Source organism: Sceloporus occidentalis, unplaced genomic scaffold (genome assembly GCF_023333645.1).
Source record: "Sceloporus occidentalis isolate IW3139 unplaced genomic scaffold, rSceOcc1.0.p SCAF_2, whole genome shotgun sequence".
NCBI classification, from domain to species: domain Eukaryota; kingdom Metazoa; phylum Chordata; class Lepidosauria; order Squamata; family Phrynosomatidae; genus Sceloporus; species Sceloporus occidentalis.
Genome location: NW_028316982.1, coordinates 112,407,291 through 112,479,379, shown reverse-complemented (window position 1 = coordinate 112,479,379; position 72,089 = coordinate 112,407,291). Strand labels below are relative to the sequence as shown.

At 40.4% G+C, this 72,089-nt stretch overlaps 1 protein-coding gene across 2 annotated transcripts; it reads left to right on the top strand.

Moving 5' to 3' along the window:
• Nucleotides 1-51,912: 51,912 nt before the first annotated feature.
• On the top strand, nucleotides 51,913-71,770 carry GHITM (growth hormone inducible transmembrane protein). Of its 2 annotated transcripts, none has more exons than XM_089510635.1 (9): nucleotides 51,913-52,004; nucleotides 56,503-56,663; nucleotides 60,652-60,751; nucleotides 61,847-61,958; nucleotides 64,292-64,433; nucleotides 66,105-66,213; nucleotides 69,047-69,235; nucleotides 69,672-69,843; nucleotides 70,534-71,770. In XM_089510635.1, exons 2-9 carry the CDS (start codon nucleotides 56,532-56,534, stop codon nucleotides 70,619-70,621), a joined length of 1,044 nt encoding a protein of 347 aa, XP_089366761.1. In that variant the 5' UTR covers nucleotides 51,913-52,004; nucleotides 56,503-56,531; the 3' UTR covers nucleotides 70,622-71,770. The 2 variants fall into 2 exon arrangements, with proteins under 2 accessions (XP_089366761.1, XP_089366762.1); XM_089510636.1 differs by lacking the exon at nucleotides 51,913-52,004 and adding an exon at nucleotides 52,026-52,153 and having other exon boundaries at nucleotides 56,498-56,663.
• Nucleotides 71,771-72,089: the final 319 nt, after the last annotated feature.

Here is a 72,089-nt window from a genome sequence, read left to right as displayed (position 1 = left end):
CCAACTGGAAATGAAACAGTTTGAGAAGCAATTAATCCATATGTAACTTGGTGCAATTTTGATTACTGCTGAAATTATAGAATTGTCAAGTATTTATTTCTTTATTGTATAATGCTATATACTTATAAATACAGAGAGGTCGGTTTTTTTGTTTTTTTTACTTAGTCCTTTTCTAATCCTGATTCGTTCCTCTTAGTCCCCCACTTTACAGAATTTTGTAGATTTTATGATACTCTGATTAATTATATTATTGGAATTGAAACAATTAATGTAAAATGAAAATATTTTTAATAACTTAAAGATATTGTTTGAAGGGTGTTTCTAGGGATATGTTAGAATAAACTTCTGTTGGAGCCGCAAGAGAGGCTCAGAAATTTCCTGTGATACCTTGTGATTGCTCCAGGGGCCCTTTCACACTACACCATTGTAGCACTATGATTCCACTTTAACTGTCGTGGCTGCATCCTATGGAATCTTGTTGCTTATAGTATATAAGAATTCTACATACTGTTCCCTAAACTGCAATTTTTGTGGGGTAGATGCATCTTTCCAAGGTCATGTTGGGAGCCAAAATATCCCTCTGATCCCCAACAATTGCTCACCCTGTTTTAGAGGTAAGGAACCTTACAGTATGATAATGTAACCAATTAAGTGAGCTATAATCCATGAGATTTTATAGCAAATAACATTTCTTAGGAGCTGCCCAAATACAGCTGGGTCCATCCCCACTTGCAGAGCCACTCCAGCTGCCATTTTCTTAAATCAGAAAACTCCCAGATCCAAAAAGAGCTGGGAGGAGCAGCTCTGCAAGCGGGGATAGGTCCGGGCAGCAAATTCTGCAGTAAAAAGCTTGTTATAAAATCAGGATGCTGCCCAAATGAAGCCTTAAACCAGATAAAGGTAAACCGGTTTAATAAACCAAGCGATAAGCTCCTTAGTCTTAAAGATGCCACTAGATTCATTGTTGCAGTCATACTCTAAAGTAGTACCATTAGTGTTAAATGGAACCTTTCAGTTGTACTATGAAGGGCTTTGGCTATGTGTTTATTTTGCTGCTCTATTTCAAATCCAGAGTGTCCTGTAGTATTCAAAATGCTGCATTCAGGCATATGCACAGAAGATTAGGTTTTTCAGCTTGTATGCCAAGGCCTTCAGAGAACTGAGGAAGCAGCAATAGTCTGAGGAGATGAGATTGCCTGTCCTGTGCTGCCCTTGGATTGCCACATTCCACCACCTCAAATCTGGACTGCTAATTTTCATAATGTGCAAATTATTATAATTATGCATTTTGTTAATTTGCATTGCAATTATACAAATGCAGCACATTAATCTTTCCCCCCACTCTACCACCATGTTCTAGCCTTTGTACTATTCTTACAGAAACTACTCTTCTGACAGAATTCAGAGAGTAATGTTTAAAGTGCTGAACTTTGAAAAAGAGAAGTAAATTCAAAACTCTGTTTGGTCATGGAATTTACCACGAGACCTTGGACCATCACTAATTCTCATCAAATCTACTTTGCATAGTGGTGGGGATTAAAAGAAAGATAGGAACCATGAAAACTGGCCATTGCTGGTGTGATTAATCATCATCATTATTATTATGGACAGGATATCTGTATTCCCAAAAACACTCTGGAACAGTTTTACAGATAGCCATACCTGATAAATTCACCAGGTACATAAGGCTTGTGTCACAAGCCACGAAAATGTCCACAGGAACAATTTTATACTAACCAATCCGGGCACAACATGTACCTTCTGGAAAATACTCCACAATACCAACTTTCCATATAGTCATGTCCTCCAATTCATCAGTTCCATAAGACTTGATGGGAGTGGTGCAACAAGCCACAGAGAAGAAAGGGAGGAGGAGTGTGAGGAGAGGAGGAAGAAAGAATCTAAATCATTGATGATTGAAAGCTTGTGTTAGTAGCATCTGGTACACTGTGAAACCGATGATGATGATGATGATGATGATGATGATGATGATGATGATGACGACGATAATATCTGCTTTCCAGAAAACTGCCCAGAGGACCAACTATCCAGATAGCCATGTTGGCCATCTGCACAAAAATTGGTGTAAAAGATGTTACGAAAAGGGCATAAAATTTCCCCATAAACCAGCTCTTTGCACCCATTCTGGGCAAAACATCTGTATTATAGAAAATGGCCCAGGACATTAACTTTTCAAATAGCCACATTTACTAAATCCACCAGTGTTACAAAACTATATGGAAGTAATGCATGAAGTCACAAAAATCCCAGATACCATCTTTTATCAATTCCAGGCAAAATATCTATATTCTAGAAAATGTCTCTGAAGGTCAGTTTTCTGAATTCCCATGCTCAGAAATCACCAGTCCTGCAAGATGAGATGGTAGTGATGCAAGCTGTAAAAATTTCATAGGAACCACTTCTTGTACCTGTGCCAGGCAAAACATCTGTATTGTGGAAAATGACCCAGAATGCCAATTTTCCAGGGAGCTACACCTACACAATTCACCAGAACCACAAGCTAAGGTGAAAGAATTCATAAACTTTGTGCGTGAACCATTTCCCTGTTCCAATCCATATATGGTTTCCTGGAAAGCTGGCATACAGGACCATTATTTGGAATATAAATGCCTGGCCCTGAACAGATACTGAGAAATTATCCCTTTGTTTCTTTGCTTGTTTGCTTGCTTGCTTGTTGCATCATCCCACTTAGTATTTTGCAGCTGGTGAACTACTAAGTGCAGCTATATCTGGAATACTGCAATTCTGGGCCATTTTCCAGACTACAGATATTTTGCCTGGGATGAATAGAAGAAAGGACTGTACTTGGTGAGCAATTTATGGAACCTGTGCAATCATTCCCATCCAGTCTTGTACATTTTCTGAATTTGGTATCCTTGGCTTTCTTAAATGTTTGCATTCCTTGACATTTTCTGGAATCCAAATATTTGCCTGGAATGGATACAAAAAGGTAGCATTTGTGGTATTTTTGTGGCATGTGGCATCTCTCCCACCTAGTCCTGTGTAGCTATGAATTTAGAAAGCATGGCACCTTTATTCCCACATTAAGCAGCAGGACGGTTTGGGCCAGTATCATCAATGAAAGATAATGTCAGACATGTTAATCTTTGAACTACTAGAAGACTCTTTAATCAATCTTTCTGCAACAAACTAAACAACTCTATGGTCAATTTTGTCTAGAAACAGAGTTCACTGTTAACTATGGTTTCACGCATCTGTGGTAATCATGGGAACAGATACTTCATGGATAAAGGGTTGAACTGTACTTTAAAGACCAGTTTAATTTGGGAGTTCATGTACCTGATCACCAAAGACAAGGAAATGTGGAATTAGCCTTTAAATAAGAACTTTATCTATTTATTATTTTAAACTACTTACAAGAAATCTAAGACTCACAGCAAGCACCTACCTTTCCTCTCTTAGTGTCTGTCTGTCTGTCTGCTATCCTCTCTCCTTTCTACCTAGGAGCACCCAGTTCAGCTCTCAAGGAGTCTGTAGAAAATAATGTAGAAAAATGGCATTTTTCTGGACACCTTTCAATGTTTGCCAGGTCTTTACACTGTATGCTGGTATGCTAGTATCATAGAATCGTAGAGTTGGAAGAGACCACAAGGGCCATCCAGTCCAACCCCATTCTGCCATGCTGGAACCCTACATCTAAGCATCCCCGACAGATGGCCATCCAGCCTCTGTTTAAAGACCTCCTAGGAAGGAGACTCCACTGCACTCCGAGGGAGTTTGTTCCACTGTCGAACAGCCCTTACTGTCAGGAAGTTCCTCCTAATGTTGAGGTGGAATTTCTTTTGCTGTAGCTTGCATCCGTTGTTCTGGGTCCTGTTCTCTGGAGCAGCAGAAAACAAGCTTGTTCCTTCCTCAATATAACACCCCTTCAAGTATTTAAACAGGACTATCATATCACCTCTTAACTTTCTCTTCTCTAGGCTAAACATCCCCAGCTCCCTAAGTCGTTCCTCATAGGACATGGTTTCCAGACCCTTCACCATTTTAGTCACCCTCCTTTGGACACGCTCCAGTTTCTCAATGGCCTTTTTTAATTGTGGTGCCCAGAACTGGACACAGTATTCCAGGTGGGGCCTGACCAAAGCAGAGTACAGTGGCACTATTACTTCTCTTGATCTAGACACTATACTTTTATTGATGCAGCCTAAAATTGCATTGACCTTTTAAGCTGCCACATCACACTGTTGACTCATGTTCAACTTGTGGTCTACTTGGATCTCAGATCCCTTTCACATGTAGACTTGTTCAGTCAGGTGTCCTCCATCCTACGTCTGTGCATTTCAGTAACAAGGCACTCTGCTCTTTGCAAAGATATTAGGTTTGTTGTTGTTAACTGCTGTTGAATCAACCCTAACTTATGGAGACCCTGTGAATGAGACATCTCCAAGATCCCCTGTTCTCAGCTGCTCTGCTCAAGTCCTCCCTGATCAAGCCTAACCATATAGCTTACGATCTTCCTCTCTTTCTGCTGCTCTCTATCTTTCGGAGTATCACTGTGTTTTCTAATGAATCATGTCTTCTTATGATGTGGCAATAGTATCTTTGCTGGGAGCAAAGGTAATGTGATAATCTCCTTAGTCTTCTTCTAATTTCTTCACTTGCAGTCTTCATTCTGATCAAAGTTTGATTCAAGGTATGAAAAATCTGACTATTTCAATTTTCTCATTATCTAGGATGAATTCTTGTAGTATTCTCTAGGTTTCCCCACTCCCAAATTGCAATTTTATAGAGGTGTGATGCTGTGATAGTTAAGACAATAGCAAGCTCATTTTTCCCATGACTACAGGACTACATTTCTCCTTTTTTTTTTTGAAATCTGTCTCCACTCTCACATGTTTTGTTTTGTTTAATGAAACTTTAGAGATTAGAGCATTGTCTTTTGACGGAAAATCCCATTCTTGCAAAGATGCAGAATAAACCCAGTTGGCATCTGGACTGTGCACAGGATGTATTCATCTGGCCATGGGCAAATGCAATAAACCCCATTTTAAAAATAAATGCGCCTTTATTCCGTTGGGGATAAGGCAGTTAAAAGAGAGTGCGCTAATCTCCCTTGTCTAACAGTACCTTTAGGTATCAAGTGGAATGCCAGGAATCTGGATTTAATCTGGCTAATCTGGTTATACTGAAACATATGAAACCCAAACCATGCAATATTTTTCTGCAGCAAAGGAAGAACTCACAGTAAAGCAGCTGGTCCTTAAGCTTTTCCAGAAATCTTTTGCCCACACTGAAAACTGATTCCTTTCAGGATCCTGGCTGACATGTAACTCTGCCTCTTCCCTAATTACAATCTCAATCCATTGCATTCTGCTACTAGATCTTTGGGGGATTTCAAGATACCACATTTTAAACGTCACAGGGGAATCCTATGGAGAGAGCCATTGTACTGGGACCTTGCCATCTGAGGCTTCTGCTTCCAACAAAGGTAAAGCATTTTTTCTAATATTGGGACTGATTGGCATGCTTGACTTCTATACCACCTAAAGTTTTCCTGATTCAAAACATGAAGACTTGAGAACTTCAGTGTTCTCTACTTACTTAGAAGCCTGTGGCTTCACAAAGGGAGGAAACATGCTGGATTCCAAGGAAACATCTTCTTTGAATTACAAATGGACATTAAATTTCCTTGACTTTGAAAATCTACCAGTGACCACATGGCTAAAGGTGGTGGTGCCAGCCTGTAGATAGCCTTCCCTACCATCTGAACTAAGACCACTTTAACTGCTACAGCTTTGACATACAGAAGCCTGGGGTTTATAATTTGATGAGTTATTCTATGCTGGAGAGCTCTAATCTACTCCCCAGTATTAAATCCAAGGATAGTAATTTTGACCATACAGCAAAGTATAATAACATCCAAAACCCGCAAAACAGCTATGCTTTTAGGGGCCAATCAAAATGCACAAAATATATTAATTATGCATTTATTTATTTATTTATATTATGCATTTTGATGGCTCAGTAAAGGTATCACTATTTTGTGGATTTTGGATATTGTACTTCCCTTAATTATGGCACTAGAGGTCCCTAGTAGATAATTCAAAGCACCATACTACAAATCCCAGGATGTACTTATGCAGCCTGAAGGAAAAATCCATGTGTGCCATTGTATACACATAGAGTTGGTGATCTTTTTTGCTTGTACACTTTTTTTTTAAAGATAGTTAGCTTGGCTAGTGCTATTGTCTTTTGCCTAGTGGAGCTTTCTATATTTTATCATTTTTCATGGATGACTTAGAAACAGATGTTGTTCCTTGCATTCTAACAAGGAAAGATGGCCAGAACAGGCAGGATGGAATAAAGAATTTTGCCATGAAGCCACTTTGCAAAGCCCTTCTTCTCCACTTCAATCTCTCATTCCTTTCCAGGGGCATCTAAATTTTGCATTTGAATCACTGCCAATTTGGCACAACATATAAAAACACAACCTTTTAATAATGCATGTGCAGCCTGCTCTAAGAACTGTGAGCATCTTTTGGCAAGGTCCTGCTAGATCAAAACCTAGGCCTTCATCTTTGCGATAACCTTTCTTTTCACTGCCAGAAGGAGAAGGAATGCTTTCCAGGCTTCCAGAAAAAAAAATATCACAGTTCCTTGGGGGGTGGGTGTCTTTTTATTTCTCCATTTTAGAATAAGCTTTATAATGTGCAAGATAGTCCTTCCACTAAAGGCAATGGAGCAGATTTATTCAGAGGAAGATTACAGAAGTAGGATTGATGGTTGTTGTCATTGCTGTGGGAGAATTACAGCCTGCTTTGTCATACAGCACAATTAGATTCATGAAACTCAGGGACAAAGGAAAAGAAACATGTAAATGAATATGAGAAACATTTAAAGTGCCAATGATCAGAGTGTCTGATCCAGGTTCAAGACTCTACTGAGTGAACATGGCTCAACAAATCTCATCCTGATCTTCTGCATAGGATTATTATAAAGATAAAGTGGGATGAGACAAGCCATGTAGACCTAGAGTTCACTAAAAGAAAATGTGTGATATAAATGTAACTAACAATAGTAGCCTACCATCCCCTTTTTGTGTTGAAAAAAATTCCTTTCGGAAGTGTGATTTGAACAGCAGATGCAGTAGGGATGCAGTAGGGAGTAGAAAGATTTATTCCTTGCTCTGGCTACTGTTTCTTTGCTCTAAAGTACCCTGAGGTTATTCCCCTAACCTCATGATGGCAAACCTATGGCATGCATGCCACTGATGCAAAGCCTTTTTTTTTTTTTTTTTTTTTTTGTGACAAGTAGAGGACAAGGAAGAGAAGGAACAAGTGTCTGCCTGTTCCTCCTCCTTCCTGGCCATCCTGAGCCTTCAGTTGCCTCCAGAAAGGCAGCTGAAGGCCCAGAAGGGTGCGGGGGGAGGGGGGGAGGAGGAACAATTGTGGGTCTATTCTTCCTTTTCCCAGCCATCCCAGTTTACAAGTTTCTAGCCCTACTTGATTTATTTGATTTGGACTCCAGACATGAAGAATGAGTTTTCCTCCAGTCATCCAAATTGGTTTCTGATGCACTGGGTGAAAGGAGAGGGAAGCAAGTCTCAAAAGCCTTGCAGAGGGAAGGAGGAGAGGGAGGAAAGGGGGAAGCCAAGGCAGGGCAAAGAGAGGCTCCCCGTTTTGCAGAGGGGAACCTGGGCTCCGGTGGGCTCTTCAACTGCCTCCTCTCCCTGTCCGGCCCCTTTGATTGCCCCTCTTTCCCCCACCCAAAGGAGACTTACCCCACACACCCCCTCAAGCAAGCACCTAGGAGGAAGAGGCAGTGGCTGTTCCTGCCTCTGGTCCAGCTCCCTTGCAAAAGAGGGCGGTTTGGAAAGCAGGAGAAGAAAGGAGGGAGGGAGGAACTTTGGAAAACAAAAGTTACTGTGAAACTGACCAACTGCACCAAGTGTTTATCTAACCTGAAACCCAGAGACAGTGGTCCAACCATTGGGGTGAAGGATGATGATGATGAGGAAGCACAAGGAAGGAGGGGGCCAGTGGGGGTGAGATCGAGGTAAAGGAGGAGGAGGAGGAGGTGGAAGCAAAGTGGTCTTCCACACCAGACCGATTCAGACTGAAATCAAAGTGAGCTTGGAAACAATTTTTGTGAATTCGCTTGTTACTGAATTCACCGAATTCTAGAGTGACTTTGGATTGGCTTAGGATTGGGCTTGGAATGGCTCCGCAGTGACAGCAATCATGTGTGATGATTCACCACAATTTTACGTGAATTCACATGGATGAGTCCGGATTGACTTTGGATTGGCGCTCCAATTTTCATTGTGTGATAAGGTCCCAAGACTCCCTGCCCTCCACTGCTCTGCTTAGGTCCCATAAATTCAGGCCTGTGACCTCTGTGATTGATGTGATCTGTCCATCTGACATGACGTCTCCCTCTCTGTCTACTACCCTCTATCTTTCCTAGCAATGTTGTCTTTTCTAATGTGTCATGCCTTCTCATGATGTGGCCAAAGTACGACAGTTTCAATTTAATCACACTTGCTTCTAGAGAGATTGCAGGCTTGATCTGTTCAATGACCTACTTGTTTGTCTTTTACGCTGTCCACGCTAACCTCAGCATTCTCCAGCACCACATATCAGATGAGTTGGTATTCTTTTTATTGGCTTTCTTCACTATCCAGCTTTCACATACATATGTGATGAGAGGGAGTAAGATGGCTTGGATGATTCTAACTTATTCATTTGTATATCTTTACTCTTCAGAATCTTCTCTAGTTCCTTCATAGTTGCCCTTCTCATTCCTAGTCTTCTTCTGATTTCTTGACTGCAGTCTCCTTTCTTATCAATGTTTGATCCAAGGTACAGGACCTCTTTAACTCTTTTGATTTCCTTATTGTCTAGGTTGAATTTATATATTTTTTTCATGGCCATTATTTTTGTTTGTTTTTTATATTCAGCATTAAGCCTGCTGTCAAACATCCCCACTGGTGGTCCTGGACCTGCCTACACCTTCACTTCATGCTGGGGTTCACTGTGTCTCTTGTGTGAATCAGAACAATCTTTTACTTCACAGCTGTCAAACAGCCAAAATTGTTCTGCTACATTGTTTAGGCATCTAAACGTTATGGGATGTGCTGTTCAGCAACAAAACTTAATAGACACAAACAACACGTTCCAGGAAAAATGCATATATGTATTGTAGTGCCATGTGCTGTGCACAGAAACTAGAGTTATATAGCAGTGTGAAGCGTTGCCTTCGCCTAGAAGAGGCCCACATGCTCCTCACTCCTTAATCTGCTCACTGGCATTAATATCATGTCAATTCATACTCCGTCCCCATTAAGCTGTCAGACTGCGAGCTGTTTCAAATTGTCCTGTTTACCAGTTCTGACTAGAATGGGCATGAAATGTGCTTGGATGGAGTCCACCTCCTAATTGTTTGAAAAGTGCCTGGAGATATATAATTGCAATGTCATGTGTGCTAATGAGATCATACCCCTGCCTTGGTAATCACACTGATATGTCACTTGTAATTTTCCTAGGGAGGAAACGATAGTTGAAATTGATACTGTTAAGGGGAGGGGACTGTTTTCAGAAAAGATGGGAGATGCGGCATCAAATAATTTATTATATATAGCAGTGGCTTTCAAACTATGATCACTGGAACCCACTGGGAGTTTGAAAGGCTTCACCAAGCAAAGCCTATTTCTTTCTACCCCCTCTATGCTTTCAGACAGTATCTCTCTCAATATGTTCCACTACTCTAATGGAACCAGACTCAAATCAAAGAAGAAACATCTTCATCAAGGAACTCCCATCATCCTCACCTGTCAGGGTCAGCGGTTGTCTCCTTTTCCTTTTCTTCTTATTGATCCTCCAAGTGGGGGGAATTTGTCAAGAGATGATTATATTTGCTGCTGTGATTCTTGGGTGTTTTAAAATATTCAAACAACATTTCTGTTGCCCTAAACTATTTTAAGCCAATTCCTGGCACTAGTTGCAACATTTTATTCCTACCTTCAATTTCGTTGCTTTCCAGTTCAAGATGTATCAGAATGATATGTTCCCTTCTCTTCTCCTTTGTTTTCTTTTTTCTTTCTTTCTTTTTAGAGCTAAAGTGCATAAGTGAAATAGCATAATGCTAAAAAAAATAAGAAGAACATTTGTCCTTCAAACTGCAGAATCACCTTAGCATTTCCATGAAATAGCTACAAACATACTCCCAAATGATTGAGTGTATGTGGAGACAACTTGTGACAAAATCTGGAAAAACCCAAGGAGATATATTGTAAGAATTCACACTCCTTTAGACAATGTGTAAGAGCCCTAATTCGCTTTATTTCTATCCAATCCTCTCCCCCAAAATTGACACTTAAGGAGGTTTACAAGATAAAACAGATATAATATAGATAAAAACATACATAAAATTGTCATTTAAAACAATTTAAGCCATCAATGCTATTAACACAATTTGAAGCATACATTTAAAAGACAACATAAAAAGTAGTTTAAAACACAACAGCACCCTATTAAAAGCCCTTTCTTTCTTTCATTTTAAAAAGTCAGTTCCAGAATAAAATTCTTTGCTGGCGAATGAAAAGGTAGCCAGGAGGGGACTGGTTTAGCTTCCCTAAGAAGTGGAGTTAAGAGCACGGAAGGAGCCAGCGAGAAGTTCTACTACTATACCCATACTAGATGTGCCTGTGTGAGTCATGGGATCAAGAAAAGGATTGCTCCCATGTGCAGATTCAATAGACCATGAGAGAACCTAGTCCTAAACCAAATAGGGATTAAAGGTCAAAACCAACATTTTGAATTGTATAATTTTGAAATCTTGTTCCCTGATCTGTTGGACAGCTCCATAGCTTGACCAGTAAAACAGGGAGGGATGGGAAACATTTGGGCCTCCAGATACTTGAAACCACAACTCTCATAAGCCTTTACCATTGCCCATGATGTGTGGGGCCAATGAGAATTTTAAGGTAAAACCTCCAAAAGACCAGTTATTTCCCAGCCCTTCAGGAAGATGTGATTCTGAACTGCACAAGATTGGTGGTGAAGTGCAACACGCTCCTGCATATCATTTCAGGAGGAGAAAGTGGACAAGAAAAGAAAAGCCAATTCATGCACAGCAAGGACATAATTATGAATGATCACTATGTTAACATTACTGTTAATCGTGGGCTGACAAATTGGTAAGGCTGGGCAAGGGATTCTTCATTTAAAGCCTAAGAGGAGAGCACCGCTTTATTACAGGAGGAGAAATCAGCACAAGACTGTACGTTTCATAACCACACACACTCTCTCAGTGCACCTGCAAAATCCATCTGTCTCTGTGGACATTGTAAAAATTATTTAGACATCACTGGAAGCAAGCAAGAAGCAATGAGATAAAAGCTGTGCTTTATGAATGCTCTTGGTAGCTCTCCCTTCAGCAGCATAAATACCTCTGGCATCTTCAGGGAGATATGTGTCACCATAAAATGGCAGAGGCCATTCCTTTGTACATATCTATTATTATTCTGTCTTTCCACACCAACCCTCATGTTTCTGCTGACTAGGACTAAAGCTATAGAAGCCCAAGAAGGCTGAATTACATGGCACTCCCTTCAGAACTGGAGCGTGAGTGATACAGTGATGTGTATATTTACAGGAGTCAACATAAACTGAGTTTCCTACAGTATTTATATATATTTCCTTCCTCATCCCTCATGTCTCTCTTATGAACAGTGAGATGTGAGCTCTTACAGTCTGACTGTCAAGGGGAGTATATGTCATGCATACATTAACAAAGGAAAGGCTCATAGGATTAGTGACAAACATGTAGCTTCCCTACTTACAACAATACAGTCAGCCCTCCTTATCCACGGATATTTTTATCCACGGATTCAAGCATCCGCAGCTTGAAAATACTTTTAAAATATACAAATTCCCATAGGCAAACCTTGATTTTTCCCTTTTATATAAGGGACACCAATTTACTGTACCATTATATTTAATGGGATCTGAGCATCCACAGATTTTGATATCCATGGGAGGTCCTGGAACCAAACCCCAGCAGATACCAAGAGACCACTATACCTCCTACTAGGTGGATTGCTCCACCAGGTAGCAGCTCTTGAAGTTCTCTGTGTGTGATATATGCAAAGCCTAATAAACATTTTTGAGCTACAACTCCTCCAAATCTCCCATCCAGTTGGCGGGGGATTCTAGGATTTGTTGTTCAAAATGTAACTGATGCATTGCCAACACCTTGTCAAACAACAAGCAATAATGGAAAGCCTGTTTGATTATTCCCAAAGTCAGAAGAAACTGGGTGTCTTAAACTCACTTCTGCTCATATTGGGGCTCACCATAGCCCTGCCAGGTGGTCCTTTTGGCAATGAGTCTTGCTAAGGGGAAAATGATAACTGACACAAGGAGAGACTCATTGGAGGCAAAAGTGCCCAAATTTGACTTTCAACTGGAAATTACACTCCATGCTATGATCCTTATCTCCACGATTGCATTAGGGGACAGAGAAAATTGTAAAGTCCATGCTTCTCATATCTGTTGGATGCTAGCAAGCTGCCTACTGCCCCTCCCTGTTGCCTGGTACTATCTCTCCTTTGCAGAAGAGCCTGTTTCTCATGAAAATCTGGTGGTTGGATCACTGTACCTATTTGTGTTTTGGCACACAGAAGAGGGGATAAAAGTCTGGAATGGTTTTAGTTTTAGTTTTGGAGCATTCCTTAAGATAGCATTGCAACGCATGCAGATTCTGAAGTGAGATGTGGGGTATCACAGCTGTGATCACTAGTATGTGATACCTGAAAGAAGCATTGTGTATTTCTGCTGCAAAAGCATTAACAATGCAGAAGACTATTGAAAGCTATTTGACCCAGGCAGTACAAAACTGAGGGGAGTGAGCTTATTATTATGCTGCCTGGTTTTTGGAATTGTGTTACTTCAAGCCTTGTGATTACAACTCAATTGCGTTTGCAGCCTGAATATGTAAATGCCAAAAAGATATTCTTCTGAGGAATACAACCACTGTAGTACAATTTGTGAGGACATTTAATTAGAATTATGCTTAGCGGGTAGAAAATCCTAAAGGAATCAGATTATTACAGTATTCCCTCCTATGTGCCAGGGGATAGTGGGGAGAGAAGATTCTTTGGATGTTTAAAAAAGTAAAAGCACGTGCAAATTCAGAAAGCCACTGACAATCAGAAATCTATGTGAGGAGAACAAGAGAGAGAGAAAGAGAGAGATTCTCCACTCTAACTCCAAGAACCTAAAAGCTATATTCCTGAAAAGTGGCATAGATAGGAAGGAGACATGAAGGTGTACACATCAGGGTTATTTTGTTTTAAGGATGAACCAATTCATGTTAATTCATTAACAATTACAACACTGAGATTATCACTGAATGGCAGAAACCAGGCTTCTGGGAACTAAGAAACTTCCTCTAGAGTAGCAGTTCCAACAAAAGCAGGGAGACTTGGGGTTTATTCCAATTACTTAGAGCTGGTTTTTCTTGTATCTAGAACCAGGCTACTTATACATGGCCTCTCATTTTCTAGTCTCTCCCTTTCTGATGTTTCCACCATGGGTCGAGGTTGTACTTAGCAGAACTGGGACATGGGTACTGCTAGAAAATCCAGCTGTTTTATGAACCTGGCTTGTTCTTGACTTCAAGTGTGAGTCAATGTCAGAGCTTAATTTAATGCTTTGATCTATATTTCTCAGAAACTCTTAGCCCTCATTGTCGGTTGTCTTGTTTGCTGGAGGTGTCTGGAAGATATAGTCAAAAGTAACATTTCCAGGTTCTGGTGTATCTGTCTGGATTTAGTGGACTTGAAAATAGCAAATAGAAGCAAAGTAAAGAAATAGAGAGAAAAATGCTTTGTGCTTTGTAAAGGTGGGGAGGAGCAAGCATTATCTTTTGTTTGGCCCAGTCCCACCTGGCTGGGAGAGCAAGGACTAAAGTTGCTACTACTGTTGTAGGAGATGCTTGAAGACCACTTTGTAAATCTCAGTATTCCTCACCACTGGCTGTGCTGGCCAAGATTGAGGAGACTTAAATTTAGTCCAACAACATCTGGATGGTAATATGATTGCCTTCCCTCACCTAGACCCTCATCTTCTGTTTGGCCCATCGCTACTGGATCAAAGGAAGGCAGGGTGTCGATTCCATCTACAAATGTTTCAAACACAGAGTGTGCCTTGAGGCCATTTAGCTTTGAGTCCTACAAGACCTAGACCCTAATATTTTCTGGTCCTCATCCATCTGCTCTGAGAGGAGGATGGTTCTAGTTACAAAGGAGGCAGCAGTGGATTCTGCTACTTGAAAATGGGCTTATTTGGGGGTTGTGATCAAGGTAACACTTATCTTTTGATCAAATGCATTTTGCTGATATTTTGGTAATAAACTCTGTGAATCGATTGTTTAATTGTTTAATCTTAATGCGTATTTATTCCTCTGAGGTGTTTGTTCCTTGACAGTGGGTTGAACCGGATGGCCCTTGTGGTCTCTTGAAACTCTATGATTCTATGATTATTTAAACTTTGAATTGTAATTACTATTGAATGATCTAGAAATATTGCTGTTTTGTATTATCTGATTCATTTCTTTACCGCTGTGTCCCAGTCAGCTCATGGCTATGGCAGCGTGGGCTAATGTTCTCATCTCCAGACAGTTTCGTTCCAGTCCCTCAAAGCAAAAAATTAGATTCCATGACTTCAACACAGTCACTTTGATTCTATGTGCTTGTTTACCATCTTTATCTGATGAAGAAACCTGTGAGTTTCAAAAGTGAAAAAAAACCCTTCTGGTTTGGCAATAGCAGTGTGCATGCTGAACAGCATTTTCATGACCCACACCACAACCAGCATAATGAGTACATTATATGGGACTGTATCTGCATGGGATTTGGAAACTAGTTTATGGCAACCAGGAGAAAATGTGTTGTTGGTATCTGGTAAGGGTGCTAACGAGAGTTAGAAGATGGAAATGCTGACCAAGCACAGGAGTGGAGAGAGAGAAAGCCCAGGAAGAGAGTGGAGAGAGAAGAAAAACATAGGAAGGAAAGGCATAAAGGGGTTTCTAACCTAGGCAAAGCTGATATAGGCTGAATAAGTATCGGGATGAAGAGAGGTGGGCCCCAAACCCCCATCAACCCATCAAACTCTGATATATATTGCTGTTTCAAGGTCTGCTCCATACTGGTCTTTTAATCAGAATTGGCCCTAGAGTATGCTTTTTTGCCAGCCAAAAATGTATTTCAAGCTAAAGGGGGGAGTGTCAGAGTTTGCTGGGTTGATATAGGTCTTGGGACCCATCTCTCTTCATCCTGATACTTATTCACACTAATTAATTAATTAATTAATTAATTATTAATGATAGCCATTAGGGCTGAAGGGCAGGATATAAATACCTAAATAAATAAATAAATAAATAAATATTCAGCATATATCAGCTTTGCCTAGGTTAGAAACACCTTTGTCCCTTTCCTCCCAATGCGCTCTCTCTCTCTCTCTCTCTCTCTCTCTATATATATATATATATATATATATATACACACACACACACACACACACACACACTCAATTGCCCTGTCCTCAACACGTCTAAATACCCTAAAGACAAGATCCTGTCTGATCTTGGAAGCTAAGTAGGGTCAGCCCTTGTTACTATGTGGATGGGAAACTGCCAAGGAATACTAAGTGCTGGAGGACTTTCAGAGAAAGGAACTGGCAAAACCACCTCTGAGTATTCCTTGCCTAAGAAAACCCTATGAAATTCACTGGGTCTCCATAACATGACATGCAACTTGGAGGCACAGACACAGAAAAACTATCCACAAAACAATTGAATATCACTTCTGCTCACCCACCATGTTGGATGCCACAGCATGATACTGGAGAGGGGGAGTTTCTTCTGAGCCCTGGATTATATCTTCCTCTGGTCTGCATAGACTTAACTGGATTAGTTTTCTACCTCATCATCCTGCAGTGTGACATCCTGGATTGAGGAACTAGCATTTATATCAGGGGTTTTCGTAGAAGTCCATAAAATCCATTGAGACTGTAGAAAATACCTGATAACCATCTTATGATATTTAACAAGTTGATATTTTAAAAAGCTGCTAAGTTCAAGAGTTGCTTGGTTTTTGATTACACATTAACTGTGTTGCGTGAGGGCTATATCTAATTCATTAGTTCTAATTCATTAGTTGCTTAAATGTACTCCTGAATTTGACTTCATTGACATCATCAGTTGCTCAACTGGTTTTGAGAATACAGTTTGTGTTTTAAACAAAACATAAGGAAGAAATGTGTGTATGTTATGCCTGTGAGCTGCAGAGACAAAAATGTATCTGTCAAGCTTTCCCACTGAACCTGGAGAGGTGTAAAATGATAACCATGAAAATGACTATGTAAGGGCTCCTCTGCACCTTCTGGTCTCTGTCCCATTCCCCTAAGGCACGGGAAGAGATGAGCATTTTAACAAGAGAGTATTATGGCCATTAAACTCTTGCAACAGAGCTCCCAAGTAAACAGTGATGAATAGATCCCTTTAGGGAAACAACATGCATCATTTAACATATGATGTCCTTACAGGTTAAATGAGATCTCTCAACCAAACTTTTCACTTAGTGCAGAGCATAAAAAGAACACAATTTAAGCCTGGTGTTCACTTGGATTTGTAAGAAAAAAATGGTGTCTGAAACAACAAAGCTATTCTATTTCTATTTTGTGCAAATGGGTTTTTCAGTATAAATGAGAATTAGCCTTGCCACCTATTACCCCCAGTAAAAAAAAGTAGTAGAGATTACTACTTTATTGAAATGTCTCTCATTCTATGGAGAATCATAGAACTGGCCTCACCCTTTAAACACAGAACTGGCCTCACCCTTTAAATCAGAGGTTTGACTGTTGAGGCCTTGACAAGCATGGACGGTGGTAGCGAGGTCCTCGGATCATAGGTTTGATTAGAGTTTTCTTCTCTTAGATGGTTGACCTTACAGGGTTAGATGAGCACCATCGGCCCAAATTTGGGATTAGAGTTTTCCTTCTCCTAGGATGGTTGCCATAAGGCTAGAGAGCCCATGATTAGGGTACGCAAGCCTCTCCCCACGACAAGGGGGCATCAATAGAGAGGAAGAGGATAACTGTTTTATAATAAAGAAGTGTTTCTAATACAGTCCATCCTCGCGTTACGCGGGGGATCCGTTCCGGATCCCTCCGAGTAAGGTGAATTCCGCCTATGCTCAAGCCCCATTGGAAACAATGGGTTCGTGCGCGGCGGCGCGGCGGTGCAGGCGCGCGCAGGGCGTAACGGGCGCGCACCCATTCAATTGAATGGGACGCGCCGCCCCTTCCGCCCCGCGCACGCCCCGCGGCTTGAGTGCGTATGCTCAAGGCCGCGTAAGGCACGCCCGCGTATGGAGCGGGCACGCTGTATTTAGATGGAATGTCTTTTCTCATAATTTGAATTCATTGGTTTGTGTTCTCATCTCTGGAGTGGCAGAAAATAAGTATGCTCCATCTTCTATCTGATGTTCCTGCATATATTTAATGATGGCCAACTCCCTAAATTGTTTGTCATAAATCTTGGTTTCCAAATCATTGATCTGTGCAGACCAGCCATTAAGGCTGACCTGGGGGCAGATTCAGGGTGTGGCATCCATACGATGCACGCCCAACTCCACCCCCATGGCAGCATGATGCCGCGCACCACTCCACATGGTGCGAGTTGTCACAGCACTCCTCTAGTGCTGTGTCCACATGATGCAATGCCAAAGGAGTGCCTTAAAGCCATGGCGCTGCAGCTATCACACCCTTTCCATGGCACTTTTTGCAGCTCCTTTTTGTGCCCTGGAAAGGCCAAATCAGGGCCACGGCATGCGGTTGCTGCAACCCCAATCTGGCGCAGCTGGAGGCGGCTGTAGGCCACCCTTTAGGGGCAGTCTGCACAGCCTCTTAGGACATGAGGTTTAGCACACGGGGACTATGTGTTTCTATCCCGAAAACGGTTAAAGTGTCATCGTGGGGTTTTCTTGGCAAGATTTGTTCAGAGGAGGTTTGCCATTGCTTTCGCCTGAGGCTGAGAGCATGTGACTTACCTAAGGCCATCCAGTGAGTTTTATGATCGAGCTGGGAATTGAACCCTGGTCACCAGACTTGTAGTCCAACACTCAAACCAACACACCATGTTGACTCTCCGAGATGTAGTACCTTATCATTATCTCTTTTAAAATTCATTTTGTTAGTTTTGGTCCAGCTCTCCAGTCAGTCAAGATCATTTTTAATTCTGTCCCTGTCCTCTTAGGTATTAGCTAACCTCATCTCCCATTCGCTGTCATCTGCAAATTTGATAAGCATGCCTTCTCTCCCATCATCAAAGACATTTATAAAGATGATAAACAGCACCGGGGTCCTGAGGCAACCCACTAGTCACATCTTCCCTGGGTAAGGAACAATTATTGGTGAGTAACCTCTGGATTCAATCTATCAGCCTAAATGCCAGAGTAGCATATTACTTAGCAGTAGATATCAAAGGCCCATATTGGGACCCATCTGCACTCAGGAGGAAAGCCCAAATGGACTCCCCATTTTGTTCTGCCCTACCTACATTGTGGAGCCACCCCACACCTGTTTTATCTACAGCAGATGTTTTTTCCATGGCTGTTGCTGTGGTCTGCCATCAGCTCCCACCACCACGTTTCTTATAGCTTCCAGAGCCAGGAGAGCTTGCTGCCTGGCAGAAGCCACCATTTGCCTTCTCTGCCTGGAACAAAGTAAAGATTCTTCCTGCTTGTGAGGTGCCCAATACCTCATTCTGACCTCACAGTGTGTTGCCAAGTAGTGCCAAGGAGGAGAAAACACAGTACTCTTGCCTAGAATGATGCTTTTCCCTCCATGGCACTACTCCTGGTGGCACGCTCTGAGGTTCCAATGAAGTGCCAGATACCTCATCAGCAGGAAAAATCTTTACTTTAAAGTTCTTCCAGGTAGGGAAAGTAAATGGCAGGTCTTGCCAGGCAGCAATCTCTCCTGGCTCTGGGAGCTAAGCGTGGTGGCAGGAACAGACTAATAATGGTGGTTCCTGTCAGGCAAAGTGTTCTGCCTGCCCCCACCCCAATCCAGGGTGATAGGACACATGCAGGAAAGCCAGAGTTTCCTGGAAACGCCACAGCAAATTGAGTTTTAGGGGTCATTCAAATGTTGGATTTTTTAGTGGAACAATGTGAATGACCTCACATTTGGGTTTGATATTCACACTATGGACTTGCATCTCTGCACAACTCTGTGAGTTAGGTTGTTCACATGTTCCAGGACTCAAACATGGAGTCGACAATACAAATATATTCAAAACACATTCATGGCATGAAAAGTTTAATCCTGTGTCTATATCAATGATGCAAATCTTTTTTAAAAACCCAGAAAAAAATGGTGTTGATTATTCCAGGTAAAGTTGAATTTTTTGGCAGCCCCGTCCTCAAAATTTAATCAAGTGCATTCAGTATACATGTGAACAATGGAGATTCAACCCAGCTGGATTATTTTCACCATCTGAATAACCAGTTAAAATCTGCATTAAGGCATTTTTACTATGGTTTTGCTGCTAGTTGGGCCCTATGTCATGTGTCCTGATTATGCCAGATTTGGGGGAAATGTCATCTGTTATATGTCTTGATTAGCATAGAATTAATGTAATCAAACCCTTAATGTTTCAGTTTTGAAGAGTAGAAACCAAGGTTTGGGGAAAGTGCAGTCTGCAGACTGCATACAGTCCTACAAGGCCATCCCTCAAAATCTAAATTTTAAAAAACCTCAAAAATGCCTCTGCAACCATTAAAGGCATGGAGACTAATTTTGCCATGATCCCTTCCCCAACCTGTTTTTAGGCCCATATCCATCCCATATCAAAGGAATGTTATGAATTAAACTCATTCACTAATTGTAACTCCCTGAATGTTATTTATGTGATTTTATGCCCTTGTCGGAAGATATATGTGGGACAAACTTCAAGACCTCTAAGAATTAGAATATCTGAACATAAAAGTACCATTCGAAATAAAAGTTTAGATACTTCACTTGTCACACATTGGTCACAATTACATCACTCTCCAGAATCCTTAAAATTCTTTGTTATTGAACAAGTCAAGTTTGGTACTTTTTATAGTGGCAACAAACACACTAAACTCCTACAAAGAGAATCATTTTGGATTCATAAGTTGTCATCAAACATACCCAAGGGTTTAAATGATCGGTTGGATTTAAGTTCTTTTTTATGAAATTATATACATTGGTTAATATTGTACAAATCAGAGACAGATATGGATATGGGAAGGAGGCCAGGCAGATTATATAGAGCTATATTATGCTCATAATGCATTTAGAATGAGTCGGAGTTGTTAGTTACCTTTCAATTATTATAAGTGTTAATATGCATTCAGCTATGGTTTGGGCTTACTTTATGGGACATGTAGGATAGTATGTCTCTAGAGGATATACCTTTAAGAGAATTCAATGCATCACTTTATCACCTGCAGCCTATTGCTGAGGCAAAGTATATTATGAGTTACTATTCCTGTGAACTTGTGCCAGCATCCTTTTTTATCAGTCAAGCCAAGCTGTTTAATATTGTGGGTAAGACATAATGATTCAATTTCGTTTGTTAATTATATTATATTTGGTATTATGTTGCTGATAGTGATTAATATATCTTTGATTGTCAACTTTGTGTATTTAGAAGTATGGAACACACAATGTACTATATTATTCCGGTTATGAAATTATTATGCTGATGAAGACCTTGGTGAGTCGAAACGGCCACACAGGACTCCGGAGGTAGCCGTCCCATCTGAATTCCACTTATAAGGACCCTGCTACCAGCCAATATTATTAGTTCCAACTTCATGTTGATTTGTTCCAAGCATCATCCATCATCATTGCTTTTTTGATTTTGGACTCTAATATTATGTTACAGCAGTAGAACCTCCTTCACTGCTAAAATCAGCAACATTGTGGACTTGGACTGTTACCACTTCACTCTTTAGAGATATATTGGCTATTATTGATGTGTCTTGTAATTATGTATCTGGATATATATATCTTGTGAATAGACATAGTCCAGTTATTATACATATCTCTTGTTGTTCCCTTTTTGTTCAGTTTATGGAGACTAATTTTGCCATGATCCCTTCCCCAACCTGTTTTTAGGCCCAGGGGACATTCTCCCCAGAAAACCGTATTAGAAAAATGGCACAGCCACAGCCACAGAGAGTGTGTGGGCATTTTGAATTTAAAAAAACTTTTCTTTTTTTCAAAAATCATTCCCAAAAGGCAGCATGGATATGGGGAAGTTTTTCTTTGAGATCTAATGAGGGGCATGAACCAGGGTTAGTTGTACACCATTAAAGCGTACAGTATAAACCTATACTCATCTGCTCATTCAGTTCAGAGTGGCTTACTCCTGCATACATGTGTATAGGATAGCAGCTTTAATGTCCATAGTTGTCCATAATTGTTCTCTGATTCTATAAAATAAATAATAAGAGATCTTTTACTGTCACTCAATAGAAATCTTTTGCTCTTGGCTCCCTAATAATAAATGAGGCTATTTCATAGAGAATTGTTCTATCAATGGCTTGTTGCCACTGCTTTCTAGCTGTTACTGCCAACTAGTTGCCACTGAAATAAAGGTCAACAATTCCTGAGGATACTGTTTGAATTATCTCAGCTGCCACTGATTTACTGCCATGATATCTTAATAAAGTGCAGTCATTGCATTATATTCTGCATGTACTGTCTGAATTTTAGAACTTGGATGAGAAATTAGCAGGCAAGTTTAGGAGGCATTCAAAGAGGCAAATAGGTAACTGTAGACTCTGGACTTCATGGTCTCATGAAGGGTCTTTACTTTGATCACCCTGCAACAGGCCATTCCATGCTTCCAACTGCATCTTTATGCTCTAATATATTATATCAAAAAGCTAAAACTAACCACAAACTGCAAATAAAATAAAAGGAATATTACGTGATTATATCTAGTTCAGAATTGTGAACTCACTTAAATCACAACACCACTATGGAGATTATCACATGGGGAAACAAAGTGGATTGCTTCCACCCTTAACCGGTGGTAATCGCATGATCAATGGGAATTATCACACATCCACATACTTATCCCATTTTTCTCTCATCCTTAAAGGGTAATGGACCCATCATTTTGTATTAACAGGAGTTTCCATTAATACCAAATGATAGTTTCATTACTTTTTATGGACAGGAGAAGAACAGAATAAGCACGGGGGTGTGATAATCTTCTCCCCAATCCTGCGAATATCATGCTTTGCTCCCATTTGATAATCTCCCATGACTACAGAAACAAAATGTCTTCTGCATTTGCTTCTGTTCCATGGTTCCATTTTAGTTTTATCTTTTTACATTATTAGCCACCCTGAATCCCATTTTGAAGCAAAGGTAGGATTAAAATCCCATTTAAATAATAATAATAATAATGAGCCTGTTTACTTTTAGAAACAAGTACTGATCCATTGCAGAAGGATATAAACACAACAGAATGAGCCTATCTAACCAAATATTTGACTGACTGACTGGCCCCTGAATGCAAAATATTTTTTTTCAAAATAAGAATAGAAATGTGCCAAGTAGCAAGCACAGCAGCTTGATGCAGGAACTGTTTGGTGCTGATCTCACCACCTGCTGCTCTCTGTGTGGCCATGGGGGGGGGGGGGACATGGGGTGCGAGCCATAGACTTTGGTCCCAAGGTTCATTCCTATATGCATCACTGGTAACATTTGGGGGGGGGGGGATTTTGAGAATTAGGCCCAAAATGAAGCTTCTTTATTTACTGTAGAGTTTATCAAGATAAGTTGAGAAGAAACTAAAGGGTTGCCACAAGATTTACATAAAATAGAAGTGGAAAAAACAATAGAAACTATCCCAAAGGCTGGGCTCATTAAGTAGAAAGAAAGCACTATGTGCTCTCCTGTGAACAGAATCCAGCTCCTCATTAGATGGGAACATGACCCACCTTGAGCAGTTTGTCACCTTAGCAACTTTTCTTTAACATTTCCTTTCACCTTGAATGGATATTTTTCTTCGATCCAAATCCCTCCTGGTCTTTGTTTACAAGTAACTTAAAAATTTAAAACCCATATGGGTCTTCCTGTGCAACCAATACTTAACACAAGGCAGGTTTCTTCAATTATTTACTCTCAGCTTTTCCACCAGCCATGTCATATTTTTGAATTTGATAAATTATCTGATTTTCCTCTCCTCTCCCCCTGCTTTCCAACACAAAATCAGGTATGAAAATACAGGGAACATTGTTATGAGAGTTGAGCAGATAGCATCCTCTGTTAAACAATGCAGTGCCTTTAGCAGGTCAATGGCCAAGGAGATTGGTGAATAAATAATTGATTAAAGCATAATCCCAAATCAAGTAATACACTGAATCGAAACAAACTAGAAACCCAATGGGACAGTAAAATGTGGGTCAGAAACCAAAAGACTGTAGAAGTTTTTCTACTTACCTACAGGAGGGGGATTAGATTTATGTTTTTTAAACAGTGTCACCCTTGCCATGCATTCAAGACATTTCCTAATAGGAGATAATGGAGATGATGATGATTCCCTTATACCCTGCTTTCCCCCCAAAAATAGACACCCCCCCCAAAAAAAAAAAATAAAGTTACAAAATTAGTAGAAATGTGTGGTGCCACACTGGACATTGTCAGCAATCTCATCAAAATATTCCTGCAACAGAACTCTAAATTTCCCTTGCATTTTAAAATTCAATGGGAACAACAGTGGCAACTGTAATTTCATTTTTTTATCAACTTTGCTCCCTGCAAATTGTTTCTTTAACAACCTCACCTGCTTCATTTCTAATGCCCAGAACCTGTATTTGATGAGAGAATGGGATGAGCATTCAAAACATAGTTTATCTAACAATCTGTGTTCATCATCTGAACATTAATTTCAAAAACAGTAATTCAGGGTGGAACTTCTCATTCTCCCTTCCTGGTTTGCTTTTCAAAGAAAAATAAACAGTAGTTGTGCATAAATGCATGGATTTGCCTAAGGTAATTCTTCTTTAGAACCGGGGTATGGGAATTGTATTTGTTTTTTGTTTGTTTGTTCATGTGTTTGCTTGTTTTCTGGAACATAGATAGCTCCCATTTCTGTAGGTCGAGGAGGCAGATGTAAAGTAATAAAATAAAATAACAAACAAAAGCAGTAAAAAGAATGAACCAGATCAGCCAAATGCCTCTGGAATAAGTAGATTTTACACAGTTTGCAAAAAGAATGAGAGAAAATAACTCCAAACCACCTCAAGGAGCTTGTTCTAAAGACTTGGGGTCATGGTGATACCACTTGGACGACCCTGTGAAGGAGGTGGTTCTCAAAAGCCCGAAAGGCCTTGATGAGCTCCAGGGTGTTGATGTGTGTTTCCATTTCGGGAGGGAACCAGCAGCCTTGTACACAGAGGTCTTTGCAACATGCCCCCAGCCCATCATGGACACATCCATGGTAACCATCCTGGAGGGCTCTTGAGGTTGAAAGGGCATTCCCCTGTGGATGTCTTTGGGAACCAAACGCCACCAAAGGGAGGCATGAACATGTTGAGGGAGTGTCAGCCTCTTGGATTGTCTGTCATTGAGGTGGTTGAACACAGAAAGAAACCATTCTTGTAGAGGTTGGAATCTTAGGTGCACCAAGTAGGTTGCAACTATGGTGGAGGCCATGAGGCTTAGAAGCCATTGAATGTCTCTCACTGTAGGACAGTCCATATGGAGACCAGAGTGAAGGTGGGCCCAAAGAGTGGGTAGATAGGCACGAGCCATAACAGAGTCCAGAGATGTGCCTGGATACTCTATTGCCCTGACTGGTTCCAAGACAGACATGGAGGGGTTGACTGTAAAGCCCAATTTGGTGAGGAGAGAGAGGGTGGTGTGGACATCTTGGAACAACTATGTGCAGGAGGATGATACCAGCAACCAATTGTCCAAACTGAGGTAAAATCATGATTCCTTGAATACAAAGGTGAGAGATCACTACTGCCATGCACTTTGTAAAAATATGGAGGGCAGTGGAGAGGCCAAAGGGTAGGACAGTATATTGATAGAGATCTCCATCAACAGCGAAGCAAAGAAACTTGCGGTGCTGAGGCAGGATGGTGATGTGAAAGTAAGCATCTTTCAGGTTGATCAGTGCAAACCAATCTCCTTGATGGAGAAAGGGGAAGATGGACTGAAGGATCGCCATCTTGAACTTGCATGGCATGATATAGCAGTTGACATCCCTTAGATCCCATATAGGGCGGAGTCTGCCATCTCTTTCCGGCACCATGAAATATCTGGAGAAATAACCGTCCAGCTTGTATCTGTGATACACTGAATGGCACCACTGCATTTGGCACCGGGGGTCGATCTGGTAGAGAAAGAAGCCCAACAGGAAGCTTCCTGAGCAAAACAGAATGAAGGCAAATAACAAGAAAGACATTCATTAGACTAATTAAAGCAAGAAATTGGCATTATTCCAAAGGTATATCATTGATAGTTTTTTGTGGGTTTTTGGGCTATGTGGCCATGTTCTAGAAGAGTTTATTCCTAGAGTTTCACCAGCATCTGTGGCTGGTATCTTCAGAGAATGTTGGCATGGCAGAGAGTGGTGTGTGGGTGGGTGGGTGTGTGTGGGTGTGTGTGTGTGTATAGAGAGAGAGAGTGGCCCTGTGTAGGGAGAAGTGAGTTCCATGTTAATCTGTGTATTGTTTTGTTGTTGATGGCAAGGCCTCAGGGTGGAAGGATATGCAAAGAATATTAGTGTTTGTTTAATTAGTGATCATTGTCTGCTGGGAAAATCCCTGATCCTGGGTGTTGTTTTTTTTTAATTTGCATTTTTCTGGGTCTTGATTTTTGTGTTTTTCAGTACTGGTAACCAAACTTTGCTAACTTTAAAGGTTTCTTCTTTCCTGTTGAAGTTGTCTTGATGTTTGTGGATTTCAATGGCTTCCTTGTGCATTCTGACCTGATAGCTGTTGGCATGGCAGTGTTTTCATATATCATTGACATCACCAATTTGTTATGCTTCTGACTTTAGAGAGACCACAAGAGACCTATGATTTCCAGCTTGATGCTCTGTCATTCAGTCTCCAGTGACTGTCATTATTGCTAAATTAATAAGTATTAATATTATTTCATTCCACCTCCTTTGCTGCAGCTGTTGCCACACATCTTTTTAAAGAGTGCTTTTTAAAAAAGAAAGTGTGAAATGTTCAAATACTGCTTGTACATCTAAAGCAAGCAAATGCTTAGTAAAGTATTTCTAAAGTCTCCCAAAAGACATCTCAACAAATACACTTTTAATGAGCTACTGTCTCTCCTTACTCTTTCAAACTTTAGCCAATCTGCAAAAGAGCATAAAGACCTCTGGATCTTGTTGCTTCAGGCAAGCAGTTTGCTTCCAGAGCACCTTAGCTGTTCACGTAATGAACAGCTGCTAACATCTTATTGCCCTTGGCAAGCCATTCCAGCTTTCATCCTTGAGAGAGATAGCAATGATTTTTCTATGGCAATGGCTTCCTTAAGTGGAAATTTCATTCAGTAATGCTCATGGCCAAAGTGAGATGCATCTTGAAAGCTCCTTGCTCTCTTCTCTAAATCATCCTGGCTGGTCGATGACATTTGACTAATTCTTTCTCTGGGTTTCTTACTAGCATAGCCTTCTGAGCTCCAGGATTATTTTTTCCCTAATCTGTTCATTTGTTCAAGATTGGACTGTGAGATTATATGGCTGAGTAACCTTTGGTTCTCCAGATGTTGATAAACTACAGCTTCCATCATCCCTTACCACCAGCATTGTACTGATGAGAACTGCAATCTAACAATAGCTGAAACACCAACATAATCCCACGAAGACCAAGCACCTAAGTAATCTAAATGGAAGACAGACAAACATATATTTGTTTTTGCCGGCATCTGCATGGGTACACCTCTGTTCCGATGCCATCCCAATGAAGTGCTGCACATGCTAATGTGTGCAGGTTCACAGGAACAGCCTTCCAATGGGATGGCAGTTGCTGGCAATTCATTCCTGTGAAGGTGCCCAGGGATGGTGGGGGGAACAGTAAATCAAAGAAGTACACAGTGGCACAGCTTGAAGCTGCACCCTGTGGTCATGACATTCATACTCCAGCCGTCTTGGGGGTGGGTGGTGCAGTTGGTGGATTTTCAATGCAGCTTCGAAAAAGACAGCTTCAAGCTGTTTTTTCCTGCCCATCTGTTTTGCCCCAAATGTAGGCAATCCTAACCTAATGAATGCATTTTTTTTCTCCCTATCCAGAAGTGTTATTTCAACTTTGGCCACCCTAGGCATGAGCAGGTCTCCCAACCACCATCATATTGCTAAGAGCTGGGATGTCTCAGGGGAAGCTGACAGAGACCAGTATATCTAAAATAGTGGTCCATTTTGTTCAAGCTTCACAATGAACTTAGATTAACACAAAAAAGTCAAGATTATTCGCTTGCAAGAATGGTTGGTGGCTCCCATGTCAGTGGTGCTGTGAATCCACCCTAGGTTTTATTCCAAACTTTAAAACAACTACTTGAGGTGCTTAGCTTGTTTTGGGTATAGGATTTAGCATCTTTGATAGCACCATAGCTTTGTTGCTGCATTTCAGGCCCCTCCTCCCTGAGTGCTCGTCCTCATTTTAGTGATATCTTATTTCTTATTATTTGGGAAGATCAGTCACCCAAAAGGCACCTTGTAGGAGTCATATGCTAAGACCCCTGCTCCTGTTACCGAACTGTAGTTGTCTGTTGAGTAGTAATGTAGCAGGTGTTTAAAATGCAAAGCAGATTAGAAAACAATTTAGGACAGGAGGAAAAAAACATCATTTCAAACTGCACTGTAAAATGGGCAGGAGATTATTGGGAGATGAGATGCAATTCTGTATACTGACCTGGATCAAGACAGTGAGGTTGACACTTCTGCTCTGAATACAAAAAAAAGTACAACGGGATGTTTAATGATAGTCCATGGACAGAATCTGAGCTTTCCATCTTAACTGTAGGCTGGCACGTTTATCAAAGTGTGGTGCCCATTAATAATATTAGCCACAGAGCCCAGAGGAAGGCACTACTAAGAGGAAAGAGTGCCACCTCTTGAAGAAGATGTGTAGCTGCACTTCTGCAATTTGTTTCATTGCAGAAAACAAATGAAGGATTCTATGAATATTAGAAACTGATTTCCCTTACCATCTTTCAACAATAGATCTTAAAACACTTACACTAATCTCTAGCACTGAATGCCTACACTTTAAAAAGCATACCTTTATCTATTGCTAATTATTATATTTCCTTTTGGTATCCAAGCTGCTTTATCAAAATACTCTCAGGTATGCTTTCTGTTAACTGTTGTCAAATCAACTTCAAATTATGGTGACCCCATGATTGCAAGACCTCCAAATTACCCTATCACACCCCTCCCTCTTCCACACCCCTCCCTCCTCCTTTAGGTATAGTGGCCCTGGCTGAAGACAGGGGACAGTGGCAGGGGGGATCAGACAGATGACAAACAACTGCCCCACCAGAAGTTTACCCCTGCCTTTTCTGCTTGACATGCAATTCACAGCAAAAAGCACACACACAGTATGCTTAAGATCATAAAATTAAATTTTAAATTATTTTGTAATAAGTTAATTTAAAACTTGTAGTGAGACAGGAAACCATTCTCTCTATTCAAGTTCAAATATCTTGGTAAATTCTAAATAATCAAGCATCTTAAGACTTCTTATTCGTTTGCAGCCAACTAGAATATTTCACACAGGTAACAACAGATTTATTAACTGAGTTTTCTACATATTCTTGGACGTGGTCTACAGCACAGGCTGCAAGGAGGGTTTCTGCTCATCAGAGGGATTAAGTGAGGATGAGAGTATGCTTCAAATACTGGACTATTCTTTGGACAGTTAAATCACTGTGCTTAAATAAAATATGTTGCACCTTTTTCTTTGTCGTAAAAGACCAGGTTTTACTTCTGTTGCGTTTTCCATTTTCCTTCACATATACCTGGGGCCCATTCAAACTACACATTGATAGCACTCTGATTCCAGAGTTCAGTGCCATGTCAATGTCCTATGAAATCCTGGAATTTGCCATTTAGAGCAGGAGATTCATAATCCTTAGTGAGAGGGCTCTGGTGCTTTACCAAACTACAAAATCCAGAATTCCAGAATGTTGTAGTTGCATGGCAGTTAAAATGGAATCAGAGTGCTGTTGTGTGTTATGTAAAAAAACCTCTGGCTAAAAAATTCCATGACACCTAAATGCATTGGGAGCAACTGTGAAAGAAAACATTAAGTTGCATGTTCCCAACATGTCCTCTGGGATTTTAGAAAAATGTAGATCATTATGTCCAGGTCACATCACCTTCTGACTTCAGTTCATATCAAGTAATACAATCAAATAATTCTTATGTGTGGATGTACGTTATTAAGTCATATTTATATTCATTAAGCTATCAACCCTTCTTTACTACTCCCCCCCTCTTTATAGCTGAACCCACTGTCACTACCACTGTAGAAATGCTTTGAAAGAAAACTTCTTCTGCTTCCTCTTTAAATGAATGTTACCTACAACTTAGGTTAATCATTAAGAATTGTTTAACTGAACTGCAGTTTGCACATCTTTTGCTAGTAGGAAGAAGAATTGTGAGAGTGCTTTCCAAGTCTTTTCAGAGCTTGGAAGTAGTCTATGTTGACTGTAGATTGTGTTTTTCCTTCTTTTAATCCACCAGCAGGGTTGATGGGAATGGGAGGAACCAGTGCACATTACCAGGGACTCATTCACACCACACAGTCATAACACTATTATTCCACTAAAACTGCTATGACTGCACCCTAGGGAATCCTGGGATTTAAATGTGTGTGTGCGTGCGCGCACGCACACACGCGCCTTCAAGTCACTTGTTGCTCCCAAGAATTTCAAAGGGTTTTCTTAGGCAAGGAATACTCAAGAGGTGGCTTGCCATTGCCTTTCTCTGAAAAATAGCCTACACCACCTGGTATTTATCTAACTGGAGAAAACCCTGCTTAGCTTCTTAGATCAGACGGGATCTGATATCTTTAGGATATTTAGACATTTAAAATTTAGAGTGGGGTATTTAGAATATGTAGCCAGAGAACTCTAGTAGCTCCAGTCTAGTAACTACAATCCCTAGGATTTCACTGCCGTGACAATGAAAACAGAATATTAGCACCTTAACTGTGTAATGTGAAAGGCCCATGGCTCCGTTCTATGGAATCCTAGTGATTGTAGGTTATTGAACAACTAGAGAACTCTGCTGAGAATTCTAAATATTTCTCCTTAAATGGCATATCCCAGATTCTATAGGATAGAACCACGAGAGTTAAAGTGGAATAATACTGCTATAATTGTGCAGTGTGAATGGGTCCCAGGGCCCAGCATTCCAGAACCAATTCTGTTGCCCATATTTTTTTACTTTCTCGATAATATCTTTATTTGTTGATTGTTTTTGACATCCATTACAAACCCAGAGGATTTAATAGAAAATAGTAGTGATATACAAAATTCTTCATTACAAAATACTACATATTTTTAACTCGTTCACCCTTGCTGCAAGACTGGGACCCAAGTGAGGAAAAGGAAGAAGCAGGTCAGCATAGGGACATAGTAGTACTAGCAAATGGGAGGACAGGAATGAGGTGGATGGGCAAAGTCACAGGGAGACCACAAGTCCACCAATGGCAATGGCAATGGCTGGAAATGCAGGGCCAGAAATGATCAACCTTCTCTGGCCTCAGCTGTTTGGAGAAGCAGCAGCTATTGCTGCTCTTCCACCTCCAGAGTCCAGGACAGCAGATCTCCCTTTTCTTTGTCTACTCTGTGGCCTCCAAGAACAGTTTTCAAACACCTCCAGGCTGACCTGGACTGGACACTGACAGGCACATGATGTGAGAGGGGGGCAACCTCTGGATGGTGATCAAAGTTAGGCAGGTGACTGGAGGAAGGTGTGGTGGTTGTGGGTGGCAGTGAATGTGTGTTCTCACACACAAAGACTCAAAGGATTTGAGGGGAAAGGCAAATTCCAGACACTTTCCACCTCCAAATTACCAGGGCCCAAATCCATTCTGGACAACCCTCTTAGCCTGCTTTACCCAATCCTTTCCCAATCCACTTCCATATTTCCTTACTCTGTATCTAAATGGGTCTGTGGGTTGATCCCAATATAACTTCAGTATCTAGCTCTTGGCTTTGTCTTTTGTTTGTTTTGTTTTGTTTTTTAAGGTTATGTTGTTTCGATTTGATTTCAATCTGTGTTGTTTAGTGTGTTGCTTCTTTTTATACCCTTTCTGCTGCTTTTCTCTATATTGCGTGTGTGGCTCTGTGTTATACACACGCAGACTGCACACACTGATAACTTACCCAACTATAGTGTAGAAAGCAGGACGCATTTGCAAAGCTGCATTAAAACAAATTTTAAAGGAACAAAAAGTCCATAGACTTATTTGTATGCACTTCACCAGGGTTAATTGACAGGGCTACTACGTGTTCAAATTCCATGCATAAATGTAAAAACAACAACAGTAACAAAACGGTGGTTCTTTTTGGATTCCCATGCAAGTGAATAGAAGGCAGAGAGTTTTCAGTTATGACTTTCAATTTGCATTCCAGCAGAAATTAGGTCAGATAAGGTCCAACCCACCCTGAACTGAATCAGCTGAATCTGTATCAAGTGCCAAATTGAACTAAGAAGCTCTGTACAGCTATAGTCAAGATCAGTGCTTGAGAAGGAAGCAAATACTCATTAATGCTTATAGGCATTATTAAATCTCTTCTACTACATGTAATGAAATGCCTGTATTGTGTGTTGTGTCAACAAGAATCAGAATGGGACCTAAAATATAGTGGTGATACAGCCCTTGCCAAATATTATGTAGCTTTGGCAATGGAAAGTGTGGCTCATTTGGATGAAGGGAAGCAGTGTACTTCAACCATCAGCAATATGCAAGAATAAGTATACTGCAGAATTTTGTTACAACTTGAGTCTCCCTTATCCCTTAGTGTTGTTTTGGATGTCAGATATTTATTTGTTTGTTTGTTTGTTTATTGGATTTTGGAATATTTAAATATATATAATTAGATATCTTGGAGATGGAACCCAAGTCTAAACACAAAATTCATTTATGTTTCATGTGCACCTTATACACATAGCTTGAAAGTAATTTTATAGACATTAAACCATCAAAAAGCAAAGGTGTCACAATCACATTTATAGACATTAAACCATCAAAAAGCAAAGGTGTCACAATCACAGCCAATGATGTGGACAATTTTGGATTCTGGAGTATTTCAAATTTTGGAATTTCAGATAGGGGAGACTCAACTTGTATTAAATAACAAACTATCTGGCCTGGCAGATCACAAATAGCAAAACTTGCTTCAATACCAACCAGATTATCCTGGGATAATTCCAGTGTAAACAGAATTTGATTTTTTTTTCTGATCATGGGATATAAAAGCAACATTTATATCAGTATCATAATGCATACCTTTTATCCAACTACAGCAGGGATAGGTGGTATATAACCATAGGCCATATGCACCTCCTGGGGGCTGCAGGACAACCCAAAACATGAAAATCCTGCCCACATTCTTTAGGGGAGTTGGAGAACATTCCTGCCATGTTTTGGGCATGGCCTTTGAATCACCTTTAGGCCTTTGAATAACCTGCAGGTAAACTGAAAGAGACTTTTGTGTTCTGTTTTGTTTTGTTTGAAAGAAGGTATCTCCTGGATCAAAAAACCTGGGGATGGGCAATTTGTTTCTACATACCCCAGAAAGTGGAGTGGGACAGTCTGGGTATTTCTTGAAAAGAAGGGGAGGGCTGGAAGGCTGAGGGTGGTGTCATTATTAAAATACCAGTAAAGCTGCATGCCTACTACTGAACTACAGACTGACCCATTGCTGAAAATCTCAATGGAATTGGGAGCTTTAAAAACCAAGTACCATAAACAACATTACACATACTTAGTGCATGAGTGAGGTGAGACTATGGAGAGAAGCAAAAGATGTCATCAGGACACTTCTGAAAGACAAACTAATTTCATGAGTGCCTGGACTCAATGCAAACATTAACCTTATGTGATTATTCTAAGTTTTGAAGAAGGTGCTAATATCTCAAATAAAGATGCTTTACCATCAGTGGCTTCATTGGTAGAATGAATTTGAATGTGCAGCTGCTCTTTAAAAGAAAAGAAGAAAAGAAATTTATTCAATGAATTTCTGTAGCTTTGTAGCTCACTCTCTAAAGATCTATTTGCAATTTAGTATCTGCCATACTACGTATTAAACTTTGTTGAAATGATAATTGAAGGTCCCAAATCTAACCAGCTGCAAATGGAGGGCAGACTGCTGCATTAATTGCTTAACTGATTTGGTTTGACAATGTGAAAGAGGGGAATGGATCCAATAGTGAAATAACAGGTCATTTCAGTCACAGGGAAAACCCACTTTTCTTCTTAAAGCACACCTCAGAAAAACAGGAAAATACTGGATAAATTCCATGAGTTTTGCCTGAGTGTCTCATATGATAGGTGACAAGCAGTATCTACAACAGTTGCAGATATACTATAAAAATATGCCGACACTGATGTTATTTGTCTGCTAGAGGTTGGTTCCAATGTGTCTTGCTCCATACATTGTCATTGTCAACTGGACAGTTGTGTAGATCGTGTATGATGCTCATTCATCAGTGACAATATGAGGATGACATCTGCAAAGAAATCACTCTCATAAATATTACAGCCTAGCACCAGGACATAAATGCTCACCTGCCTCAGTCATGTACCATATAGGAAGGTAGTAGCTGATTCACCTTTATCTTCCATTAATCCATGCTGTTATGAGAGTGGAGTTGTCTTTCATCCAAATTCCCTCTTCAGGGGTAGGGGATCTGTAAACCATCAGACATCATTGTACTATATCTCCTATAAATTTTAGACAGCATGACCAATGGTAAAAGATGATGGCAATGTAGTCCAACAGTATTTAGATGTCCACCAGTTATCCATCCTATTTTAGTTCATGGGTCCACATCACAGAAAATCAAACAATGGAAATCCAGTTTGGAAGAAAGGGAAGAGAACACAATATATTTTGCAGCCAGTGATGCACACCTTCAGTTAGATGTTGCAAAATGGAAATGCCATTCAACTTTCCTCCCACTAATGTAAAATGAAATTGCTTCCTCTGCAATAGTGCGACATATGAAGGACATTATTATTAATGTGATATCCAAATTAAATAATGGGCAAACATGAGTAATCACTGGTGACAAGCCCGTGTATGACACTGGAAAATAACTACATTGAAAGATCCCTCATAAACACTGTGAACAGTAAGTTGTGCTACTGATGAGAGCCCATCCTACTGATATGTTTCAAATTTAGTTGGAAAGTGAGTGTTCTGGAATTCTAATAAATATGGGTGTGACAAGCTCAAATGTTGCCTGTCTTACTGCTGCACATGTCAGGTGAATGCCATATGCTCCTGAAGTGTGTCTTGCTGCCGTGCACATCCTTCAAACCAAAGTATATTAGAACACTGTTATACTACTTCCATTATTAACACTAATGCTATGGCACAACGAAATTCAGTACAGAAACACTCTTGTTCCATTAGGAAATTGTCTCCAAATACCGGTAAGTCTTTGCTCATCCAGATTTTAGAAAGCATGTGGATACTCTTAAGCAGGAGAGCCAGCATGTTATAGTTTAAGTGTTGGACTAGGACTCTGGAGAGCAGTGTTTGAATCCTTGCTCGGTCTCAGAAACCCACTAGGTAACCTTAGGCAAGTCACACTCTTTCAGTCTCAGAGTGAGGCAAAGACAAACCCCCTTTTAACAAATCTTGCCTTAGGGTTGCCATAAGACAGAAATGAGTTGAAGGCACACAATAACACAACAACAAAACTCTTAAGCAGTTATGTCCATGGACATTTTCTCTGGATGCAGTTCATTAAGTTCACTGGAGAGTTCTTATTCACTTCAGAAAATATTGAAATATCATATCTCCATTCATGTATGGAAAAATGTGAACATGAGGAACTATTTTATCAAACAATTAGCTCATCTCCTTTACCTGCCTGCAGTGGCTCTCCAGGGTTTGGGGCAGGAGTTTTTCTAGTACTTCCTAGAGGTGTTAGGGACTGAACCTCAGATTTTCTGCATCATTCTAAACTATGTAGCCAGGGTCTGAGCAGCAAAACAATCTTTTACAATACCTGACAGATTTATGAGCAAAAGAACACAATGGTTTTTGGTGCGCTTGGGAGTCAGTGGAATCCTCAAAAATGAAACAGCACTACTCAGCTGGCTAAGGGCTGGACTGTCTAGTCATAAACAGACTAAAGCCATCCAAAAGTGGGCCATCCCTGAAGCACAAGAAATAGAGATCAGCATATTTAATACATAGAGGAACCTGTGTGAACATGATTTAGGCTCCTTTAGTTCAGCAAACTTCAATGCAATGGCATCACTAGGCTTGGCACAACCCAGTGCGGTAACCCATGTTGTCACCCCCCTTCATTGACCTCCTCCCATACCATACCATGAAGAATCCTTAGTAATGTTTTTGTACTAATGTTCCACATACATTGTAAATCCTGGATGTGAGGGCGATCTGGCTGCGACATCTGTCACCCCATTGATCGCCAGGGTTGATTTGGCTGATCTGGCCGGCTAGGCGGGTGTCCCCTCCCTCCCTCACCGCTCCATTGTAATTCCTACATATCACTTAACGTAATGGTAATAGTTGGGACATAAACAATTAGCAAAATTAAATTATACCTTTAAAGTACAGTATCACACATACAACCTTAGTGCATTTAGTTTCATATGGTTGAAGTGAAAATTTGGTAAAATATGTTTGAAAGAAAATTTTAAAATAATATTTTTTTTAAAAAAAAATTAAGTTTCAATTTCTTTTAAAAAATTATAATTTAATTTTAAAAAACCCTGGGACCTCTCCTTGATACTTCCACTCAGCCTCACCCCACTCACACCATCTCTTCATCTTTCTAATGGGACATAGGAAAATGCTACAGCCCATTTCTGCACAAAAGCAGATGTCTGAGGAGCAGTAGTGTTGCCCTCCCTTAGGGTATTATCTGGTGCAGTTCGCACTCCCCACATACCCTAGTCATGCCACTGCTTCAGTGCTAGCATTGGAAATCAATCACCTACCGAGGACCATTTTGAATAAGAGGAACAACTCTACACATGTTTCCACTAACTCTCATTTAGTAAAATCTCTTGGAACACAGAGGGAAAAAATAATAATTTTGAGAAACATAATACTGAACTAAACAGGCCCAGGTTTTCTCTGGCTTCCGAGGAAATAATGCATTCCTGAACTGATTTCACAAGCTTATGTACAAAGGTATAAATATCCCTTCCTATTGTACCTGTAAATCAGAAAGAGGTCATGCAGTAGCCTTCTGGGCTTGCCTGTTAAATAGACAGGACACAACAGGACACAGTCTAGCAGTGACAGATGGCCCACTGTTAATCAGAGATGGTTAGATAGGCTCTGCTAAATCTAAGATGCTGGGCTCTCCTAACTGGAGGAATAAAAAAGATTCCTATACAGTCATGTATTTTTCCCTCTGTCACTGCCAACAACCTTAACAAAAGGAAATAGATCAACCCAGATTAGAATTGCCAGCTTTCAGGGCACAAACCTGTGACTTGGGCTGCTGCTACATTGCAGAATTAATGCAGTTTGATACTATTTTAACTGACATGGCTCCATCCTATGGGATCCTGGGATTTGTAGTTTGTTGCAGCACCAGAGCTCTCTGACAAAGAATTTCCCACAAAACTACAAATCCCAGAATTCCATAGCACTGAGCCAGTTAAAGGGATGTCAAAGTGCATTAATTCTGCAGTGTAGGTGCAGCCTTAGCGATAAATCCTTGCGATGTCAAAGGAAGCAGGCTGTGGTAATCTTACAAGGGTGATGATATAAGGAGCATCCCCTAGCATGATATTTCAGGCATCAATAACAACTGTACAGATAGCACCATTCAAATAAAGAATACCAAGTCTAATAAAAGGAAAATATGTACACACTTTTCAAGGCAGTGCTCTCACCCTGAAAATCCCTGCCCTTTTCTCTAAGACATAGCGGCTGTACAGATTGGCGGCATGCAGCTGCCCCTTTACTGGCTGGATTGGGGCTGCGGCAACGTCATGCCGCAGCCCTGATCCAGCCTCTGGAGAGTGCAAAAAGGAGCTGCAAAAAGCAGCTTCTTTTTTGCCCTCCAAGGGGCACCATAGCCATGGCAGTGCAGCTTTATGACACCTCTTTGATTTAGCACTAGAGGGGCAGCATGATGGTGCGCACTGTGTGGACTGGCACACACCAAAATGGTGCCCTGGGGGTGGGGTTAGGGCATCCAGCATGTGAATACTGCGCCCTAACTCTGCCCACAGGCTGGCACAAAGTGTTGGTCTGTATAAGGCCTTAGATCCATTGTTCTGGGAACATTATCTCAAAGTCCCTATATCATAATCACAGCCCTAGTGGCACAGTGGTAAAATACTGGTACTGCAGCCACAAAGGTGTGAGTTTGATCCCAGACAAGGCTCCATGGTTGGCTCAGGCTGTCATCTTTTCGTAGGTTGGTAAAATGAGTACCCAGCTTGTCGAGGGCAATTAACTTACAGACTGTGAACCGCTTAGAGAGTGATTAGTTCACTGATACATGGTATAGAAATGTACATATTACATCCTATTGTTGCATCTTGGTTGAGTCCTCTTCCTGACAGAAAGGATAGTGAAGACAGTGGTGTGGTTAACTTATTTATATACTCTGGTATTCATAGGTTTATAATGTCCCACCTGAACATTATGGCTTAGCTGGGGGTGGGGAGCCATTTAGAAGGTAATGCATGTTACTTCACTTAGGGCTGAAATAGATGGCCCTAAAGGAACGGCTCGAAGCCACCCCTTTTAAAGCCAGATTGGGGCTCATCCCTTCTCAGCTGCCCTGGCTCTCTCGGCCAAGGGAAACAAGGTACCAGAGAAGGAGGGATGAGCATGCACATGCCTGCCCTTCACTTTCTCTGGTGCCTTGGCTAGCCCACCCTAGTAAGTCAAGACATTGGGGAAAGAGAGGTGAGCAGGTGCATACTTGCCCCTCCACACCTTCCCCGGTGCCTTGACTAGTTCATTGCTGATCTTCGGGAGCAGTTGGGGGTGGCAGGGCAGACCACCACTGCTGCCCCCAGCACCCACACCAGATGACACCAACACTAGGAAAGACACTGCCCTCTCTGCAGAAAATAATTTGTATTACTTTACTTCTCTCAAAATATGTCAAGCCCTATTGTGTTCCCCTGCTACATGTGTCAATTAAAGCAGCCCCACAGTGTTGTCCACTGCCCTCCATTGTTTTGAGAGCATCATCAAAAATAGTGGTGTGATCAGGGTGGGCTTTGGGACATTGGTCTGCAGAATAATCAGAAGGGCTCACAAGTAATTCACAAGAGGAAATGCAGAACAAAGTAAGGATAATCTTACAACTTAAGAAAAAACTTATAAATCACACAAATCATATCTCCTTACCTTGCACTTTGCTTCACTTTCTACTTTTTCTCTTGCTCTTTGCACTGTCCCACTGCACCTCTCACCTTCTCTTTCTGATTTTTTCTCCCCTAACCTCACTTTGTGCCCTCACAGTGCCCCTGCCCTTATTTTGCCACGTCCTCTCTCTCTCCTCTCCTTACATCTTTACCAGGTCCACTACCACTACCATCACCATGGTCCACTCACTCCAAAGTCTAAAATTAGCTAACTACTGTACTACCAATTACAGCAGTTTCTGCTTTAGGGTGGTTTCCTTATTCATTGTGATAAATCTGGTGGCAGGGATCGCAATCTTGATTAATTCTTGAATGTTCTTCCTCTTGGATCGAATATCAGATGTAGGAACCTTGGAAGAAACTATGGAACAGGTGCCACCTTCTCTCTACCATAGGAGTAGTTTAGTGCTACAAAAGAGCTGCCATGTATGTGATCCTAACTGCTTTGGTGTTATTCTGCTCACTGAATAGGATACAAGTAGCTCCTTCCCAAATCTAAACATTGTTTTTTTAAAAGTAGCAGCACTGAAAGATGCCCGCCATCTCCCACTGAAAAACAAACTGCGAAACATTACTAAAAGCTTTTATGCCTATTTCATGAAGTCTACACAGATGTCTCCTGTGGGAGATTCTGCACTCATTTTTATGGGATTGCTGTTCCTATTATTTTCTGTTTCAATGTTATTTGAACTTTTGGTTATATTTATTCTTACTGCTGAGGGAAAATAATTTGTGACTGATATTGTTTGGGTTTTTCCTCCCTTTTGAAACAGTATCATTTTTATCACCTCACAGTTTGTAATGACAGACTGCCCTATCTAGAGGAAAAAACAAGCCTGTTCTTGTTACTAGAGATTGAAACCGTAGTTTATATATTTGCAGTTATTTCATGTCTCTTCGTGTTTTTCCTCATCTGTCCCATTATGAAACAATAAATACAGTGAGATAAATTAAGAAGGCAATTTTGACCTAATGTGGGATTTTTAAATTATTTTTTGAGGTTCCCATTGATAAAAGGTTCAATGAGTATAGAGTAAAAATAGAAATGTTACAAGAAAACCCATGAAATATCAGGTGTAATAGGAGAAAAGAATGTGTGCTTATGCACCTCTTTCTGGGTTCTATAGGGACAACTAATCAAATATTGCAAACACGATTACAATTTAAGTCTCCAGTATGCAGAGTGATTCAAAAAGTGGTGCAAAACCAGATAAGAACAGCTTTACTTTTCTACCATTCTTTTTGAATCACCATGTATTTTGAACAATACTATGGCAAATTATATATTAAATGTAACCCATAAGCACTGTCTCAAAAGTACCATGCAATGAGGTGTTTGTGCAGGACTTCACTAGGACTCTTCTGCCTTTGCTGCGCAGGAGTATTGCAACATTTGGATGCAAGTGCAACTCCTCTTTAGCTCCAGCTCTCTCTCTGTGTCAGGTTCTGCCCAGTCCCTTTGGTTCAGTAAACCAGTCTTCCATGGGATAACAGCAAAAGTTTTATTCAAAAACCAAAACAAAGTTAACAGCTTGACTTCTGCAGACAGATCTACCATTACCCCCCCCCCCACACACACACACAATTACAAACATAAGACTTTTTCACACGGGGACCTATGTGCCTCCATCCTGAAAATGGCTAAAGTGCTGGCATCGCAGAGAAGCAAGAATGGTTATCATACACACGCACAGCAAGAATGTAAATCCACATTAAAGGGGGCCTAATTCGCATTGTATCATCAAATGGGGTTGGACAAATCCCCATTGCTACCCTAAAAATACCTTTTCTGCGCATGCACCAGCTGACATTTCCACAGGTGGGAAGAGTGGCTGTCTTGGGGCTGAGCAAGAAAACCCCACGTCCACGGCAGTGGGGAGCCTGGTCAGAGCTCTCCTTGGCCCTTTGCTGCCTCCTCCTCCTCCTCCTCCTCCTCCCTCCGGCTGATGGAATGTGACTGAAGCTGGGCCGGTAAGGGGAGCCAGGCAACGTGGGCAGCAGTGGGTCAGTGCCTTGATCAGCTGAGGCTGCTTTGGAGCATTGGTGGTGCTGGGTGAGGGCCTCCTGCAGGGTCCCCCAGTGCAGCGTCTTCCTCAGTGGGGGCCCCTTGGTGGAACCATGGCCGCTCGGCCAGAGGAGCTGGAACTATTGAGGCTGCTGCGGTGGTGGTGGTGGCTGTGTTATTAGTGGCCAGCCCTGGGGAGCAATGCTGCCAATGGCAGGGGAGGGTGCCGATGCTGATGGCTGGGTAGGAAAGCTGATGATGGTGCTGCCACCACCACTGATGCTATTGCCCTTGGAGGAGCCCAGGTGAGTGAGCTGGACCCTCCTGATCATCAATGCCCTCTTGGAGGCCCTCTTCCCCACAAAAGTCTACAGTCTTCCCCACAAAAAATAAAAAAGTAACCTCTTCCCCACAAAAGTCACAACAGTTTCAGCCACAGGGAAGAGGAGGAAGAGGAGGATTATGGGAATCAAAAGGAAACCAGGGGCGATCCCCAAATACATTCCACACCAAAGCAAATGCGAATTGACTGTAAATTTGCATTGCAGCCGGCTTTTTAATAATAATAATAATAATAATAATAATAATAATTTGTTTTATTTATATACCGCTATTCCAAAGATCATAGCGGTGAACAGCAAGCAAGCTGATTAGCAAGTAAGCTAATTTGCCCCCAACAATCTGGGTACTCATTTTAGCAACCTCGGAAGGATGCAAGCCTGAGTCAAGCTTGGGCCCTTTTGCTGGTCTTGAACTCGCAACCTTGTGGTTTCGAGTGAATGGCTGCAGTACAGGCATTTAACCACTGTGCCACGAGGGCTCCATTTTAAATTCGGTAGTTCAGCGAATTTACCCATTTCTGGGATTACTCGGCATTGCATTTGGATAGGGCCTGGATTCCATTCAATGTCATATGATAACCTCATGTGTAAGAACGTGAAACCCCATGATTGACTCTGGATTGCATTTGATGTGCATTTAATGATCTCATGCGAAAGAATGTGAAACCCCATGACTGACTCTGCATTCACCCTGGGATAACGTTCCAATTTTCCCCGTGTGGAAATGTCCATACAGAAAGCAATATGCTATCCCAGGATTTTGCAGGCTTTCTTCCCTTTTGGCCATTCATCAAAGCATTCACACATTTACTACTGCTTGCTCACACCCCTCTTTTCTCAGATCTCTGCCATTCCTTCCCATGAGACTGACCTGATCATATCCAATAATAATGACATAACATAACAGAAGAAAGGAACGCCAGCCATAACAATTTTATAGCAGGATAGGTTAAGGATCCTGCCACCCTCTCTTTTTCATCTAGGAATTATAGCCCCTTCCTTAGGGTTTCCCCAAGCATTGAGCCAAACCATAATTCATAAGGGTTACATTTAGGAGCTTATCCCATGAACAAATAAGCCGTCTTACCTCTTCCAGCTTGAATTCAGGATCCAGGATGCCTCTGGATGTTATCCTACCTAAATCGCCACCTATCTAGCCAGATGCTGCCACCCAGATGCAGTCCAGGTCGAAGCCTCGCTCAGAAAGCACTTTTTCAAAGTTGGGAGCTTCCGACTTCAAAAATTGGATGGCTGAGCGAAGCTTTGACCTGGGATGCATCTGGGCAGTGGCATCCTGCCTAGATAGGCAGCGATTTAGGTATGATAACATCCAGAGGCATCCTAGATCCTGGATTCAAGCCAGAAGAAGTAAGATGGCTTATTTGTTGTGGGATAAGCTTGTTAGACTCACCACCAATGAGTAGTTAGCAAGGTTTTTTAGATAAAACAAAGCTGTGGAGACAACAGTCAAATTTAGATATTCACGTCACATATTTATATTGGGGGGGGGTGAGAGGCAACAAGAGAGAACAGAGCGACACGCACTGTCCTTTCAATGGTCATTACCCCCCATAAACTGGTTCCACACCAGTTTATTTCTATAGTGTGAATGAAGCCTAAGAAAACAATCCATGTGACCATCAAAAGTCAAGCAGCAACTTGAAGGCACGTGCACACACATACACATATACAGACAGTTTCAGTTTGCTTGGAAAATGTCTTTCCTTAAACATGACAAGCACATGTTTGCTGGTATGGAAAACATTAAACAGTTCATTCTGTACTGTTTAATATGGGGGACTTTTGCTAATGTAACTTGTATTTTTATTATTCTGTAAACCGTCGTGATCGAAGGAACGGCGGTATATAAATAAAGACTCATTCATAAAAATACACATATTGGGGTTTGATCTTGTCATCAGCTTCATGTTGAATGTGCACTCAGTAGCAAACCTGGGTTTCCCTTTGTGCAGTGTCTGTATAAATCTGGGATAGCTGTGTCTATTAATGATGCTTGCTATAAATCTGTTCACTTCAGAGCACAAATAAATTATCCTGCTAATAATAGCTGGAATTGATTTGTAAAGTGTTTTATTGCATTTGCCAAACAGATGTTAGGTGTACTAAAATATTTTTAAATATTCCACACCTCAGCTATCCTTTGAGGGGTTTACTGTTGTTGTTTTTTCTGTGCATTAAATACTTTCTTTGTATAATTGCTCCCAAGAGAATGAATTGAAAAGAACCATGCATGCATTTGCATGTATTAATACACTAATAAACCTCCCAAGAAGAAAATTTATCTTCAACCAAGTGGATACCAATCATTTTAAATCAAAGCCTAATGAATTTAAAAAGACTGTTTCCCTTGTCTGGAAAAGTTACTTGAGAACAGTGCCTTAGATGCTAGAAGTCATTCAAATGTTCAAATAACCATTTAAAAAAAACAAAAACAAACCAGATCATATTTCCTACAGCTTGTGCAACCAGTCATTCAGGCAGTGATAGTTGGCTGTGCTGGGGGGGGGGGGGGGGGGCAAAGTTAACATATATTTTACAAGGTTTCTGCTATTACCACACTTTTAACCATCCTGGTGACTTGTCAGAAGGCTAAGGATATTACTACCAGGGCTTTTAAACCACAATTATGGCAGGAAAAAAGCAGCTTTGGCCACACATATTGCATTACAATGCCTCTGACCCATAGCTGCTCTGTCTCCAACCATTTTCTTTTCATTGCCGGGGAAAACATGTCAATGATTTGGCAACCAAGCAAGTCCTCAGGTGCGAAACATTGGTCCCAGGGCAATTGCAAGATTGCCAGTTATGTGGTGTCAGTGTCTACTCCTCTGCCCTGTCCCCTTCCTCCTTGGTATTTCCAAGCACACTAATTACCTTTATTTATTCTATTTCCTTCCTTCCTTCCATTTTTCTTTTTTTAAAAAAACTACAATCATGGTAGCAGAGTTCCAGAAGTGCATGAAAAAATAACCTAAAGACATACTGCATAGGACATAAGGCAGGGAGGTGGCATTAAGGGAGAGTCAAGAAGAGAGTGTGATGGGGGCAACAGCTCAAGTCACATTATTGGGAAGAGGTATGATGATGGCTTCTCTACTACCATGACTGCTGCGAGAACAGGGCTCAAGCAGTTAAATCCTAAGACTCCAAAACACATAACTGCCTTGAAGCTTTGATTGTTTCATTTGAACAGGATTCTTGTTAGCTGAGAAATTACAGAGGGTAAGATTATGTGGCCACAACTTTGGCCCCTTTGCCTGACTGATAACAGGAAGATAAAATGGATTTTTAAAGAAAAAAAATGCTGATGTCTCAGGGATAGCTTAAAACTTCAATTATTTTAAATAGTTAAGGCTTGTGGAAAAGATATATAATACAATTTTAATGAGTGGTGGATGTGGTGTGCTAGCTCAGGCTGTCCGTAGCTACATACTTCTTTCCTCCGAAAAATGATTTTGTAGGTTCTCACCAAGTTCAGAACAAACTGGAGAAAAGCTAGCTGCAATAATGGCTTCACATCTATGACATCTCCAATATACCTGTAGTCTCTGGGGTAGGTTTGCAGTTTTGTTTTTCCTTTATATTATATATATTTATGTTATATATAATGTTGAATATATATAGGCAGGAGATGGTGATTCCATGCATCCCCAGCTATAGTATGAACCCAGATCCCAAAGCAGGCACATAAGGGAGGAGTTGTAGTTCAGTGGTAGGCCATATGGATTGCAATCCCTAGGGATAGAAGTAGGAATAATCTTTGTCTGCAGTCCTGGACAGCTGGTACCAGTCAGAACAAGATAGACCAATATTTTGACTCATGAATAAAACAGTTTCCAGTGGTAAAAACCACTTTGCATGCAATCGTCTTGGATAGGATAGCCTCACATTTGTGGTCCCTTAACACCCCATCAATCCCCCAAAGCCACCCTCCCAAGACAAAACAGTCAATGCAATTGCAAAGCACATACCTAGATTGAAAACCCCAAAGCACTGTACGTATCTACAATTGTGTTGCAACTGCTGTTTCTCAAGTAAGGGTTATTTGTATCTGGGGAGTGGTTGCTATAAAACACCTGGATCCTGGGTGGATTTTTTTCAGGAGCAGTCACCCTGATCTTCTCTTGAAAGAAAGCTGGCATAACACCCTCATTTAGGGAAATGTCAACCACCCCTTGAACCCACCCAAGCAACTCTCCATGGCTGGCTTTAATAAATCAAGATGGGCAAATATCAAGAGGGAACACAGCTGGCCACCTTGCCAGAAGTGCCTTTTCCACATCTTCAGGCTGACTGAGTGGCTGTGCTTTTAATTGTAGTCCTGCCATGAGAGTCATGGAAAAGGAGCAATCTTGAAAGGTCCTGTCTTTTTAACAGAAAACACTTTCCCATCCCATTTGTGAGATATAGTGATGGCAACAGATACTGCTATTGTCTCCTCAAATCCCCACACCGCATTATTTATTATCTAGTCTAAAATAGGAACAGAATTTCTTATTAAATGGGCTCTGATAATATACATAGCAGCAAGAGATAAATCCTCCACATCTTTTGCAATATGCCAGTGGAGGTGTCTGGAATGCTAAAGAGTCAGCAGAACTACAGAATGCTCCCTTTTTTTCCATGGCTATCTCCCCGCTCTCGCCCCCCTACATGCTTCAGATCTCATTTGAAAAACTTCAGCAAGCCAGCTTGCTCTGAAGAGAAATTGCACTAAGTACAGACTCATTTATTTTCTGCTGATGAACACGAGCCATGCGAACAATTGATAATGTTGTCCCCCCCCCTTTTTTTTTTTTTTTCCTACAGAGGGAACCAACTGGCACAGCAGAGTTATGAGCTTAAACTTCAAACTTCATAATCACCCTGTTTGTTAATGCAATTACGGAATTGTTTGCAGCTCCTGCAGCTGCCAGTCGGCTGCAGCATTCAGCTACGTTTAAAGATATTTTATTGTCTTGTTTAGGATGATGGACAAGGCTGAGAGAGCACAGCAGGAAGAGAGAGAAAAGATGTAATTTTCTGGCCCAGGACCAACTGCCAATAAAACAGAGTGTGTCAAGAGGGTGCAGCTTGGAAATTTCCCAAGCATATCGTAGATGTGTTTCTCTCTTGGTTTAATACTAGACCAAATAGGAACATATGGACACCAGAGATTTTGATTCTCTTCCCTGTTTTGCTGCATCTCTAAGCCTGGTTTTTATCTCCCCCCCCCCCCCCCCCCCGGCAACTTTTCTTGTAAGAAAAGTACTGCACCATTTTGTTCATTAACATTCTAGCTTCTGTAAATTAATATTTTTGTTGCTGTTATACAATTTCAAGTTGACTCTGATTAATGGTGACTCTATCCTATGGGAGAGGGCTGTTATTACCCTAAAAGGCGGGGGATATTGAGGATTCCCACCTGCAATGCTAGCATCTCCTTGAAATGTGAGGAAATTATAGTTCAAAAAAAGGCTTGTGACAGGAGGATAACTGTGGGAATATCAGGAATATTCCCAGTATATTCCCTATAGAGTGCTCCAGTTTGACTAATAGCCTTCTCTGTTAGAGGGCTCTTGTGCCACAACAAATTACAATTCCCAGGATTCCCTAACACCGAACCAGAGCAGTTAAAGTGGTCTCAAACTGGATTATTTCTGCTGTGTTTTGGACCTAAATAAAATTTATTCAGAGGTTCTCCTCTAATAAATAATAGTTTGCAGCCATAACATTGTGCAAATGAACTTCCCTTCTTGGGGTGGGTGGTGGGGGAATGGGAAAAATGTGAAAGACAAACAAAATTTATACTCAGAAGGGAGATGATCAAGATTTTGAAACCAAAACGATTAAATGAAGATCTTGAGCATGTGCCACTGCTGTAAGTTTTTGATGAAGCTTGAAAATGTTAAGATGTTTAGCATGATATTCTGATGTGTAATGACTGCTACAGACAAACATGCAGACATTCTATGTTACTATTTGTAGATGTGTATAAGAAAGAAAGGCAGCCATGCTGAATCTCAGGGAACGAGCTTAGGGACTGCTTTGCTTCTGAAGAAAAGGAGATCCCAGGAAAAGCAGCACTAGAAAAGAACAAACTTTCATTGATGTATGTAAAATGGCATTAATGGGCAGCCATCGCCAAGCTAGCACTAGAGCTCTCTGGCTCCACGTAAAAGTGTTTGTATGCGTGTTGTTCTTGCTCAGTAATGGTGAACCCAAAAGACAGGAAATGGAGGAAATGAAAGTGTATACCCTTAGTTTCATTGTGGCATTTGGAGAAAAACTAGGTGAGGAGTGTTAGGAGGCTTCTTGCCTTATAAGCTCTGACATGTCCAGGGGGGAAATTCCCAAGGGCTAGTGGTTAGCATTCCCCAGCAGCAATATAGGGCCTAGAAAAATTCCCCATCTGTCACAAGCACTATAATAATACATGCAGCATGCAAGTCTGAGTGGGACTGTCAACAATTGCTGCTGCTGCTACTTGGGCACACTTTCTTCCTGACTCAGCCACCCAAATGCTTTGATTTTATTTATTTATTTGTTAAAATATTTATATCTCATCTTTTTGTTGTAGGATCTCAAGGTGGTGTACAATATAAACAAGTGAAAACACTTCCAGACTCAAGCCATAAATAATTTAAACACGATAAAAGCATATTTTAAAAGACAATACTTAAAACAACTTTAAAAGCTGCAACACTTTACCGTCTTGTACTTTTCAAAGTAAATTTGTCCCCAAAGGCTTTAATAAAAAGCCTTGTTTTAGGGGCTTGATGCCAGAAAGATATCAACATTGGCGCCAGTTGAGAATTCAAGGAGAGGGCATTCCAAACGCCAGGTACCACTACTGAAAATAATATCTGGTTCTGGGTTGCCATATTGCCTGTTTCTATCCAAAATCTACAAGCATTTTCCCAGACTGCAATGTCTTGGAGAGCCGACACATGTTTCCTAGCCATTTTAAAATAATACCAATAAGTTATGGCAGCCCCCCAACCTTTCTTCTTGGAGGCTCCATTTCAAATGTTGATTTCAGAATTGGCACAAAAGCGCCATGATCCTTGGGGATGGACTTTGGAAAACAACCACAATCAAGTGAACCAACAATGCTGCCCCTGCTCCCTACTTTACCTCCTCTGTCCCTGTGACATCACAAGAACGTATCTCTTGACATCATAAAACCTTGCTGCAATGCATCTGAGGAAGTAAGTTAAAGTCTACAAAAGCTCATGCTACCAATTTCAATCTTACAGTTGGTCTCAAACGTGGTGCGAGAACCTTTGTGTAGTTTTAGACTTGTAACTTCAGGGAAAGAGGGGTGCACTGCTGGTTCTGTAATTCTAGACCAAACAGGACCCGACTCTCCTTTCTGGCTGGCAGTGAAAAGTAAGCTCCTGAAAGATTCCCCTTCTCTTGGTAAGGGATGGTCTCCCCATTTGCCAGGATGTTCTTTCTGGGAGGCATGGGGTGCAATCTACCGGGGCCCTAAACAGAGACCAGGATGTGCTTTGATTTTGCTTTCTAGATGGCTGGGCTCCGTAACTAACATAGTTAGTTGGGATTAAGTCTTTGGGAATAAGAAGAAAAACATATGTGCATGTGTAAAATGCATTTGTTCCCTGGCCTACCAAGTAAATATGGAGTGTCTTGAAATTTTTCAAATTTGAGTGTGAAACCTTTGTGGCAGAGAGTATAGTATTCCTAAATCCAGCAACAGTTTGTGCAAATTAAGTCAAGGTTATTCAGTACATTCAGTTTTGACATGCTAATCATGAAATCTCAATGAAATGAGTGCCAAATAAATAAGTGTCTTATTTCATGTTACCCTTCACTTATAATTCATGAACACAATTCTTAAACACACTGGGGGAGCTGTGAATTTTTCAGCTGTCTCAGCTTAGTAACCATTGGCCAATCACTGCTACAGCAAGAGAGGTATGGGAAACTTTAAAACTTACTTTGGCCCGATTTAGATGGGCCTTTGCACCGGCCGAGGATGCACCATCCATACCGGTCTCACCCCTAGCACGTGATGGGGGCGTCAAAATGGCGGCACCCTGTACACACGGGTGCTGCCATTTTGACGCGATGGACGCATAGAGTCCGCACATCCCGTCACGCTTGCAATGTCACAAGTGCGCCATTTGCGCACTCAGACATCGCAAGCACGATGCAAAAAGAACCCGCTTTTTGCGGGTTCTTTTTCTGCCACCAGGAAGCCTTGCCGTTTGGCAGCTGAGGCTTCCCACCAGCGGAAATGGAGGCGGCGGCAGACCGCCCTTTTGGGGCGGTCTGTATCCCACCTTTATTGTATCAAGACTTAGACTTAATTATATGGCTGGAACACATAGAATCAAAGAGTTGGAAGAGACCACAAGGGCCATCCAATCCAACCCCCTTCTGCCATGCAGGAACTCTCAATCAAAGCATCCCCGACAGATGTCCATCCAGCCTCTGTTTAAAGACCTCCAAGGAAGGAGACTCCACTACACTCCAGGGGAGTTTGTTCCACTGTCGAACAGCCCTTATTGCCAGGAAGTTCCTCCTAATGTTGAGGTGGAATCTCTTTTCCTGTAGCTTCCATTCATTGTTCCTTGTCCTAGCCTCTGGAGCAGCAGAAAACAAGCTTGCTCCATCCTCAGTATCACATGCTTTCAAATACTTAAACAGGGCTATCATAATCACCTCTTAACTGTCTCTTCCCCAGCCCAAACATACCAGCTCCCTTAGTCATTCCTCATAGCAGGGCATGGTTTCCAGACCCTTCACCATTTTGGTTGCCCTCCTCTGGACACACTCCAGTTTCTCCCTCTCCTTGAATTCCCAACTGGCACCAATGTTGTTATCTTTCTGGCACCAAGCCTCTAAAACAAAGCCTTTTTGAATTGTGGTGCCCAGAACTGGACACAGTATTCCAGGTGAGCCCTCACCAAAGCAGAACAGAGTGGTACTATTACTTCCCTCGACCTAAATACTACACTCCTGCTGACGGAGCCTAGGATCATACATGGATCATGTATGAAATTAATGCCCACAGCATATTTTACACAGTGCATTTCTTTCAACAGGACAAAGAAGGGGTAACATTGTGTGCTATTTATTTTATTAATTTAAGATATATATTTTGTATCATTTCTCAGCCTATGACGGCTCTGAAGGCAATGAACAAATAAAAGCAATTAAAACAATTCACAGATAAAAATATTTTAAAAACACATTGGAATACTCTTTAAAAACAGTCTAAAAATAATCCTAAAATACAGTTTTAAAACAGTTAAAATAGAGCTATTTCAGACATTAAAGACCATGCTGAACAGGTCTGTTTCGGCTGCTCCCTGAAAGCTTAAAAGAGATGGAACCAGACTAACTTCTTTGGGTAGGGAATGCCCTGTTACTTGTGTCCACCAACCTAATTTCACTAATGTTGTGTTAGCTTGTGTGTGTATACACATATACAATCCTGACAGTAATCCAATCTAGTTTGCTGGTATCATTTATTTCTATTAGATAAGATTCCTTTTCAGCAAAGTTGCAACAGACTAAAATTCTATAAAACATGGTCAGATTATATTTTATTATATTTTAAGGTCAATTAATTTTTTAAAAAGTGTGTCTCCCCCCCCCCTTTTTTTTTTACTGGAGGAAAACATTCCTTGCACACTCAGAGACAGGTAGTCTATTCTGCACTATGGAATCCTGGGATTTGTAGGAGTTTTCTTGGTGGCACGACAGCTCTCTGACAGAGAAGGCTAAAGATCTCACAAAACAGCAATCCCTTGCCTGGAGCCTTGGCAGTTAAAGCAACATCAAACTGCATTATTTCTGCAGCATTGATCAGATCAAGTGCATCTATACTATGGAAATAACATAGTTTGATACCACTGAATGCTGGGGTTTACAGTTTGTTGTGGCACCAGAGCTTACAGAGAGGTGAAATACCACAGAAAACTACAAATCCCACAATTCCATGGCACTGAACTATGCCTGTTACAGTAGAGTGGAATTACATTATTTTCTACCACTATCCAGACATATACCTGACATCTTCTAGGCCATTAAAAAAAGATGGTATAACTGCACATGACCAGAGGAACTTTGACTCAAGTACTTATAAGGCCATCCACTTATGTCCAGTCAGCAGAATGAGGCTCATTTTTTGACACAGAGAGGCTCTATTTGGGGCTCCTATCCTGGATGAGACAATGTGGTGTAGTGGTTTGAGACTGAAGAGTTCAAATCCTGCCTCAGCCATGGAAACTCACTGGGTGGGTTCTTGAGCCTCAGACTATATGTACACATTACCACATTATACTCTTATTATTATTATAGTGCTGCTGTTCCACTATTACTACTGCCCTGGCTGCCTCCTCCTATTGCATTCTGGGATTTGTAGTTCAGTGAGGCCTAAGATCTCTCTGGCTGATAATTCTAAATGCCCCCTCATTAAACTACAAATCCCAGAATGCAACAGGAGGCAGCCAGAGCAGTAAAAGTGGAATAGCAGCACTATAAGAGTAGTGACGTCACACAACAAGAAGCCTACGCTGGCTCTATTTCCTGGTAAGTCTTAGAGAAGCTCTAATTCCAATCAGCTTCCAGTTTGCAAACGACGCCCCTTTGCCCTCATCAAAGATGGCACTTTGCAGCTTCTGGAGCCAGAAATCAAAATGGATGCTCCCCGCCCCGCCCTCTGGAAAATTCCGCAGCGTTCTGGCAAGGGGCGGCGGCCATTTTACGAACGCGCCAGAGCAGGAAATTCACTATGCCCTCAATTAAGATGGCGGAGGGAAAGTCTGCTTGCCCATGCGCTTAGGGGGAGGAGTCACCGATACCGCGTGGACAACGCTGAGCCAATGGGAGGGCGGGGAAATCCTACCCCCCCTCCCCTTCCCTTCTTCCCATTGGGCTTTGCGGCCGCTGGTGTTAGGGTACTACGCACTACGCAGGCGACGCAGAGCGGGAGACGTTGAGAGGTGAGGTTGAGGGTCGTCATGGAGGGAGTGAGGGGCAGCCTAGCTTAGTGTTCCTCTCTGGAGGATGCTGAGGCTCTGGTGGAAGAGGAGCAGCTTTTGTGGGTGAGACCAGGGAGGAAGGCCTCACTGTCTTGTAACAGAAACATAGCCTTATGTATGATTGATTGATTAATTAATTAATTAATTAATATAAAATTATATAAAAACATATATAAAAATATATAATATATTAAAGTATAAATAAATGTAAAATAAAAATGTAAAAATATAGTATAATATAATAGATAAGATATAAATAAATATAAAAATGCAAATATAAAAATATATATAATATAGTATAATATAATAGATATAAGTATAAATAAATATAGAATTAAAATATATAATATAGTATAAAATATATAATAGAATAAATATAAGTAAAACATAATATAATATAAAATATATAATTAATATAAATAAATATAAAAATGCAAATATAAAAATATATATAATATAGTATAATATAATAAATATAAGTATAAATAAATATAGAAATAAAAATATATAATATAGTATAAAATATATAATAGAATAAATATAAATAAAAACATATGATATAGTATAAAATATATAATAAATATAAGTATAAATAAGTATAAAATATATAATATAGTATAAAATATATAATAGAATAAATATAAATAAAAACAAAATATAGTATAAAATATATAATTAATATAAATAAACATAAAAATGCAAATATAAAACATATAATGTAGTATAGAATATATAATAGAATAAATATAAGTGTAAATACATATGAAAATAAAAATATATAATATAGTATAAATAATATATATAACATAATAAATACAAATATAAAAAATATAAGTATAAATAAGTATAAAAATAATAAACACTTCCAGAAAACGGCCACATAGCCAGAAAAAACCCACAAAAACTCTGGATGTCGGCCATGAAAACCTTCGACTTCATAACATGTTAAAATAAAAATTAAAAAACCATTAAAATTTAAGACAATAATAATAAAATATTATTATTACTTATAATACATAAATAAAATTGTTTTGACTTTTTAATGTTGTAATATAGGGGTGAAGGTAGTGATCCTGGAAAGAGTACGAAGGGGCTTAAAACTTATTTTTTTAACAAATACACATTTTAATTCACTGCTTTGAAACACAACGATAACAACAACAATTGAGGGTTATAAAACCTTTATTTTTTTTAAATGTACATTGGTTTTATAGGAATTTGGCTTCCTGAATCCAAAATCGATCTCAAGATCTGCTCCACCAGGAACACAACAATAATAACAACAACAATAGCAAGAACAACAATAATAGCCTTCTAATAGACATTCATAGAAGCCAGCAACATCTTAATTTGCTGCTTTGAAACAACAACAATAATAATAATAACAACAGATCAACAAATAATAAGAACAGTAGCCTTCTAATAGAGGTTTAAAAAAGCTAACAGGACTTTTAATTTGTGAAACACAATAATAATAATAATAATATTTATTATGATTTAAATCCCAGTTCTGCCATTAGAATCCTCTGGGTGACTTTATGTGAGTCACACTCTCTCGGCCTCAGAGGATGGCAATGGAAGACCGCCTCTGAAGAAACTTGCCAAGAAAACCCCATGATAGAGAGTCGTTGTAGGGTCTCCTAACGTCGGAAACAACTTGAAGGCACACAACAGCAAGGTGAACCTATTGTGGGGTTTTCTTGGCAAGATTTGCTCAGAGGAGGTTCGCCATTGCCTTTCCCTGAGGCTGAGAATTTGTGGCTTGCCCAAGGGTTTCATGGCCAAACTGGGATTCGAACTCTGGTCCCCAGAGTCACAGTCCAACGCTCAATGGCATAGTGAAATGGTGTCCCTTACAATAATAAAATGGTGAGATCAAGGTTTGCTTTGGTGAATTTATATCTTTTAAAAATATATTTTCAAGCTGTTGATGATGGTTAAATGCTTTGATATGAAAGGCAGACTGTATATTTTAATGGTGCAAAGAGATTGCCAGGTCTTGCTGATCTGCATATTGGATACAGATGGTGCTTTTTTAACAGCGGCAGCAACAACAAACAAGGTTGGGAAGTATCAAGGGCCAGTTGTTCTGTATCTGGGTCTGCTGCATGCCAAGCCCATGTTGCCCACTGTGCAAAGGCTGTGTGAGTGTAATCTCAAACACACACACACACAGGCTGCCTCTCATTAACTGGCCCCTAGCATTTACAGGGTCATAGGCCTAAATACCCATAAGTCCCCAGATCTCCTCTCATCTTGGAAGGTAAACAGGATAAGCCCAGGTTAGTACTTGGATGGGAGACAACCAACAAATACTGGGTACTGCAGGCTGTATTTCAGAGGAAGGAAAACATTCACTAGACTAATGCACTCCTCATGGCTTTTTAAAACTCATTGTGGCATCACATGGTTGTGACTCAGTGTTTAGTTGTTTGCCACAAAATGTCAACTCATTGTAGAGTCCTCCTGTGCTGTGAAACGTTACTGTCTCTTACATCATCTCCTGTATTATTCCTCCCTTTTATTTTTAAGACTTTGGAAAAGCTGAAAGTAAAGTTGTTTTTTCTTTTTCTTTTCTTTTTAAAAGAATATGTGATGGTTATCTTCATGTTTTAAGTCAGACACCCAGGTCTTAGACATGCCTGCTCAGAAGTAAGTTTCACTTTCTTATGGTCAGGTGTGATTTACTAATAGGTGTGAAGAGGAATTCAATTCAAGTAAGAATTTTCATCCCAACATTATCAGTCACCCAGTGTAAGGTATTCATTCAACCACTGTAAGGTATAACTAGAGTCATAGTTAATTGAATGTTTTCCTGTATAGTTAATATATTATAAAACTTTGTGTCGTGTAACCAGAGCAATGTTAAAATACAGTAATTCTTAATGTTTTCTTTCCAAACTTCTCTTGAAACATTTCATAGATCTCCATCACATAGTGCTGTTCTTTTTTTTTTTTTTCAATTGCTCTGTTTATTTAAAAGTCCTATGTAATATTTGGCTTAACATAGGCCTGTTACAGACTGCCAAAATAAAGCTGCTTCGGGTCTTTTTGGAGGTATGCCGTTTTAATGATGCATGGGTCCTAAGAGTCCGGAGGTCGCGCCAAAGCCACACTCCATTCCTAAGCACTGGAGTGCGGCTTTGGTGCAGCTTCCGGATTCTTAGGATGCCTGCATCATTTACATAGCATACTTCCAAAGAGACCCGAAGCGGCTTTATTTTGGCTGTCTGTAACAGGCCATAGTTTTTCCATTTCTTTTCTCTGTAATGCCTTATTATAAAATAAGCTGAAAATGGAGTGGGGTAGGCAATTTCCTTTGCTTAATAGCATCTCCAAGCAATTTTGTGTACTTAATAGTCATTTAAAGTTTTTAATAGATTGAAAACTGACGTTTTTCTTGAGTCCTTGCCACTTTTTGCAGTAATTAAGTTACAGGCAACTACTGACTGTTGCTTTTTTCATCAAGGACACCAGAAATCTGAGTGGAGCTTTTGAAGAATTGTTGAGTTGCATTGAGTACCATCAAACATACCTTATAGTACCTGACCTTATGCTGAACTGAAAATGTGAAGGTCTTTGGGGAAAAAATTCTGGGGGAGATGACAATGTTTCTTTTTTCTTCAAAGACTCATCTTCCATTTTTCAAGTGAAAAAAAAACCTAGAAATGTGGAGGAAAAATCTAGAATCCATGTGCTTAGGATGCAGTAATTTCTAGTAGTCTCTTTACTGTAGGGCATAAGTGAACAGGTTTTATGACTAGTGGCTGCACTGGCAAGGGAAACTAGTCCAAAAAGATAACTTCCAAGTTCTCCAAACAACCCTTATCCCTGAACTTGCCATCTGTCGACTCCATCTTGTAGAGTATGTAGTACGTCTTTTAATGTCTGCATTCTTTCAGTGTTGTGAAGAAGAGGGAGCTATCCTTTTTCTGGGGAAGTCTTCCTGCTCTATTTTTTAGGAACTGGTTTGTGCCTATTCACAGATGGTAGGGATTGTTTAAATCATCTGCTGGCATGGAAGGCAGTCTGCTATCTAACCCAGCTTTCAGTAATGTCTTTATTTGATTTTGATCCCCTGCTTCTCTGTATACAGTCCACCCTTGCCTTATGCGGGGAATCCGTTCTGGGACCCCCCCCCCCCCCGCATAAGGCAAAAGGCGCATATGCTTGAGTCCCATTAGATATAATGGGAATTGTGCACACCGTGCAGCCGTGCATGTACGCTACAGGTGCACGCGCCATTCTTCTGGCGACTTCTGCATAAGCTGGAAGCCACCTATAACTAGCCTGCGTATGGCGTGGGCTCACTATATTAGTATTCATGTTGAAAGCATTGTATCTAGCTGCTCTTACATGACAGTATTATAGGAGTAGCCTGCTTCTCCATGCCACACTTTCTCCTACTTCTATAGCACATTTGCTGGGGATTAATAACCTTCCTTTCATGTTGTTACAGGTGAGAATTCACTATTGGCCTGACTGCCGCAGAGATGCTGGCAGCAAGGTTCGTGTGCCTTCGGGCCCTCCCAAGCAGGGGGCTAGGCCCTGCACTCACTCAGGCCCCTCCGGCTTTAAGGAATTCCACTCTCAAGACCAAGCAGTGGCTTTTGCAGCCTTATCAGGTGGGTGTCTTTGGGAATTTACTGTATATACTCATGCATGTCTAGAAATTATAGTCAAAAAAATTGATCCCAAAAAGCTGGGTCGACTTATCCACAGAACAAAAAAGGAACTACTCTCTTTCTCCAAGTAGAGTGGCAAAAGGAGAGAGCTTAGTCCATCCCAGGAGCACCTAAATGAAGCACCAACCCTTTCTGCTCTGTTCACCATTGCTCCACTTCTGACCTTTTTGAATGCCTGGGTTGGAAAAGCACAAACAGTTATGCCTGCCATAACTTTGTAAGTTCTTTAGCATTGTTTTCCTAAGCTTCATCCTTTGTTAAGTGCCTCTAAGTTTTACCCTCAACTTAGCCACGAGTCAGATCAAAATCCATAATTTTGCTACCAAAACCTGCCCTCGACTTATACAGTGCTACCTCGGGTTACGAATTTAATTCGTTCCGCGGCGCCGTTCGTAACCCGATACATTTCGCAACCTGAAAAGCCGCTGGAAAGCCGCTAGCCGCTAGCCGCGCTTTGAATTTCGCGCCGAAACGCGCCGAAAAGATTTTCGTAACCCGAAAAATCTTTCGTAACCCGGAACAGTTTTTTTAAATCTAACTTTTTCGTACCCCGGAAATTTCGTAACGCGGTGAATTCGTATCCCGGGGTACCACTGTACATGAGGTCGAATTATAGTCAAGTATATATGGTAATCCTTGTTTTGAGTTTTTTTTTTTTCATGTTTGGGTTGTTGTTGTTTTTTAAACCTTTAGTGTGCAAGTTCTTCATTCACTATATGGATCAGTGTGTGAAATAAGTTTTGTTTCTTAAAAAAATAAATTGACATCTAACCATCTGGCATATAACCATCAGATCATCAATATGAAATGCAACATGAGCATCTTTCAGTGAAGTCACTTATGTGAGATGTAGTGAAAATGATATATTGATCATACCTGGTTGTTATATGAAAATATTTCCTGCTTTTTGAACAAACTCACCCATCTCTCAGGCTTGCATGATCTCTCCTCTTTTCATTTCTCCTTACTAACTGTAATTTAAACTGAACACAGCTGTCCAAGTTCAGATAGTATGAGGAACTGTTATTATTTATAAAGCGCTGTAAATTTACACAGCGCTGTACATACAATCTTTTTAATTAGACGGTTCCCTGCCCTCAGGCTTACAATCTAAAAAGACATGACATAAAAGGAGAAGGGAAAGGTGGTGGGGCTACTAGGCTAATACATATAAAGTACATAGCAATACAGGTTCGATAAAACAGGCATCAAAAGAACATCAAATAGCAAGCGACAATTATGCAATGCCTGGGAACGCTTCTCTGAACAAGATGGTCTTCAACTCTGTTTTGAAGCTGGTTAAAGAAGTGATGGCCCTTGCTCGCGGGGGAAGAAGGTTCCAGGAGTGAGGGGCAGCAAGTGAAAAGGGGCGAATCCGAGATGGGGCAGAGGAAATCCTGGGCTGGGACAGTAGACCTTGACTACCAGAACGGAGGGCCCTGGTGGGAAGGTGAGGAGAAATAAGGTCTGATAAGTAAGGAGGGGCCAGTCCATGGAGGGCTTTAAACGTCGACAGCAGGAGCTTGTACTGAATACGGAAAGGGAGGGGGAGCCAGTGAAGGGATGCCAACACAGGAGAGATGTGGTCAGAGCGGTGGGCGGATGTGATAATGCAGCTGCAGTAGTTTAAACATGGCTGCTTTTGGCGGGTTACAGACTGGCAGGGGAAGACGTCTTGGAGGTGTATTCTGCTGAATACGGAGCCTCCAGACCGCCCGCCCCGGGGGCGTGGCTCAGGTGTATGGGGCTTCCACATAGGGGGCAGTGAAGACGCCTCACCTGGGGCCGTTTCTGACCCGCAGTTTCCATACTGCCGCCTCGGAGGACGCTGCAAAGAGAGAGGCAGCTTCTGCACGGGCGGCCAAAAACGGGGCTTTTTTTTTTCTTTTGCCAGCTGGCGGATGCGCAGCTGCGCAGCTGCGGCACTCAGCACCGGCGGCAGAAAGCCTATGTGCACATTTAAAGCACCCAGGCCCCTTTAAACTTTTTCCCTCGCCCTGCCCAAGAACAATGGTGGTCTCCTGCCAGCTGGTGATCAGCTGGTGTTGGCATCCTTGTCCACTTGCACGTTGGTAGTGTCACCAGCATCATGGATGCCTCCTCTCCTTTGGTCCCCACGCTCTTGCTGAATCTGCAATGCACAGCCACAGCTGTCGCCGCTGCCACCGCTGTCCCCCTGCCATCCCCCATCACCTCCCTTGTACATATGTAAATATTTAAAGTTTTAGGGGTTTTTTATTGTTAGGTGAAAATGGCACAGGAATGTGTGTAGGGGTTCACTTTAAATTCCAAACTTTCCCCAATTCTAGCAGCGCATGTGTACATGTTGCTCTAGGGTTAGGGTTAGGGTTACGAGCATTAAAATATAGTGCAGCTGTGCTGCAGCTTCCACATCTGCATGGCATCTGACGCTCTAATTAGAGCCTCGGTGCAAACTGCGCATGTTCCAGGACCCCGACTCATTATGCGACGCAGCAGACACGGAGCTTTTAAATGGGCAACTTAAATTAGCGGCGTAACAATTCTGGCGTACCGGTGCAGCAGCTTACAGACGGAGATGCACAGCTGCGCAGTATATAGAAAAGAAGCGGGGAAAAGCAGCACCTTTTTAATGCCGCTTCTTCCCGCTTGGGGCGGGCGGGCGGCGTGTTCATGGCGGCATTCAGGTAAGGGCCGTCTGAAGGCTATACCTTCATGACATCATGAACTCACCCCTTTTTGCCCGTCTGTAACCCGCTTTTGATTCTTAAGGTTGTTTTGAGTTACACAACAGATTCACTCTCAAATCCATGTGCTGAAGTAGACTTCTTACACCAGATTTGAACATGAGTATCTTTAGTTCACATGTAACAATAGCAGAACAGCATGTGTTCAGTACATAAATGCTGTTATACGGTAGTCTGTGTATCCAAGAGAAATTTAGTTTAGTCCTTTAAATTTAGTCCTTTAGTTCCATAGACTCTTCAGTTGCATCGCAAAAATCATAGTCCTTGAGTTGTCTATCATTTAGCATTCCTCCATGCAGAACTTCCTCAAAGTCTTCACTCACAACAACATAATAACAAATTCTTGCATGCCTTTGCATCTCTTCATTCCTCCCTTTCATGCCTAGTTTGAGATACACCTTATTCATAGCAGTTTAAAAGCTGAGACAGAATGATTCAGCATTTCTTGTGGCCTAATTTGAATCACCAATCTTGCAGCTGCTTTCATTACCTTTTTTCTTTTCTTCTCTATAATCCTTTATTTGTAAAATACCTACAGTACAAATAACAACACTGATCTCTTCTGGTGGGCAAAAGAACAAGGCTGATGCTAGGTTGTTCACATACTAGGAAATTTCCTGCTTCCCTTATGTAGCACACCATCCTCTTTCAAGAGGATTTTTTAGGGAATCCCATAAGAAGGCCATGAGTGCAACAGCAACCTCCTGCTCAGCAGTTGGTGACTTTGTATACTGTCTGATCCAAATTACTATGTTTAATGGCTCAAGTCCTGGATGGTGTAGCCTAAACACAAGGCTAGGCCTCCTAAACATGCATCATACACTGCATGTGTGTGAACAATGCAGCCATGTAAGTGGGTGCAGTTTTGTCTACCTTTGCCCCTAGCCAAGATATGGTTAGGTGGAAAGATATCCAAGAGGCCTGTGTGAGGCTACATCATTGCTTTGTATCCTTCGGGGATAGTGTGAGAGGAAGATGGTGTATATGCCATTGTGAATTCATTTTAAGGGGTCTTTTCATAATCTCTGTGTACTCACATACTTGATGTTCTTACTTACTACTTCCTTGGTAGGGTGAATTGCATGCCCCTTAAGGTTGGAAAGTCTCCTGATTTTCAAAGTCTAATTTTCCATTTGCATATATCAATTTTTCCCAACCTGTATATTTATTGAATTAGCGGTCTCTACTTTTTGTTGCAACAGGGATATGCCTCCAGAGCTAGGATGGGGATACGCCAAGGAAAAACTGGCCAAGAAGTTAAAGAAGCTGCTTTTGAGCCAGCGATGGAAACAGCATTTAAAGGTATATGTGTGTCTTCTCGAAATGAAGCAGCTGTCAAAAAAGAGGCATGAAAAAGTTCAAAATCAGAATGAACAGAAATCAACTTAGGTTATTATTATATTTGAAGTGCAGTGTCAACTTTAATGGCCAGGTAGTTGAAATGCTAAAATAAAGCAATTTTTAAATTACTGTATTTCCAAACTGCTTTTAATGCTGTCCAACCTTAATGCAAAAAAAAAGTATGTTCAACCAGAAATGGGAATTGTTTAGTGCTTCAGATACTGAACTGCAACTCCCAGCAGTACTAGCCAGCAAAGATCAATGGTGAGAAATGCTGGAAGTTGCAGTCCAACAACAGCTGGAGGACTGCACTGTTTCCACCCATCATAAATTTAATTAATGATCCTGGCTCAATTGTTTTTTTGTTTCTTCACATACAGAATTTTCTGCCAATCATAGGCTGCACTCAAGGCGGTTTACAACTCAAAAAGTTAAAACAAATGAGAAAAAAGTGAAGTGGCAGATTTCTCTCAAGCTGTCGGTAGCTTCTTCAGGATCTGACAGTTTGATCTCCTCAGTTTCTCTTCCCATTTCTTTCCTTGCAGGCAGACAAATCCTGTAGCCACAGGCCAGATGGAAGGGGACTGTCTCAAAATAGACAATAGAAGATAAGGGGAATCTAGTAGCTTATAGTGGCTAATACATGCTTGAAGGGTTATGAATAGTATAGTATAGCTGCCACCTACCAGCAGCCTTCAGATATGCTGGACTGCAGTTCCCATCATACCAAGCAAGGATGCTTAGTAGACTGAAGGTGATGAAAGGCAAGATCCATCACTTCTGAAAAGTGCTGAATGAGAGAAGACTAGCATAGCAAGCAAGCAAAAAGTTGTTCAGATACATGTCCTTTCTGAGCTTTTTCCACCTTGCTGTTGCTGAAGATCATCTCTGTACCTGAACTTCATTTGTGTCTTGTCACTGTGTGCATTATGAACGCAAATTCAACCATGTTTCATAGATCAGGCTCACAGGTATTTAAGATATTGCATCGGTATGCTCCCTGACTGTGAGGCAAACACAGTTAAAGATGTTTGACTGCTGTTTTCTCTTTACCAGTTGATCGGATGGGAAGAATGATTGTTGCTGGAGGTGCCGCTGTTGGTCTTGGAGCCCTCTGTTACTATGGATTAGGGATGTCCAATGAGATTGGGGCCATTGAAAAAGCCATGTAAGAAAAAAATCTAATTTTTTTTTAAGTTTTGTAAATCAAGACAAGGTGACTGTTTAAATGAAAATCAGTTTAGAGATACTGGTGTTTTAGAAGTGTTCTTTACCTTTCTGCTGCTTCTTTTTTCTCTCTCTTTGAAACATGCTTCAGAGATAGGGGTTGATGTTCTGGGAAGGGGTCTCCTGCAGGGAAGTTGGAACTTGATGGAATTCCTCTGATAAGATTTCTTTTTAAAACAAAGATTCAGTCAAACAGCTACCGAAAAGACACACAGTGTTCTTTATTGGTTCAATTGTAATAGAAAGAATTCAGTCAGACAAGCTGAGCTAGAAGCCAGTTGATAAATCTTTGATGTCTAAAGGAAGCCCTTTTCAGAATTTTTTCAGGGATTGTAGTGAAAGAATTTAATTCAATATGGGATCCCCAACAGATTGGAATCATCAGTGTGACCAATATAGAAACCATTGCCCCATTCAAATTTCTTATCAGTCTTTATTTATTTATTTACAGTATTTATACCCCACCCTTCAGCCCTAAAGTTCCCTGCCTTCAAGCTTACAATCTAAAAATCTTTGCGGCATCATCCTTTCCACTAGACTATGACATCAAGAATTCCTTCTCAATTAACTGTGTTGGTTAAGGCTTCTGGGAGTTGCAATCAAACAACATCCGGAAGATTACCTGATTTCCAACCGTCCTAGTATAGGATCCTTAGAGAGCTGGGATCACTTTCAGGAGGAATGAAACAAACCAAAATAGTGTTGTAGTATCAACCTGTGTGTGTGTGTGTGTGTGCGCGCGCATGTGCACAGAGTCCACCCTTGCCTTACGTAGACTCTGCATACTCTGCTTTGAGTGTACAAGGTCTGTGGGTGGCAAGAGGGGATATGGCACAAACCCCCGTGCATGGTGTGCAGAAGTGCACCACCATAACAATTAATGGGACTTGAGCATAGGTGGATTTCCCCATAAGGTGGGGGGGGGGATCCAGAACAGTTCCCCCACATTTGGGGAGGGCGGACTGTATATCTCAAAAACCAGTTGCTGAAACTGGAAATTGGAGTAGGGAATTCTAGGCTTAATAGCCATATAAGAAAGTTCTGTTACTACAAAAATACATAGAGTAGGTGTTGCAATTTCTCTTGCTGTGTATTACTATTGCTACTATTGTAGTAGTAAAAACATTTTGAACAGCATAACTCGAGGTATAAGATTTATTATTAGGTAGAGCAATTAAAATTTATTTGCCAGTGAGATGAAACTTTAAATTGGTGGGCTGCAAGCTATGAACACACTACTCTTTCTACCAGGCTGTTTTGGTGTGTCGATATAATGAGGAAAAAAATGCTGGAGGATATTTCTTTCTAACAATAACATAGTTTTTGTTTATTAAAGTGCAAATTAGCTCAAAAGGTAGTAATAATGAGGTGTAATATGCATAAAAACTTAAATTTAATTGCTTTAAGAACAAGTTATTTTCAAAAATATAGTTTAAACATCAAAAACTGTTCTTAAAAGGTATGTACTGCAATGACTAGTAAGAGATTTGTTTATAAGGAGATGAAGTATTGCTACAGGAATTGAAAGCCAAATCCAACATTACTTTAATTTATGATCTATTGAAATTAGTGGAGCACTACTTGGGATTAACAAGACCCATTCATTTCAATAGGTCTACTCTAAATAGGATTAATGGTGGCTTTAGCGCTTTGTCATGCATTATTTTGAAACCAATGTGAGTTGAGTTCCTCATAATTGATTTGCCCTCTGGACTTCAATGGATTTGTTCTCTGGGATCCAGTCTGCTGTTGTTGCTAATAGTAATCTATTATTTGTGTAAATTTCCTGGATACTATATGTCATGTCAGGAGAGTGGGTGCTCTCCCAGCAAAATTAGTATCCTGAACCTTCTGTATTAAAATCCTTTTAGTATTGAGAACTGAATTGGTTGCTTTCCATATTTATTCCAGAAAAAGTTTATAATTTATTTTAACTCAAAAATAAACCTAATACATAGAGATAATGAAGAATTTATCATCTCACATTTCTTAAAAGAAAAATTGGGGAACATATTTTAGGAGTAAAAAGGAAATTTAAGCAAAGAAACTAGACAAGGTAAAGATATCTAGAAAAGATACTAAGCAAAGCAAAAGTTTAAGAAAGCATGTGTTTACTTAAGTGGATAAAGTTGATCATAAAAAAAATTGTGTGTCACAGTTACAAAAATGTAAATGGGAAAATAAGTGCGATGTTTTGTACTTAGTTTTATGTTTTGTTGTGTGTACAGTGTTAAAAGAAAATGTTTATAATGTACGTATTTCCTTTGTTTCCAGTATTTGGCCGCAGTATGTGAAAGACAGAATCCATTCCACCTATATGTATTTTGCAGGAAGCATTGGCGTGACAGCCTTGTCTGCTGTACTTGTCAGTAGATCTCCTGCCCTCATGGGTTTAATGATGAGGGGTTCCTGGCTGGTAAGATCCTTTCATTTTCAGTGTTACCTGTCCAAATTCTAGCAGACCACACCTTTCAAGATTACTCATCAGCCTTTCACGGATTTTCTCCTTAAATGGCCAGTGATGGATAGGCAGATATAGAGACAGTGTATACTGTGGCTTTGACTTGGAACCCAGGGAACATAAGCATGGTTTATCTTTAGTGAAAAAGCCAATATTATAAACAAACCATTCATGAAGTACGTTACACAACAGTACAGAATACTTCCTAGAAAAGAGAATGGTCAGAAATTGTTTTCCATATCTTTTTTTAAAAAACACCCATTGTCTGTCATTATGACGCAGAAATAATTGAAGATCCCTTGTGTCCACTGGGGGGTAGTATTGCTAATTTAGTACTGGTAGTGTGTTGTCTTTAATATGTAGGTGATAGGAATGTAATGTACATAATTGCAAACAAAATCCATGGAAAGTTCTAATAATGGCCATGCTGTATGTGCAGCAGCTTCCCTTTACTTACGAAGTAATGATTTTGTCATCATGTAAAATTTCTGTCAGAGTCTTGAAGCCATGTGTTTTTGTTTTGTAAAATGCTTTAAGTCCCACTATTGAGGAAAAAGTGGGATATAAATGAATAAATGCTCTGCTACACAGTGATTGATAAATTAAGTTTATCAATTCCAGAACGGATAGATATCTGGAATGTATGTATATATGTTTATTTATGGTCTTTGACCAAAACAAATCTCTGGAATCTTCCCAGCATTAAACTGGCATTTTCTTTGTTGTCGTCATCGTCATTATTTATTTATTTATTTATTTATTTATTTATGTAGTATAATGCCATCGCATTAGATAATGTTTTACAGGAAAAAAAAACAGTTCCCTGCTCTCAGACTTACAATATAAAGACATAACATGCAAGAAAAGGGGATGGCAATAGGGGAGAGCATTAAATCAAACAGATGCTGCCTCTTCTTCTTTCCCTCCAAGGCCAGGGCAATGGCAGTTGGGATGGAGAGAGGACCCTTCATCTGCCTCTGGGCCTAGGCAGGGTGGAGCTGTGCCTGTCTCTTCTGATAAATACAGTATAGTTACAGCTTGTTCTAGGTTACATTTTTAGGCATTCACTTAAAATCATATAATGTGTGATTAAGGCATACTGGCTTAGAAATGAAATGAATGGGATATATCTCTGATGTGCAAACACTTGAGCTTCCGTATAATTGCTGGCTCCAATTAGAGTAGATATGTTGAATTATATGTAAATATTGCAATGTATTTAAGTATTACTTGCTATTTTCATTAATTTAGTGATTTGGTCTAGTTGGGACTGGCAGTTGGATTTAGACCAACCCAAAACTAATTTATTAGCCTCTCATCTATTGCAAAACCCTGACTGGATATTATTGAACAATGGTGAACCTTAGAATTATTGTTTTGTGGTTTCAAGTCATTTCTGGCTCATAGAGTCCCTATAATGGGGCTTTTTGGCAAGATTGTTCAAAGAGGGTTTGCCTTTGCCTTCCTCTGAGGCTGAGTGTGACTTGCTCAACATCTAGTGGATTTCCATGGATTCAGACACTGATCTCCAGAGTCATAGACCAATGCTCAGACCATTACACCACTCTGGCTCTCACCAAATATTTAGAATGCTTAGGATGTGCTAATAATAATTATCTTTTACAGGCAATAGGTGCAACTTTTGCAGCAATGATTGGAGCTGGGATGTTGGTTAGATCAATAGATTATGAGCAGAGCCCTGTCCCTAAACATCTGGCTTGGATGCTGCATGCAGGTATGTGGCTTGTAACTGTCATGATATTTTGAAAATAATATTATTTGTAAACAACATTACCTAAATGCACTGCTATTCAGTCAAGCATTGAATTCTTACGTGTTAAAAGTGCACAAATTATTTGTGGGGCTGATTCTTCATCTTGGGTGCCTTGGCAAACTGACAATATCTCTTTTCCTGTAAGGAACTTTATATTTGCTCCTGAAAACCCAATAATTCCCTCCCTTATTAATAACCCCTGTATATACAGTTCACTTAAAATTTGGAGCAAATAGAAATATATGCTATCTCCTAGCACCTCTTGCACGTGTTATTCCAGTGTGAAGAGAAATCTTATTTTGAAGCATGGGAAGGGACTATATACTATTAGAGATTTTTTTGATGGACCCAGACCAAAATCTATGAAGTCTATGAATCCGCTTGGTTCACATGTAGTACAACTTTCTACTCTGTTAAATAAGATATCTAGAGTACAGGATCCTATGAAAACTCTAATCCCCTTTGAACATCTTTGTGTATCTTCAAATAAGCCCTCCCCAGGGGGATTATTGGGTTAATTTATAAAGGACTCATGGAAGAATCATACGGAAATGAGTTAGCAGTTAAACGGAACTAGGAATTAGAAATTAACATTTATAAATTATTATTATTATTAACATCTCAATACAAGATTCTGCATGGAAACACATTTACAAGAGTAGAGATTGCTCAGAAGTGGGACACCGACCAATTAAATCTGGATGGTTGGTGGCAAAGAATATGGGACTCCTTGTTAATGGAAACACTTTCTGACAAAATGGAATGGGCCTGTTGCGTTACAAAAGGAGGCGTGATGGGAATGGAAGGCGGCATAGAACACAGTTTACCACACAGGAGACCGCCACTGCCACCGCCAGAAGTTCTCATTGCGTTCTGGATGCATTCCCCAGGAGGCAATTTTCAGGAACTGTTTAAAAGCGTTCCTGAAAATCGTCCCCTCTGGGACACATCTGAACGTGATGGGAAATTCTCGCAGAGGCAGCGTTCTCTTGTGAGGTAAGATGCGCTCTATGCCACCTCCCGTTCCCATCACACCCCTTTTTGTAACATGCCAGGCCTGTTCCAGAGCCTGTGCGATAAACTCCATGCTTTCCTTTTTATAATTTTGTAAACTCCACTTCATATTTAATTCTTTTACCAGGAAACCATGGACACCTCAGAGGAATGTGTTAGAAGAAAAGTTTGTTTAAACCTTGTGATCTGCTTACAGACTGTTCTTGGTTTGATCTTGTTGTTTGGTTTTAATCTTAATTTATGTATATTTTTTAAACAAAAGTTTAAAAAATGCACTTGACAGTCAGCTGTCATGACAATTGGACTGAAAGTTACAATTAGTTAATTGAATTATCGTAAATATATCATAGGAGAGTTTCCAAAAATTTGCCTGCACCCCTTCCCCTCCCATTTTGAAAGATACAGAACATTTTGAAATGGATTGCAGAGTTCTTAAGAATGATGATCCTAAGAAAAGTGGCACCTTTCTTCCCAAACAGCCAAGATAAGAATGGTTTGAATGATCTGTAAAAGTGAAACTCCATCAGATTTAAGGAGCTAGCAGTAACTGCATTGGTTCACTCCTTTGGCTTGGTTTTGGGTAAAACTGCTGTTCCATTATAGTAGGCTGTTTATATTTCTGAGTGGGGTCAAAGAGATCTTATTCTGCTCCATCAAACTGCTTTTACAGCAAAAGGCTATCTGGACATGAAACTGGCTTTCTGCCTGCTCTACAGTGGAATGTGTGATGTAGCACTATTGGAAAATGTGTGTTAAAAGACTGACCTGGAGGCATGTACCTTCAGATGTTGTAATACTTAAATATGCAATGGCCAGCATCCAAAACATACACATGAAGGACTCTGCTCGCTCTTCCCCTTTCTGGTGGTATTTCTGTATTTTCAAATAAATCCTTTGCAAATAAAGCCTTCACTTGAGAATAGTACCCCAAGATATAAACAGGGGATTATTATTAGATGCTATACCTCTCCATGCATGGTTGTGTTTAGCATGCAGGCTACTGTGATTTTCAGTTGATACATTATCTGTTTCAAAGGTACTCATCACATTATAACTGGAATGTAATCAGAGAACTGGTGTAGCATAATGAATAATTGTGTGAGCTATAAACTGGAAATTCCTTTGTTTAGTCCTCATTCCAGTATCACTTCAGGCATAATCTTGCTATGGGATGTTAGAGAAGCCATTTTTTCTTCCTCCTTCTACACTTTCAAGGATAGTACTGGTCTTTGGGGATAATTGAAATAATACACATAAAGGCCTTTGAGTTCTTAAGGAAAACAACAATCTTACTTAACAATGTTCCGAATTTTAGTTTTATGACTCTTTGGAGAACATTGTTACACAACTTGCAAATTCAGTTTTCCAGTTCTCTGTTGGTTCTTCCTAGTTTCATATCATTTAACGTGTAGCTGGACCATAGGGCAGAGTTAAAAGTAATCTGGGATATCTTGATGGTGGTTTGAATATCTGGGAACATAACTGTATGAAATGTGTTTGCCCCACTTGCTTAACTTCCAGGGATGGGAGCCTGGGGTGGGGTTGTTCTATGAGGAGCATTTAGCAGTGTTTTCTGACACCAGCCCCTTAAGATTTTGACACTACACTTCTCCACCCCTAAACAGAGCATCTGTTTTGTAGGCAAACATTTCACCAGACATAATATTCAGAGTGTTTTGTATGATCTGGCCTTACTCCATTGAATGAAGAAAAGCAAAAAGAATGTGAAAGAGCCTTTTATATTCTTAGAATCAATAACAGTATCTCTTTCTTCACTTAGGTGTTATGGGTGCTGTAGTAGCTCCGCTGACTCTTCTGGGTGGTCCCTTACTTATTCGAGCTGCATGGTATACAGCAGGAATCGTAGGTGGCCTGTCTACTGTGGCCATGTGTGCACCAAGTGAGAAGTTTCTGAACATGGGAGCACCTCTGGGAGTTGGCTTTGGCTTTGTGCTTGCATCGTCTCTTGGTAAATGGATAATACTCTGTGTACAGAATCAAGTATGCTTGAATGTATATAAGTTTTATGCATTCATACTCTATTATGATTTGATGTTTACAGACACTATGGCAGGTCCACTAGAGCTGATTAGCCTACCCAGTTAGCTGAGCACATTTTACAGTGTATTAGAAATCTTTAATTTGAAACTGGAGCTCTCTGGGTTTGTATGCAGCCCTTCTCTTTTCCTTCTTCCCTTGCATAGATTTTATAAAGAGCAGATATCCAAGACAAAAGAGAGGTTCAGCTAAGTAGTTGGACATCATACTGTTAGCCCATAGCTGATAGGGAGACTTTGTTTAGACACAGTGTTATCCATAATGATGTACATATGGCATTTGAAAACATATTGAGAGTGTAGTATAAGTGTGCGTTCAAGTTGATGGCCTGTGTTTGTGTTTTCCAGGATCAATGTTCTTTCCTCCTACATCTGCACTTGGTGCTGGGCTTTATTCTGTTGCTGTTTATGGTGGATTGGTTCTTTTTAGTATGTTCCTGCTCTATGATACTCAGAAAGTTGTAAAACGTGCAGAGACTCAACCGCTGTATGGTGTACAAAAGTATGATCCAATCAACTCGTAAGTGATTTCTGTTATTAAACTTAACACAAATTGATAGGTTGTTTACAGCCAGAGTGGAGAAAGTGCAGCCCATGGGCCTCATGCAGTTTTCCAAGCCCATTTTAAACTGATTGACATTTGCCTCCAAGTTGGCAAGGAATGAAATATCAGACTAATAGCAATAGATCTGTTTACATTTCTATAACTTCAGTTACATAATCTTTACTAAAGCATTTTTTGTCATGGTTTCTTTTGTTTGCTGCTTGTAAAGTTGAGAGGAGAATGAGACTATATAGACTGTTAGGTTCTAAATCCTAACCTTTTTAGTTAACACCAGTAAAACAACTGTCTGTGTGTGCGTGCGCACATGCGGTGACAAGCTTAGTTAGAATCATTCACTTAGGTGCTTAGGTTGAATAGGAATAGATTGAATGGGACCAGGTTGAATAGATTTTATAGAAGTTAGTGACCAAAAGAGGACATATCTGGACATGCTGATTGTAAATAATTAACCTAAATTAATATTGTTTGTGGACTTTTTTTACAAGTCTGTTTTTAACAGAACAGTAACTGGACTTGAGTTAAAACTTTAGGATTTGTTGACAATAACATTATCCTTTTTTGTATTGGTCAGGCTAACTGCATAGAATCATAGTCTATCTTTTGCTACATTCTGTTGAACTAATGACTACTTCTCTTGTGTTTTAGGTGTATGGGTATTTATGTGGATACACTCAACATCTTTATCAGAGTGGCCACCATACTTGGTGGTGGTGGTGGTGTCAGGAAGAAGTAGAATGCTGCAACCTTTGGCAAGTTGTAATGACAGCTCATCGAACACTTTGGCTTATCTGCTTAGTGCATAATATTGAATAAAACTGTGGTTGTGTACAAGCAGCTTTCATGTAGAAGTCAAATGTTTTAAACACTTCAACATGAGCTTTAAGGTGTTTTCAGTGTAATGTGATTTGAATGTTAGTTTCCTATTTAATTTTTACAACAACTGACTGGAGACTTTTCACCTATTCGCACTTTATTTTTCAATGGGAAAGAAGTTCATTTCATGTACTTGTGTTCATAACAAGTGTAGGTTTTGTTCCATCTTCCAAAAAGATGAAGGCCTAGGCAGTGCTACAGTCTAGCGTCACATAAAGGACCAGCTAAATAGTGTAAAGTGTCTAAACCAATAAGAGTTTTAGAAGGACTTGAATAAACAAGCAGTATGTAACTAATTGCACCAAATGTTTGATAGCAACTGGACGTAGCACTTCCATGACTCGTGAGAGTTAATGGCTCTGATAGTGCTCTGTGGGGATAATTGTGAAGGACTTTCCTTGCATTTAGGCAGAACATTAGGGAGCAAATTAGCTAGATAGAGGTTTTTCCAGGTAGTGTTAACTACAATCAGAACAGTGCAGCTTGTCTTCAAAAAGATTGCAGTAACAGTATTTAAGCGCAGGTAAACTACAAATAGTGAAGTGAGTATCTTGAATGGCAAGGCAAATAGAACATAATCCTTTTGGCAATTTCTGAACTCCTATTTTCCTTTCAATGTTACACTGGGACACAGTCTTGTCTTTGAAACATGTTTCCCCTCTGTTCCCAATTCTAAATGCTACCACTGAATTGACAACTTTTCTTTGATTTTATCCTGGGAAGTAAGCACCACTATTCCCCAGACAACAGAGCAGTGATTTCCAAAGATGTTCAATCAGGATCTGTCTTTAAGAATCACATTTTTACAACTGCAACATTTATAAAAGCTGAGAAAACAGATGTATGTGAATTTGTCAGGTGGAATAAAGGTTATTTTGGAAATTGCTAAAACTTCTTAAATGCTGTGGCATTTATCTATTTAACTACAGCAATTCAATAACTTTCTTCCTTACATCTATTAAGTCTATACGTGTATCAGTTCATGAAACAATAAAGTCTCAGCTCACAAGTCTGTTGGTCTTGTTTTCTCTGAGATGCTAAGTGTTTAGATAAAATGGTACTTGGATATATAATAGAATCATAGAATTGGAAGAGACCTCAAGAGCCATCAAATCCAATACCCAGCCATGCAAGAATTCACAGTTAAACCATCCCTGACAGATGGCCATCTAGCCTCTGTTTGAAAACCTTCAAAGAAAGAGAGAAGCTATCTGAACATTTTTCACTCTTCTAGTTAACCTTATGAGGGGGAATGGCCAAATCTTCAAGTTTTAGTGTGTAATGTTTTTGTCTTCAGTAAAAAAAAAAAAAATCAGCCTAGAAATTAA

What these genes read in the sequence shown, in the direction of transcription:
- GHITM (XM_089510635.1), top strand. Translation starts at nt 56,532, where the DNA reads ATGCTGGCAGCAAGGTTCGTGTGCCTTCGGGCCCTCCCAAGCAGGGGG. An exon ending in GGCTTTTGCAGCCTTATCAG is followed by an intron (nt 56,664 to 60,651) that starts GTGGGTGTCTTT and finishes TTGTTGCAACAG; the next exon opens with GGATATGCCTCCAGAGCTAG. An exon ending in GATGGAAACAGCATTTAAAG is followed by an intron (nt 60,752 to 61,846) that starts GTATATGTGTGT and finishes TCTCTTTACCAG; the next exon opens with TTGATCGGATGGGAAGAATG.